Source organism: Typopeltis vanoorti, chromosome 24, assembly GCF_054136105.1.
Source record: "Typopeltis vanoorti isolate ZY-2024b chromosome 24, IOZ_Tvanoo_1.0, whole genome shotgun sequence".
Lineage (NCBI taxonomy): Eukaryota > Metazoa > Arthropoda > Arachnida > Uropygi > Thelyphonidae > Typopeltis > Typopeltis vanoorti.
This window is the reverse complement of record NC_143572.1, coordinates 32,782,989-32,855,077: the sequence shown is the minus strand read 5'-3', so window position 1 is coordinate 32,855,077 and position 72,089 is coordinate 32,782,989. Positions and strand designations below refer to the sequence as shown.

The following is a 72,089-nucleotide window of genomic DNA, read 5'->3' as shown; positions in this document are numbered from 1 at the left end:
GGCCTAAATCCCTGATACGTATGATGGTGATGATGATGATCAGTGTTTTTGATTAAATGTTTTATTAGGCTTACAGATATTGAGCTAAGCGACCTGAAGAAACACTGTTGTAAGTGTGATTCACTTCTCCTCCTCACTTCCTAGTCAAACCATTAGCATAATTCCAATAAGATAAAGTGGCTGGCAAAGAATGTCAGGACAAATCATTCAAGAATTGGATTTTTATTGATTATGAAAGGAAAATGATATCGAAAAATTCTGTAATGCAACCTCTGTTCCTTTTTTTCTAAAGCGAAGTTATGAAGCCTGTTAGTAAAAGCCTTCGAGGTTGCTCACAAGGTAAAGCAGGAAAAGGTAGGCACTCTAAATAAATTCTGGAGAAACTCACTCAATATACCCACTTACAATGTGCACATTCTCTTGAAATATGGAAACGTTCAGGAACATCAAAGCTTGCAGTCTCCTCAGTAGTCAGCAAGTCTTGATGCAGTCTGCATCCAAGAATAAAGCAGAGAACATATTTGAATGGAATGAAGTCACATCAAACTGCAAAAAATGGATTTCTATCTATATATCAGCAGACAAATCAGGTAATAGCGAAATCAGAATTCTAGTCAATAAAAGGACATACAGTTACACTCTCTCCAAAGTTCTCAATAAAAGAACTGTCATAACTTTAAACTCAACCCAAAACCAACTATAGCCAGTACCTACATACCCAGTGAGACTTCAGATGAAAACTGCCAAGAATGCTTTTTATAATGAACTCTCACTATCACGGCACTATTCCAACACACAAGCTCCACACCACATGTAGGTGGAGATTTTAACAAATAGTGTCAAATATTTCAGGAATTGGAAGAAAAAAAAAAGAAAAAAAACCAGACCTTTCAGATATCACAATACAGCAAATGAAAATGGGCACCTTATAGATGAATTATGCAACATTAATAACTTATCAATTTATAGAGCAAATTTCCAAGTCTGAAAGAAAATGGATCACGGGACAACCAAATGGTACAAAATCACAAATAAATCATATTTTAATCAATGGAAAGTTGAGAAACTCAGCTGAAGATTGCAGAGTTTACAATAGCATAAGAATTATATTCAATCATCAGTAAGTGCACATATAAATCTCGATCTCAGTATTTTTTAAACCTTAAACAAAAATAGCAAATAAATATCACTGGAATGATCTTATTCATCTTATCATACAAACCTTTTATAAAGAAGCACTGCGAAACTAATTCCATAATGGGAGAAGGCGAATTCTCTTAGTCCTAACTTTCAGAAACATATAGGAAGTCACTTTTTAACTTCATATAATTCCTCACTCTCAGGAAATCAGTTCATTTCTATCAAATGACAGAATAAAAATTCCACAGGTTGCATTCTGGTCACCTACTATAGAAACTTTTTTCCTGTCCATTCCAAAGCTAGTCGATCTTTGCACTTCGTTTCCTTCACTATTAAACGTTAATTCTTGTATTGACTTGATTTTCGAGACCATACCACTGTTTTTTTTCTTGATATTCTACATTCCATTTTTGAATCCAATCATTTATTGGCTATATCTGATTTTTGAGTTCTGGATAGCGTTTAATACTTTTTACACCTTCAATTTTTCAAGTTTTAATCTTAGTGGTTTCAATGATTTGTAGTTAGCAGTTGCTACCCCGTATCAACTCAGGTCTGCTCCTTAAATTTTCATAGATAGATAGTTATGTTTTCTTTATGCACACTTTAATCCTTCCACATCATGATTTTCTTATGAATCTCCTGTCTAATAAGATTATACATCCATTTCACTGCTACCCCACTTGTTCTACAAACTCATTCTGATATTGCATCATTTGAGAATTTTTAAGCATTTCCCATTCAACAACTGATATCACAACGCAGAACCAGCATACTCCTCACATGGTCATAATTTCCTGCTTTGTCCTTCAGCATGTAACATTCATATACTTCCCTGATGCAGAATAGTTACATCTTTAACTAAAACCCCTCTCACTCTATAATCAGATCTAACACTCTTTGACCTCAAGTTCCTCTATCACATTCTGCTTTGTCACTTGTGTCCACAGAGGGTATCCCACCTAGTCTTTCATCCACGTGTTTTAGTTTTGTTCAGCCTTTGTATGTGTGTGTGTTACATCTTATTTTGTAGTCCCTGATGATGCTTCTGTAACTGTGACGAAATACTGGAAGCATTAAATACCACTTTTAATCATTTCTTAGTGCTGTTTCGCTCCATTAAACTTTTATCATGAATGATCAGATTTCCCTTCTTGGATTGATCTATATCATCAACATTTCATGGTGCTCACACACTTAACCACATTGAAAGTTTTCAGTTGATTATACTATAAATTAAAGATGCCAATAAATTATATTCTTGGTTTAGTCCTTTATCCAAGTGTAAGTAAACAAGGTTTGCACGTGAAGTATCTTGATGACTGAGCTATGCATTATGGGAAGAGTCATGACCCAGCCCACTTTGGACTTTTATTGAGATCTCATCAGCAAGAGCCAGAATCAGAAGAGATACAATGCTGAAGTAATGCAGAAGTCATATTTCTCATAGAAAAGTACTCAAAATGTGTCTGGTTACCAACATCTCAACCACAGCTTTGTACTTTTCAATTAGGACACTACTGCTCACTTTGCAGCTGTTAACTCTACACAAATCTATCTGTCCTTGGAATGCTGTTCACATATTTGGGGTGGTGTACCAAAATTCTCACTAAGATTACTCAATGCTATCCAGAATAGGATCCAGTTAACTAATGATCCTACTTACAGATTCATTTCAGTCCCTCTCCTATAGGCATTGTTTCTGCCTGTTCTACAAATACTGTCATGGACAGGTCTACTGAAAATTGGCCACTATTTTCTCCTCCATAAAGAACAAGATATGCAGCTAATCAACACCCATTTGCAATCCAGCTTGAAACTTGTTGAACCAACTTTTCTGATTCCTCTTTCATTACATCTAATTCCATTCTTTGGATCAGTCTTCCACAGAGTATATTATTATTATTATTACGGGCAACTCCAGGGAATCATTCGACTCATCGAGGGAGGCCCCAAATCATATTCATCACAACTATTCGACATTCATACAGTGTCTATCACACCTCGCCTTAAACTCATTCATTGTCACAGCATCCACCACAGACAGACTCTGGGAGCGCATTCCACTCATTCACCACTCTAAAATTAAAGAACCCAGCTCTAACACCCTTACTAACCACACTTTTGCCCAGCTTCCATGGATGTCCCCTAGTCCTCCCACAACCAGCCCTGTTCTCAAAAATATCTTCTGAATTAATTTTATAGAAACCCTTCAGTAATTTGAATGTCTGAATCATATCTCCCCTCCTCCACCTATCAACCAATTTTTGCAACCCACAAATCCTCAACCTGTTCTCATAAGGTTCATTCCACAGACCTGCTATCATCTTGGTCACTCGCCTCTGGATCCTCTCCACCTCCTCCCCATCAAGAAGAAACCTAGGTGACCAAATATGGGCACAGTAGTCGAGATGGAGTCTTATCAGGGCTTGATACAGAGGAATAATAACCTGCTTGTCAACGTATTCTTCAGCAGCCAAGTGATTTGATGAGCTGATTTGGCCACTTTTGCAATGTGCCCCCTAAACTTCAACTCCTTATCCACCAACACTCCTAAATCTCGTGCCTCATCAATTTCATGCAGTACAGTTCCACCAATGTAGTAAACTGCTGCTAATCTTTTCACCCCAAAATGTATAACCTTATATTTGGCCACATTAAATTGGCATCCATTCTCCTTAGCCCAGACCTCCAATCTAACCAAATCATCTTGCAAAATTTTAACGTCATCTGCATTCACTATTGCTCTACCCAACTTTGCACATCTGCAAACAAATGAACTGTTCCTCTCGGATCCTTTCCTATATCATTAACGAACAAATTAAACAGCAGTGGTCCAAGAACAGATCCTTGTGGCACACCACTAGTCACAGGCCATCTTGTGGACTCTACTCCTGAGTAAACCACTCTCTGATATCTCTCCGTCAACCACCCTCCTATCCATCTCACCAACCCTATGTCCTTCCCCATATGCTGCAATTTACTGATTAGAATTACATGTGGTATCCTGTTAAAGGCCTTAGCAAGGTCCAGTAGAATCACTGTAAACCCATTACCCTTATCCAGTTCAGCCGTCACTGTGTTATAATACGTGAGCAAGTTACTGAGGCATGACCTACCCTTCACAAAACCATGCTGTCCCCGATACAGTATCCCATTTTCTTCTATCCAATCTTGTATTTTCCTCTTGACTATTTTCTCCAAGACCTTGATAACGATTCCTGTTATGCTGATTGGCCGGTAATTTTCAACAGCAGCCTTGGAACCACCTTTATGCAGCGGAACTATTTTCCTCTCTTTCCACCCCCTTGGGACTGACCCAGATCCGAGGCTCAAATTAAACATAATGGTCAAGGGCACTGACAATTCTTTAGCCACTTCACGTACGACACGAGCTGGTATACCATCCAATCCCATAGATGTATTGACATTGAGGTTCTGTAATAGACTAGTTACCTCTACTTCATTCATCACAATTTCTGTATAAGCTGTTGATTCTTCCAGCAATGTCACCACCTGGATGATATACTCTTGCAAAGTGCTCGCTCAGTAATTCCACTATATCGACTGATTCGGTTACCTCCTTACCCTCAGCATTTTTTAAGATCGTTCTACCATGAACATTTTTCCTTTTACTTGCAACATATTGAAAAAACTGTTTGGGATTCTCTTTAGCCTGCATGGCTAATTTTCGTTCGTAATCCGCTTTTGCTTTTCTTACCACCCTTGTTACCATCCTGGCCTGAGCTTTATACTGTTCCTGCTGGTCACTTTTTTCCTTAAATTCCCTCCACAATTGTTTATTTTTTTTGCAGCTCAAGCTTAATAGTGTTATTCATCCATTTAACCCCTACTTGATTTATTATTCGGACTCTTGGTATGCAGTCAACCATTGCCTCCTGCAAACACTTCTTATCCACCTCCCATGCACTATCAACATCTAGCCCTTGCAGTTTTACATGCCATGGCACTGAGCCAAGCACACACCTAAGCTTGTCATACTTACCAGCCTGGTAATTCCACATGTACCCTGTCTTAATTGTAAATTCCACTCCTTTAGCCACTTCCCAAGTCATGACCTTATGGTCACTCTCACCAATTGGTGGCAACATGGTCATGTTCGTTACAGCCACATTCTCAGTTGCAATTACTAGGTCCAGCACTCTCTTCCCCCTGGTATTTTCCACTACATGCTGCCACAGATAGTTGTCCCTTAATAACCACATAAAATCCAATTCCTTCCTCCCATGTGCCCTCTCCTCTTTCCAGTCAGTGTTACTATAATTGAAATTACCCATAATAATTACCCTCCTTCCACTCATTTCTTCTATTTGCCTATGCATACTATCCTCACCATCTATTCCATCACCTGGTCTATAGCAGCACCAAATTGTATATTTTGTTCTGCTAGATTCTATCTCACACCAAACAGCCTCAAATGTGCTCTTTTCTCTATCCTGCAGTTCAATTTCTATACTCCTTGGCTGCAACTCTTCAGCTATCATCAATAACACTCCCCCCCCCTTTTTTTTTCACCCTGTCACTCCTGAACATGCTATACCCGTCGCATTCAATCCCACTAGCTTAATCATCTTCTGTCAGCCATGTTTCACTAATACCAACAACCTGTGGCCTGTGAATTGCAGAAGCCCATTTGTCCCATCCCTACTTTGATTCCTTATACTAACTATCCCATTCTGATTTGTTGTCCTTCGTACTCGCTCGGGCATAATATACTCATTCATACACTCAACTGCCTCCCTAAAGTCTGCATATCTACTCCCCCCCCCCCCCTTAATAAATCTAGTTTCCGTGAGTCTGTACATCCACTTCCACATCATTCATCAACACTTTTTCAAGCATCCGTACACCAACTCCATTCAAATGTAACCCATCCATCTTATATAAGTTCTTTCTCCCATCGAACTCATTCCACACCACTCTCCATGCATAACTCACGCATAAAGTCATTGGCAATTATGGCCCTCCTTCTAAACACTTCACTGTCATACCGCGGTAAAATACTGACCATCCTATCTCTCTCTTCTCTTTTGCTACCTCAAGTAATTCCCTCACATCCTCCATCTTTTCCATTTTGTCCTCTTTCAAATCATTTGTTCCTGCCACGATTATCATCTCTTTCACCCGCTGTTTTTGCACTCGAATAGATTCGCTGACGTCCTTTATGTTCGCACCTGGCTGGTACGACTTCGTCAAACTCTCATATAACCTTTAGCTGTTCAAAATGCACAGATTTTTTCTTTCCCTCACATGGCACTAATATTAGCTATAGGTCATGCAACTTATGTTTCGGTTGATATGAAAAATTCTGGCTGTAGTTTTTTTTTGGAATGTGTTCCGTAATGTAATACAGCAATACCTTGCATAGTGCAGTTTTTGCTACAGCATGGTTTTATAATTTATTAACAATTTAAATATGAGCATTATGTTTGCATCAGCTTATGACACCATATGGAAGAAAGGGTTTTGTATAGAGCAGCCAAAATAATTAACTACTAAAAATTTAATAAAAATTCCTGCAGAATATTTAATTCTGCAGGAAGGATTGCCACAAGGATCTGTCCTTACCTCAGCTTTATTCAACCTGTACATAACCCGCATACTTACACCAACCAGTCGAAAATTTATCTATGCTGTGACATAGCTATCACCACTCAAGATAGTCCTTTCAGGGCCTTGAGGAAACACTGAGCTCTCTACAAAATTACTTTGAAAGCTGGGGACTATCTATTAATCTCAGCAAAACTATTGTTTCTGCTTTACACTTAAATAACCATGAAGCTCTTAAAAATAATAAAAATTAAATCCTCTTGTAAAAATAATCATAATTAAAATTCTGAATATTTTTACGAATTGTTTATGTTAAAATGTTTATTAGTTTTGTTTTCATAACACGCATTGTCGGCACTTGCGATGTGCCCGTTATGGAAATTGTTTTGTAAAAGTGATAAGTAAAGAAGTCAAAAAATTGATGTACTTACCAGATTTGATATTTGTATTACTTAAAAGAATTTTATTGTAATTTAAAATGATCAAAGGTTGTGTTTTATGAAGACATTCTCTTGTCGCTAACGGAGCCAACGTATCAGCCATTATTTATACCTAACTTTTTGCTTACCACTTCGTGGAGTGCGCATGCTCGCCGAGAAGTTTGATGAGTGATTGACAGCTGACAAGAAAGCGTTCGGTAGCTGAGTAACGGCTGTAAACAAGAGAGCGGTCGGGAGGAAATTAGAACACAGGCCGGCAGATATTTAGGTTCGGAGGAACTTGAGTTTTTTTTTATGTGACAGTCGGAAGAAAATTAATAGTATATTCCGAAAAAGGAATCGTGGAACTATTAAGTTTTAATGTGGAATAAGTATGTGGATAAATAAAAGAAAATATTGCTATAAGCGTTTTAAACGGAGTACTGGAGGAAACACTAATTGAAAGATTTATAGTAGATTCCGAAAAAGGGAATCGTAGAACTGTATGTTTTGTTTTTTAATTGGAAGAGTTAAGACTGTCAATAAGCATTTAGTGAATAAAAGAAGAATTTGCTATTTACGTTCTAAAGGAATGTTCGAGAAAACTGATTAGGAAGTTTCATCTGTATTAAGGACGCCGGATCTGATTATTATTTCTACTGAAGAAAAGAGACAGAATTAAGTTCGGAAGAATTAATGTGTACTACATAAGTGATGAGAAAGGATCATGTAAAAAATGAAGAACAGTCATATATCTTCTGAAAAGGGCCTTGACAGAGAAAGAAACTGGCTATGAACATTTTGTGATTGTGCAAACAAAGTGTTTGGTCTAGTCTTAAGTGTAAGTTTATTTTTAAAAGGCCTTGGATCCAATTAATTTGTAGTTAGTTATGCAATAGTTGTTTGAAGTGTATATATTGTTTGTTATATAAAATATATTTATTTTGTATTTTGGTCTTGAGTCAGTGATTTATTTGGATTCTGAAAGAAATAGTAAAAAAGAGCTCATTGCACCAATCGGAGTGAACCCTTGTGCATATAATAACATAGGTACACTCGGAATTAAAAAAAAAAAAATAACTGTTAGAAACAGAGATCATCGCTATGGTAGGATTAATATTAAGATAATATCTATGAATATCCTCTATATAAAAATCCACTAATTATTAACACTCTAATCCATGAAAGCAACCCTTGTTACCTTGGTGTCACACTTGACCATAGTCTAACTCAGGGGTCGGCAACCGGCGACCAATAAAAGTTTGACCATACTTACAGGGCACATGGTCCGTATGTTGAATTATTTAAATAATACATTTTATAACATGAATAATAAATTAAAAATAATTTTATACCTATACTTCTTGATATAGCCGTGCAATTTGGTGAGAGTTAACCTTGTGATCATCATGAGTGGGGATAACAAAGGCGACTTCATCCTATGACAACCGAGATTTCGGCGCACATTAAAGAACGCATTTTCGTTAGAAAATATATCCAAAAATTTTATCGATGCTTGTCAAAAAAACAGGGAGACACACATATTGTGATGCATAATCTATATTACTTTGTTTTTAGGTGATAATTTTTCATTGAGTTTCATTTTCATGCTTGTTTCATATCTTGTACTTTAAATATTTCTGTGTTTTTTAAGACTGATATAATAAAAATTGATATCTCAAATTTTTTTTCGCTTGCTATTTTCGCTTAAATAAACGCTTGCGGCCAGATTATTAAAAATAAAAGTTGAATGTGGCCTGTGAGTCTGAAAAGGTTGCCGACCGCTGGTCTAACTTATCAATAGCATCTGAAAAGAACTAAGTTAAAGATATCTGCCAGGAATCATAAACAAGCTAACAGGTACAACTTGGGATTGTAATACCTTGACTCTTAGAACAGCAGCTCTGGCTTTAGTTTTCCATGTTACAGAGTATTGTTCACCAGTTTGGAGCTGAAATCACAACTGTGTGTGTGTGTGTGTGTGTCCATGTGAATTGCACAATTCACATGGACGGACACACACACACACACACACACACACACACACACACACACACACACACACACACACACACACACACACACACACACACAGCTCAACATAACAATGAAAACCATCTTTGGTAACTTAGATCTATTCCTCTCCCATGGTTACCTGTTCTTTCCCACATCACTCCTCCTTCAGAGTCTTTTCCACCAGTCTTGGGACTATACATCAAGTTATTTCTCCACCTCCAGATCTCACATATGGCTAGTGGAAGTACAACATGATGACTGGTGGAGAAGATTCTGGAATGAACTACAACCTTCAACCTAGAAACAAATACCTGATTACAGATCCAACTATCAAACCTCCAGGATTCAATCTACCTTGATGCCTCTGGAGCCAGCTAAACAGATTTAGGACTGGACAAGGCTGCTGTGCCCACTTATTACATCTGTCGAGAATTTCAGTCACCTCTTTTGTGTGTGTCAGCAGACTATGCATCATATCACTGATGACTATCCCACACTCTCCTTTCCTGGAGGCCTAAGGAACTTGCATTTACTCCCAGATAGTGCCGCTGATTGGTTAACTGAACTTGCAGTCTATATATAGTTTTGCTTATTAATTTTTTGTATTTTTCTCCATACTCTAAATAAATAAAATAAACAGTCAAAATGTTTTTTAAACAGTTAACATGGTACAGTATTGCATTACCAACATTCCTATTACTAAAACAGCATCGGAGTGATTTAGCACACCGCAGCAACAGATGTATCTATGCATGCTTTATTATTTCATCTTTGGTATGCAGCAAAATCCACACTACACATTTTTTTTTTTTTTTAATTATAAATGAGTAATCATTTATATGGAATTATGAGTGGGAAGCAGAAATACAATGAAGTTTGAGAACCTAACAAACATAAATGGTTAACAATAGAACAAAAGCTTGAAATTATAAAGCATCATGAAGAAGGGGCACTAATATGCCTAAAATAGCACATGACAAAGGAATGAAAGATGACCAGTACAGTACAAATGCTCATTAAGAAGACAGATCAAATAAAAAAATAAAATAAAAAATAACATGGAATAGCCACAGCATCTTATATGACAAAAGTGATGGCTAAACATAGTTCTGCAACAGTTAATATGGATTCTTTTAATGATATGAAGACTACAATCAGGAAAAAATTCCATTAAGTCAGATATAATTCAAGCTAAAGCAACAAGTCTCTATAAGGCAGTAAAAGAAGGAGATGCAGAAGAAACTTTTTCAGCAGGCCAAGCCTATGGAGCTCCATAACAGTGAAGTGTAGGTAAAAGTGCTAGTACTAATAATGATGATACTGCTGCTGCAAAAACTTTCAGTAAGTTAAAAAGTGATTGAAAAAAGGAGACTTACAAGAATGAACAAATTTTTAATGTGGATGAAACAGGTTTGTTTGGAAAGAAGATGCCTTTGCACAATTATTTATTAAAGGAAAAGATGCAACCAGGATATAAAATTTCAAAAGACCCCTTGACACTTATTTGATGGAAATGCATCTGGTGACTTTAAATTAAAGGCTTTGCTTGTTTACCGAGCTGTAATTCCACAGGCTCATGTTAAAAGTGTTTTTCCTGTAATATGGCAATCAAATGAAAAAGCATGGGTGATATAACAAATGTCTGAAGAATGGTATAAAACTTATTTTTGTTCTCTCAGCCTAGCATTGCTGCAAAGATGACAGATTTAAAAAAATTTGTTAATAAACAATGCACCACGTTATCTTACTGCTATTTCTGAGTTGCATACAAATGATAAAATCCTTTTTCTGCCACCCAACATGACATTACTGCATTTAATGGATCAAGGTTCATAGTACTATGTTTAAGGCATATTATTTGAGATGAACTTTTGCTCAAGCCATAAAAAGCAACAATGGGAGATAAGATCATAATTTAGATAGATTTTAGGAAATGTTTTGACATCAGAACTGCTGCTGAAAACATTGGGGAATCATGGCTCAAAGTAACTACTGGCGATACATAAGTTATGTGGTAATATTACTGCGCTGTGGGAATGATTTCACTAGTTTTGAATTGCACCTTACAATTCTTTCTGAAGACACTGTGCCAATTGAGAAAGAGCTTAGATTTGAAACTTTGGGTTCTGACAATGTCCATGGCATTAAATCACATTCAAATGACCAAGGTGATGAACTCTGGTGGAGATGGATCAACATTTATATGAAGAAAAGAAAGAAATTAGATGAACTGCCACTGAATTACCTAAAAAAGAATTCTTATTAAATGAGCTTTTGACTATTATTGGAAAAACAGATGATGCCTCTTATTTTCTAATGGAAACTGATTCTAACATTGAACAAAGCATTAAAGATGAACAAGCATATTGCAATATGCTATTCAATGTTACAAAGATATGCATGCAGCAAAATGAGGGAAAAAATCAGTGCAAACTACATGGTTTAAATGCAATGTTTCCAAATAAAAACTTTACTATTTTTCATTTTATTTTAATCATTTTTAATTTTTGTTTGCATTAATTAGTATTTCTGGTGAGCATGCAGAAAACAAAAGATGCTCTTTTTTTTTTGCATAGCACAGAACTTTTTCAGCACCACACTATGCAAGGTATTATTGTATGTACTTTATGCAGTTTTCAGATAATCTAATAATTGTTTGTAACATACTGAATATACAATATTTCAAGAACTCAAAGGAAACACCAAAAATACATATTTTTTTATTTTATAGCTATATACAAATTTTGCATATTGTTCTAAAGTGAGAAATTTTAATTCCCACAGCATATTAATAATCTATATAAATAATTATCTTACAAACATATGATGCTAATATCTTTTACTTTATGTTTCTACTAAAGTTTTAATTATATTTTAAGAGTACAAATGTTTATCTGCAAGCCTGCAAAATGCTGAAGAACTTTCCATATATATATATATATATATATATATATATATATATATATATATATATATATATATATATATATATATATATATATATATAAATTACTAAACTCATGAGATATACAGTCGTAGAATAGAGGTAATTTTTATTTATAATACAAAAAGGTAAACCTCTAACAATTGTAAATCCTCTACACTCCAATAATAAATTAATAAATTTCCTAACAGCTTTTATTCCCAAAGCAACTGGATTGCTAAGAGGTCCAAATTTTGGAAGGAAAAGGACTTCTAAATTTTTGTACTGCCAAAGAAAATATAGCTGTGTTGGTGTCAGTAAAAGAAAATACAGCTGTTGGTGTCAGTAAAGGCTAGTGATGTCATGTCAGCACAAAAAGAAATATGATTCTGTTTGGATATCTGTAGGAGGATGTGAAGTGAGATTTTTCTTTTAGGAAATAAGACAGGATTGTGTTTTAGTAGCACTGAAGTTCATACAAGATTACTCTCAACCAAATGAAGAATATCTGTATGTTTCTGATATTTGAGAGGGGGGGGGGGGTTATGTATATGTTATGTAAACAGCAACAGTTTTTGTTTTTTGTGAATTGAATTTTTCTGAATCAAAGATATTTGTCATTCACTATGCATCAAACCTGGAAGTGTGAAGTGACAGTTTGTTAAAAATGCCAGCATGGCACTTTAACATGACCATGTCGCAATTTTTCAACTTGCCACTTATAAGAGATGCCTGAAAGTAAAGGATAACCACTTTCAACACTATGTAAACAGATTAATTTAGAAAGTTGCACACTTCCAACAAATACATTATTTTTAAATGACACGAGTTTATAGTATTCGCTGTGCAGAAAACATTTATCAAATGGAAAAGCAGAAGCTAAGGCTAATACATAAAGAATAAGTCATTTTCCTATGGAAGAACTTTTTCCTCAGACAAATATATTTCATCACATGAAACCAAAGGTTTGCCTAAACCTTTGGGTTTAGGAAACGGCTTATTCTTTATGTATTAGCAAACCTAAAGATTTGCTAATACATAAAGAATAAGCCGTTTTCCCATGGAAGAACTTTTTCCTCAGACAAATATATTTCATCACATGAAACCAAAGGTTTGCCTAAACCCAAGGTCTCCAAAAAGAATAACATACTAATAGAAGTTTTATTACATGTAAGTAATTACAAAAAAACAGCACAATAAATTAAAAGCTAAAGATATAATTATAAAATAGTTTCTGGATTTATATAATATTTTATTTATTTAATTTTTATAATAATACTTCTTTATAAAATTTAATTTTATTGGTAAATAAAGTGCATCCTATTCTACTAAAATTATTCAGATAACATTACATTGGGAGTAAGGTATTCTATACCAAAAATAAGCTTTATGCATCATTATTGACATGAATCATCATTGCACATCCCCAAAGATCTCTTGGTTAGGTTAGATGCCTAAATCTCTTGGTGTGTGTCAATATACAAACAAATTCAAATTGTATCCAATGAAACCAACGTCCAGTGAGCAGTTTTGGATCTTCCCATAGCCAGGAAATGCAACAGACATGGAGATTTAATTGATGGCAAGGATAATATTATTATTTTGGTTTGCTATAAATATGTCACCAAACAATGGCAATGATTAATTCTAATATGGCAGTAGAGGATATACAAAAATTAAGAATTAATACCTGATATTAATAATGAAAATTTTATGAGGTGTCTTGATCTTTAAAATAATCACCTTTTGAACCCCCAGTCTTGGATAAAAGATAAGCATCCTTGATAACGATGCTTCGACTAACTGCTTTACACATATCATATACTGTGAGGGCAGCTATTAATACAGCTGTCATTGCTTCCATCTCAGCTCCTGTCTTTGCTGTTGTTTTAGCAAATGACTGTATCAAAACTTCATGAGTATTTGGTTCTAATTTTAAATGTACATCTATCTTTTCAAGTGGAATTGCATGACAAAGTGGAACCAGTGCTGATGTCTGCTTGGCAGCCATTATGCCAGATATCTTAGCTGTGGCAAGAACATCGCCTTTCTGAATTTTATTTTCTTTCACCAAATTGTATGCTTTGGGTCCTAAGTATACACGACCTTCCACTGAAGCTGTTCTCAGTACGCAACTTTTATGGCTAATATCCACCATGTTTGCTTTACCACCAGAATCAACATGAGTTAATCCATTTGAACAGTTAGAGTGAATCAAACTGATATTCATGACTGGAAAACTAATAATTTGCCTCTGTGATAATGGTGTACTCTTTGTTGATAATATGGGATAACCCAAGAAAACTGAAGAACCAAAGAAATTACATGGAATCTTACACACAGAAAAGTGAACTGAATCAGCAGTAAGGAGAGATCTTGGTACTGATGAATCCCAGGGAGCAAACAGTAAGTCAGTCACTCTTCTATGTAATTTATGTTTGCAAGTTCTTGAGCATGAAAAGCATAAATCTGAAAAGTAAAATGAAAGCATATACATCTCCAGCAAAATATATTGGATACTATTTCAAAAACATTGTTAATAATGCTAAAAACTGAATGCAGCTACAGCAAAAGAAAGATTTTGTTTTGTGTGATTTGAATTTGTAGGTGGCATGTAATAATAACAATAATTTAATATACAAATTAAGTGGATATTGAATCCAACATTATTTCAAAGCCAAATATATAGAAACTCTTAGTAGTTTCTATATATTCGGCTTCGAAATAATGTTGGATTCATTATCCACTTAATTTGTATAATTTTGCATCACTGAAGTGAAGCCTTTTGGCTCTTTATTTCAGTAATTCTTGGTACCTTTTAAGATGTGACACCTTTTGGCAACTTGTATGGGAAAAGTTCTGCATCACTTTAACCTGGTATTTTATTTACATCTGGGTCTGGCTCTCACTGACAAGACCTCAACAAAAGTTGAAACCGGTCTGGGTAGTGATCCTCTTCCATAATGCATAGCACCATACATGTCCTCAAGGAGATGTGCTTTACATTATGGAGAATACCAAGGAAAGTGATCAGAACTTACTCCACCTTTACCACGAGTTGCCCCTCTCCTAAAAGGTTGCTTACGCTTGTATCCACTGAAACTTTATAGTTTCTATATTCAGCATGAAACTCTTGTAGTTTCTATATATTCGGCTTTGAAATAATGTTGGATTCAATATCCACTTAATTTGTATAATTTTGCATCGCCGAAGTGAAGCCTTTTGGCTCTTTATTTCAGTAATAATTTAATAAATGTGTGTATAGATCCAGTATGTAGAGTACAGCATTCTTTTAGGATTTTGTTCTATTAGCTTAATTTTATTTTGATGTCAATTCCATCCATGAAAGCTCTTGAAGATTTACATGGCCTTTGATTTATCCACAGTCATATGGTTAGACTATAAGTCTAATAAATCAAAAGTCTTTTGACCTTTTAAGACAAAGGTAACTTAAGGATCAAAACTAGATAAATGGGATGAGACCCCATATTGTCTTTTAAGGAATATGGAAAACTTACTGGGATCCCCACCTTTTCATGGTTCAACCTGTCAGTAGGTTAAGTTTTGAGTCTTTCCCACATCCAGGAATTTTTATGTTGGGCCCATATACGAGAGGTTGGCTGGTCAACCTAATAGTATATTAGTACCGTATATGGGTAGTGGGTTGGGAAAGGAGAAACTTGTTTACATTTGATTTAAAAGCCTGTATGTTGTATTCCTTGGGAAATATGTCAGGGGGAAGACTGTTCCAAGTACTGCAGTAGCAGGGATGATGGAGGAGGAAAAGAAACTTGTTCTGTGGGTTTCAAGGTGTACTGTGAAAGGATGTTAGGCAGCAGCTGTATATGTTCCAATGGGCTTAGTATAGAGTGGGTGAATTATTGATGCTGTTTCAGATGAACATTTCCCATGTGGAAATATTTATAGAATATGCAAATTGTAGTGACGAAACATCTATGTGAAAGTGAGGGGAGCAAGTTGGTGAGAGATGGGTCATTTATCAGTCTAATTGCTCTCCTCTGTATTGAGTCAAGCATTTTTAGGGAGCTTTTAGGAGCCCCACTCCAAATGTGAGAACAGTATTCGATGCAAAAGATATGCAAAGAAATGCCAAAGATATGGAGACTTAATTGCTACAAAGGATAATAGAAAATAATCTGAATACTAAATGAACAAGAATAGGCTTGCAATTTGGGGTTTAGCCAAGTTTAAGCAATTTGGGATGAGTCACTGTATTCTGTATTGGCTAAACCAAAACACAAGGATGGATAAAGAGTCATGACGGCTGGTTGCCTTGTCAGGGAATCATGATGAAAGTGAAAAGTCAACTATTGGAACAAACTCAACATCAGCAGAAATAATGATAGGTATCAAAGAGGAAATCATTTACCAAAAGTTTTTAGTAAGTGAGCACTTGATGACGTCCTAAAACCTTTATCAAAAGTTTTTAGTAAGTCAGCATGTGCTCTGATAAAATACAGAAAAAATAAAAAATAAGTAAGCAAAGCAATATGTAAATGTAGTTAAGCAAAAGCTTAGAAATGAAGGAAAGAGGAATGTAAAAGGAATCAGTGATGATGAAGGTGATATGAAATGAGAAGATAAAGAAATCCCAGATGATTGAAGTAATTATTTTGAAACACTGTTAAATGAATCAGAAAGTGACAAAATGGTGGTAGAAAAAGCCATCAAAAACTTGAAATGTGAGAGGGCAACAGCAGAAGTAGATGATATTTGATCAGAAGGTGGAATTCCAGATGACTGAAGTTTTACAGATGGTTATATGATCAGTCAACAGTAATCATCCATAAAATAACAGAAATAACATGGAAAGTAAGAATTATGAAAGAATTTCACTACTGAGTACTCTTAAGTAAGATTTACAGGGCGTACTTGAGAAGAGACTAAGAAAAACCGATAAAGAGAAACCTGGAGAAGAACAAGCTGGGTTCCCAATAGGGATTGCCAGGATCAGATATTCATTTTATGACAGACAGTTGAGAATTCATGAGAATATAGCAAGGATATGTATTTAAATTTTGTAGATCTGGAAAGGGTACAAGATGACAAGAGAAAAGCTATTCAAAATACTACAATTATATGGGATAAATGAGATGCTGTTTCAAGTAATATATAATCTATATATGAATAGTAAGTTAGCAGTTAGAATTGAATTAGAAACAAGAGGTATAGGGAGATTGGTCTAATTGTAAAATATGGTTTGAGAAAAGGATGTAGACTATTGCTGTTGTTATTCCTCCTAAGTATGAATCATATTATGAAAAAAAAAAGTTAGAGCCACTTACCAGCACTTTATGATGGTATTTATACTCCTAAATAAATGCAGTACAAGTTTGCAAGATTTCTTAACTGAATAACTGCTGTATCAAATATGACATGAAAATCAGTAAAAAGATTAACTATAAAAGTAGGCAGAAACACTGAGAACTGCATTATAAAAATAGTAAAACATTTGAGCTATTTGGGCACAATTTTAGTGAAGATGGAAAATGAAATATGGAAATAGATTACAGAATAAACAAAGCTGGTACTGTTTGGAGTCAGCTGCATAAATGTTTATAGAATAAGAGAGAAAAAGAGAGAGAGAGAGAGAGAGAGAGAGATTAATTCAAAACACTCAACTAGTAATATACAAGACAGTTCAAACTAATTCTAACTTTTGGATCTAAGAGCTGGGTTAGAAGTAAAGCAGTTAAAGAAAGGCTGGAGACCGTAGATAGGAAAATTCTGAGAAAATGTATCAAATATTGAATTAGTGGGTGGGAAGAATGAATAAATCAAGGCCACAATCATTAAAAATTGACATTAGGAAGGAAGTTGACATTATTACCATTCAGTAATGTGTAAGAAGAGCTAATCTCAGGTGGTATGATCACTTGAACTGAATGGCAGAGGAAGGATCAGCAAAACAAGTTTTTGCTAGGAGAATCTAGGTGGATCAGCACAGTAAGAAGAGCCTTGGAAGACAAAAATACAAAATCTGATAATATTGGAACCTTGATAGATTACAAATTAATTTGGGGGAAAATTGTTGACAGAAGTTAATAATGATGTAAACTTTTCATGTAGTAATATTACAGTATCCTGTACCTTGAGGGGGTACATATCAGAAATTTATGATGATGGTATGTTGCATTACCTGAATACAATGAGAATGTGAAACCAGAAGGTTGTTATTACTCTTATTATTCTCGACTGTCAATATCCAATTAAACTGTCTTTTTTTTCTGATAAAATTAAATTTTCAACAAAAATTAACATTCACATTGAGCAAATGATTCTTGTTGCCCAGGGTGAGTTCACCCCAACCTGAAATGGATAGAGACCATGCTCAATCTCTACAATATGATTTCCAGATTATGTAACCAATTCCATCTCATTAATTAGAGTACTAATTATGCACTCTGAGTTTTAAACATTTCATGGGGGAAACAGCTATAAAAATAATCTGGCTCTTCTCACAATACCTAAACATATCTGATGCAAGTGAACCAATAAAACTGACTTGTAAAAGAAGAAACTATGTCCATAGAACACAAAAAAGATCATGAATCATTTGTCGAGCCTAGACAATTTGAAAGAAGATTTGTGACTACACCAATAGTGTCTAATATTTTAGACCTGTGCAAGGACAGCTAAAACCATGATGCATTTTGTATGTTCTAAAGGCCAGATGATCTGTTTCAGAGTTGCTTTTCAATAATCATCAGCAGAAAATTTTAAAAAACATTCATCTGAGACTGAATTCAGCCATGTGAAAAAAATCAGAAAACATTCTTTTAACTGGTAAGAGAATTCAAATCAAGACCTTTTCACTCAGCATCCAGTTGTTATAATAAACACATAAAAGCCACTGAAGTAATATTCTTATAGGAATAGATAACATTACATAAGTGTCACTTGTATGATGCTGCTTGACAGAAAAAATATTCCATTACAGTATAATAGATTAAAAATAATAAGACATCAGTGATTCCTGATATACAGGATATCCCAAAAAATGTATGCACACTTTATCAGGCCATAACTCTGTAATTTTCTTTTTTTTTTTTTTTTTTTGCTTTAGAAATAGACATTGACAGACTTGCATTACTGGAGTAGTACAGGAAATGTGAAATCGTAAATGAAGTCTAGTGATACTGGAGAAATTAATTTTAAACAGACCTCCAATGTGAATTACAATTTTGTGTAGCTATGATAAAGTTGAAACAGATGGTACTGTGCAAAATGCACACAAGCAATGATCTGGAATACCTTTAACATATAGTTGTTTCAGAAAAATCAGAAGAGGCACTGCAACAATCCCTTCAGTCACCAAAGTCAAGCTCCTTGTGAAACAGAAATCACAAAATCTAGTATCCATTACATTTTATAGCATGCAATATTCAAAAGCAACATTCTAAGATTAGTGCATGTCCTGAAGGAACATGATCCTGATCGTAGGGTTGAATTTTGTGAGTAGTTTCTATCAATCAAAATTAACAGAGGACCCACTGTTAGTCAATAAGATCGTTTGGAGTGATGAAGCAACATACAAGCTGAATGATACAGATGACCATCACAATTGTGCATACTAGTCAGCAGAGAATCTACACATTGCTGTGGAAAGGCATGTAAATTTACTCGGTCTGGTCTTACAGTGTGATGTGGTGTTGTGTGGATTATTATCAAAGAGATTGGATCATTCTTTTTAAATCATTCTTTTAATAATCTTTCAATAATAATGTCTCTTGTACCTCAACGTGCTTCAGAAATCGATCTGTCCCACAAATTCTTCAGCTATTTCAGGATGAGGAAGATTATTATTTCCAACAAGATAGGGCACCTCCCCATTTTTATCATCATGATGTCATGACTTATCTTGATGAAACTTTTTCAAACAGATATTGAATGAAGAGAAAGTGTTGAATACCCTGCACATTCACATGATCTAACACCATTCAGTTATTACTTATGTTGGTACCTCAAAGATAAAGTTTATGCCACAAAACCCAGAACACAAACAGTTACAGTTAAATATCAAAGAGAATTGCCACACAATTATGAGAGATATTTTAATTGATGATTGCATATCAGTTTTTCACCGAGATCAGCAATGCCTTGATGAAAAGAATGGAGGACATTTTGAACACTTAAGATAATGCATCATTTAGACATGATGAAATATAATTTAATCAAATCTTTATTGGAATATTTAATTATAAAATTATTAAATTAAATTTAAGAAAATAAACATAGAAGTTATCACCAAAGTGTGCATACATTTTTTTTTGGGACACCCTGCATACAGATAAGGTTACTCAGTGACCACTCTGCAAAGATCTATCATCCAAATGAGGATACTGCTGTGACACTAACTGATTGAGAATAGAGGGTGATGAACTAGAATCTAGGAGAAAGCAGGTGAGGAGTGGTGTGTTGCCAGGCTATGTGCTTGGAATACTACTGTTTCATTTGTACATAAATGATTTGAAGGGAAATATTTTGCTGATTGGATAGTGAAATAATTAATCAAGGCAATGTAGAGGGCAACCATATGGGTAAAAGAAAATGGATACCAGTTTAATGTGAGAAAGTGTAAAATTATACATTTTGTGATGAAAAGATTACTATCTGTGCATCACATGGATGGAACAGTACTCCAGCAAATTGTTGAAGCTAGCGATTCGGAGGTGGTGTAAGGCCATGATATGTCCACACCTGAATTAACGTGCTCAGTTCTGGTCCTGAGTTTCTTGGGGATGAGGAAGTGGTGGAGAGGATCCAGAGGTGAGTTATCTAGATGGTGAATGATCTATGACAACAGATTGATGGTTTGTGCATTGCAAACATTGGTTAATAGAAACATTTAAGTTTTGGTGCAGAGGAAATATTTCAGCATTTTGCTAGAAGGAGAAGAATCTTTGCAAGAGTCTTAATAAGTCATTGCAAAAGACTTATTAAGACTCTTGGATAGTGATCATAAAGTGCTTTGCTTATCATGAGTTCAAGGAGAGGCACAATTACTGTGGGGATAGTTCGGGTCTCCAGCAATGAGTCTTTGGACTCCATGGAGGTACCATGCAATAATAATGTTGGGTGATGAGAGAGAGAGAGAGATTTCAGCAATGGCAGATGTTTATCCTGTTCTGAGAGTGAACATCCTTGCTTAATCTACTAGTTGATGATAGATTAACATACAACTTGTAATACAAGGCCAACATATTTCATTTATAAAATTGCATTCTCTTGAATTTCTGTATGCTATATGCAAGGATTATTCTTATGGAACCATATGTTCCTTTAATATTTTAAGGAACATATGGTTCCTTAAAAAGGATTAAAATGTTATTTTAACATTTTACTCATTTATTTATACATATATCAACTCCACACACACACACACACACACAATAGGGTGCAATCCCTATAGCACATCAGTGTTATGTTTGGACAAGAGTTATCTCTGTTGATGGGTTTCTTGAACATCTGAAGGTTGTATTAATTGGTGAAGAAAGCATAATTTTAAAGAACAGAGGCAGGCAGACTGGAACAGGAGAAAAGAAGTTCGTTTATTATGTTTGTTGAAGCAAGAGAGTAAATGGATGTTGACCAGCAGCTGTTCATGTTTTTAGAGACCTACAAGAAAATGGTGCTGGTCAATTCAGGAAAACATCGCTTATGAAAATACGTATACAAAATGCATAAAGTAGAAGCAACACCGATAAGAAAGTGACTGGAGTGTATTTGTATGAGAAAGAAACAGAGAAAGAGAATCATCAATTAACCAAATTATCTTTGTCTGGATAGCATCAAGCATTTTTAGGGAGATTGTTATTATTCTATGAGTGCGAGCAGTATTCCGATGTTGGGAAAATGTGGGATTTATATAGTGTAAACAGTAATATAGGTGAGAAATAGTGTACTGAATAAAAAAGGACACTACACAGTTTTTTTGGAGGTTGAAGAGGTATCTGATGTAATATGCGTATGCAGGAAAAGAGAGAGAGAGAGAATTGTAAAACAGCCCAAGGAAAGAAATCAGATCTTGTTTAGAGATGAGAATATTATCAAAGGTAAATGGAAATTAAGAGTTTGTGTGTGTGGGAAAAAAAAGGGCTGTGATGAGGCAATGAGAGTCTAAAGCATTGGTTATGGAAGATTTTGAGTTTAGAACAACTGTGCATTATGAGGCTTATCAATTGAAGAAAAGGAATGGCATGTACTGGCATCATCAAAACCATGAATAGGATTTGAGGCAGGTGGAAGGTCATTTAGTACAAGAGGAAGAGAGCAGGTGAAAGTGCAGAGTCCTGAAATATTCTAGCACTAGTGGGGAAATTGAGGAGATGAAGTTGGTGACCCAATTTCAGAGAATGGAAGATGGGTAGGTTGGTGAGCAGGTCTCTTTATCACACCTGATTAAATGCAATGGAAATGTTGAGAGCAGCCATTTAAGTATCTCCAAACCTTTTCATAGCTTATATCTAAAGGTGGATAGTGATCATTAGGAAATCTGCTATGGGTCACAAGTGGCAGAATCTATACTGCTGGTCACTAATCAGCTAGTGGACATCCAGATAGTGAAGAGGTTGGCTGTTGACAGCTCATCTCCATTACTGAGGGAACTGAAGTGACAACAACTGGACAATAGTTTGATGATTGAGTTGTTATTCTTTTTTTTTGGAATGCTTGTTTCCATGTTATAAAGTAGATACTGAACAAACAGGAAAGATTAAAAAGATAAGTTTTGAGCACAAAAGGAGGGATATCAGGAAAGACTTATTAGCTATTCAGGATTATTCTGACTTCTTTTATCAGAAAGAAGTCAAAAGAGTCCCAAAGAGCATAAACACTAGAGTATACGTGAACAGATATAAAATGTAGAAATTAAGGGGATAAAAATCCCTTGTTGTTTTATAGCCAGTAAGTGACACTTAAGATCGCAAACTACAATCTATGAGTTTCATGCCGAAAAACTATCGGCGTAGGCAATTCGAAGCAAAGGTGGAGCAAGCTCCCTCATTATTCTTGATATTTTCTCACAATGTAAAACACAGCTCTTAGGAGATGTAATACTGTCATTACATTATGAGGAGAGGTCACTACCCAGACCGGTTTCAACCTTTTTTGAGGTCTCATCAGTGAGTAGGTAGACCTGGAAGATATCAAAGCTTAGTGAAAAGAACTTGCATACCTTCACTATACGAATGCCATAAAGGTGTATTAATATTTATAGTTAAGATAAAAACCCAAACGGCTAGTTTTTTGGCAACCTTAATAGAAATTAAGGGGATAAAAATCCCTTGCTGTTTTATAGCCAGTAGGCGAAACTTAAGGTTTAATTGAATCGAATTGCCTACGCTGATAGTTTTTCGGCATGAAACTCATAGATCATAGTTCGCGATCTTAAGTTTCGCTTACTGGCTATAAAACAACAAGGGAATTTTATCCCCTTAATTTCTATTAACGTTGCCAGAAAACTAGCCGTTTGGCTTTTTATCTTAACTATAGATATAAAATGTGTTTTGTTTTCAAATTTGCCAATCATACAGACTATCAGTCTGGAAGAATGTTTATAATGGTTGATCCTGATTACCCAAACTTGATTCAAAATTATCATTCATTAATTTCTGTTGAGGTCAGAGGTGATATGGAATACCTCAGCAGATTCTTTGAACATTTTTTCAAAGATAATATGCATACAGGATATTCTCATGGTCTATCAGTCGACATTACAATTTACTTTCACGTAAAACTAAACTAATATAATCAAGGTGCATCGTGCCATGTAACGAGTTATATGTTTGTAGCCAGTATAAATTGGAGTAATATGATGTTCCCAAGTCAGTGCAATTGTATCAAAATGAAATGGCTGCGAGAAGGGAACTGATGGAGTTTGACAGAGGCATTGTGATAGGATGCCATGTTGCAGGGGCTATCTGTTTGGTAAAATGTTGATAAATAGGACAATCGCAGGTCAACAATCAATGATACCATACTGAAATGGAAGCGTAAGGAGTCAACTGCAAGTGATACCTGCAGTGGACAACCCACCACACTCTCCAAGCATAATATGTAAAAACCGCTATTCATCAGCCGAAATGCTGAATGCATTCAGGGCATGAACTGGAACATGAATCTGCACAAAAATATTCAGAACCAAGGCTCACAACATGGGATTCCATGGTAGGACTGCAATATGCAAGTCACCATTACCAGAACCAACATGCAGTGTTGTCTTCAATGATGCAAAGAGCATGGTACAGTGGGATGTGGAAGCTTAGAAAGCTGTGTTATGGAGTGACGAATCACACTACACCCTCTACTTAGCAGATGGATGGGTGTGAATATGGTGGATGAATGATGACCCCAAACTATGAAATTTGGAGATGGCAATGTGATGGTATGGTCCTGTTTTTCCTGGTTTGCCCTCAGACCTCTGTTTATGGTACCATGAACATTGAACTCTGAGTGGTATCTGGACAATGCAATGCTTCCTACTTTGTGGCATTTCTATGAAATTACCACTGTCTCTTTCAGCAAGACAATGCACCATGTCATAAGGTTGTGTAACTACGTGGTTTATGGACATGAACATCATCACACTTGACTGGCCTCCACAGAGCCCTAATATCAACCCTATTGCAAGGAACATCTGTCCCACAGCTGTCCAAGACCTCATTACATGCCTACAAGAACGGTCCATAATTCTCATTGATAGCTATCATACACCTGTGGAAAGTATTCCCCCATACGATTGCTGCAGTCATCACAGAGAAAGGATATCCTACATCTTATTAAGGCGGGTGCCATGGCTTGTTTGTTCCTCACACTATGGTTTCCATTGACTTCTTTCCAAGCAGTTATATTATGCATCTTTTCATATTCTCACTGATAAAAAAATATATTAATGATAACTTCTCTTGACCAGCCTATCTATATGAAGTAAATCATCCTTGCTAAACAACAGATTGTATATAGATCCCCCCCCCCCATGGTCAATGGAGTCATTCTAGAGATTGGAATTTCTGTCTAAAGATGTCTAAGAACATGTGTCTTCTCCCTTCATTCTTTCTAGTCCTAAACATATTATATAATACTTTTCAGCATCCAAGAAATTAAGCTTAATCTTTTGAAAAAAATGTTGCTTTAACTTTGAACAGCTATTAATTATATATAAACCCATCCAATAAATACTGGGGCAGTGCTTCTAAGAGCTCCTAAAAATACTTGACTTTTATGTTGATTAATGACCCATCTCTCACCAATCATTCCTCTCTTTCACATCCAGTTTCTGTTGCTTGCATTTTCTAAAAATATTTCCATGGGCACTGCTCATTCTCCAACTCTCCTTTGAATCTGTTAAAACACATGCAACAGTAGCTATTCAAATACTCCTTCAGATGAAGTTCAAACTCTTAGAACAAACTTTTTTGCCTTTTCATTCATGCCTTCTGCTGCTGTCTTTTGGACCTGCTTCTAAAGAGTATAATGTAAAATCAGATCAAATCAGATATTCATATCCAGTCCTAGTAAATTTTTTTATTTATCTTTCAATTTTCTGTCCATCCATGACTAATATTCTATAGGTTAAAAGTCCTCTAAATGCAATTAAGAGAACCATACTATAGTCTTTGTCATATGCTGCAGATTTTCCAAGCTCATCTTTCATTTTATATCCTCAACTAATATAACTGAGAGAAATGATGAAAGAAACAAGCTGAGAGAAAGCATATAACTAACAAAGATGTTTTAAAAATAGCAAAACAGCTAATAATGAGTATACAAATTAAGATTAGACTAGACATTTTAAGAGTATATGTATTGTAGATAAATTACGGCATAAAGAGAAAAATCACAATAACTCAAAAACTGTATGATGAATTTTTATGCAATTCACTGAAAACAGTATGATATCAGATGTGAAAGAAACACCCACAAAAATTGTAAATAAATAGTTTAATTCAGTAGAGTAACAAACGGGTACAAGAAAACAATGGTTAAAACAAGATTGTCAAAGTGTCTCAATAAGGAATGCCATCACCCCTCACAGTAATGTTTCATACTGTTTATGATAGTGTCCAGGAACTCAGTTGGTAATAAGCAGTATTGCTCCTGCAAACCTCTCCTTAGTCCCTCAAGGTTTTGGGGAGGGAGGGAGTCAAGAGTAGCAACACACTATCTAGAGCATCCCAGACATGCTCGATAGGACTGAGGGCAGGAGACCTGGCTGGCCAGTCATTATGTATGGTAGTCTCTTCTTGAAGATATATTGGTCCATGAGCTTTTCTTGATGCAGATGAACATTTTTGTCTTGTGAGATAAATGTCTCCCCTATCATACTAACATACAAACAAACATAGGGGGGGGGGGTCCAGGACCTCCTCTCTATAAGTTGCAACATACAGGTTGATGCATCCACCCAACGAGATGCCTCCCCAAACCATCAACACTACCTCCACCATAAGTGTTCCCTTTCACAGATATTAGAGAGATAATAATGTGTCCCTGGTTCTGTCCAGGTCAGAGTGTGCCTCATATCACTTTGTAGGGCAAACCAGAACTCTTCTGTAAATAATACCGATCCCCATTGGTCTTGGGTCAACCAAACCCATTTCAAACATTCTCTCCTGTGGCATGAGGCACACAGATTACCAGTTGCCTAGTATACGGACCACCTTTTTAAACCCTTCTGTGCACTGTGGAAGCAGATACTAATGTTTCTGTAGCCAACATGAGGTCAGATTGCAACTGGTTCAGAGTAGCATTCCTGTTTTGGCGAGCAGATAATCAGAGATATCAGTCACCCACTGCAGTTGTAGCCAGTGGGCTTCTTTTACTGTATCTCTGGGATGCTGTTTGTGATTGCCAGAATTGGTTCTACAGTCTGAACCATGGAATGACTCACATACAGCCACCTCCACCTGAATTTTCAGTTAAATGATGTTGTGCAGCCATATCTAAGAATTTTGCTATTACGAAATGTCTTGTTCTCACTTCTGACATGAAATGGAAAAACCACTCAAAACACCAGCTTTTATTGTGTGGCTCACTTGCATATACCACTGATAGCACCACTCATTTGTATAAATGAGTGGTGCTATCAGTGGTATATGTAAACTCAGTATCACTTTTTACATAATGTAACTGACTTTCATGTGACCACCCCACCCCAGTTATCCCGATTTTCTCCTTATTCCTTAATTTATAGAAACTAGTGTATTATTATGAAATTAATTAATGGTTAGTATGTGTAAAACATATAGATTCAATTGCTTCTATATACTTCTTCCTTGCTACAAGGACATTGTCAGGGAGGGAATAAAAAAGATTAGCAAAATGACATTCAAAACTGGAGCATCATGTATCAAGGCTTTAGTATCAAATTACAATAACTAACCACTGTTTTTCTGTAAACTTAGTTGTAACCAGACACAGATAGTAAATGCATGCTGCGTAACATGCCAATTTTGGTTTGTTTCATCAATTTCTTTTTTTCTCTCTCTCTCTCTAACAATGTCCTTGTAATAAAGAAGAAATATATAGGAGGAATTAAATCTACATGTTTTGTATGTGTTAAGCATTATTCATATCATAATAATACAAATTCAGATAATGGGATGGTAATATAATGAACAGATTATGAAATCATTTTAAGGAAAACACAGATAATAATGTGTCCCTGGTTCTCTCCAGATCAGAGTATGCTTCATATTACTTGCTATTGCTACTGTCTCAATGCTGAATGTGAAAGAACAAAATAATTAAGGAAAATGAGCAAAGAAAATGCCTTCATGAAAAACATCTCATCTAATTTACATGTAGGACAATCAGAGGAAGAGAAGCAAATAGATTGATATGAGACATACTATTAAAAAAGGAGAAGAAAGCCAATTACATCCTAGAAAAGATAGATGTCATACAAAAAGTAACCCAATCTGAAAGGTCACTAAAATGAAAATAGAGACAGAAGAAATCCAGAGGAGTAATACACAAAGATGCACAGAAAATGGAATTAGGATTTAAGTGGATAAGAATCATCCTGTGCAAATTCCAAGGAAGAAAAAGTGCATTCTATCTTAGATTTTAATTTTAATATCTTCTGCACTAATTTATTTATACTTGACATTTTATAACAGTTTAAAAATGTGTAAATCAGCATTTTGCTGTTAGGAGGTATTTACATTTTTGACATTGTAATAAATATCAGAATTAATACATACTGTAATATGTTCACCCACCAATCAGTATCATAGGCCGATTCTTTGATTCTGCTATATTAAACATTCCTAGAGAAAAAAAAAAAAATGAAGAATATTTAAAATATTATTTGAAAATAAAGAAAAATACATTTTAATTACATTTTTAGTAATGGTAAGAATAAATACATCTACATAATCTAGTATACCAGTATATTTAAACCAACTAAATGCATACAAATATTCAAAATAATTTAATTGTATTTCAAATGTCTAAAACATAATTTGTTAATTATGTTTCTTTTGTTGATACTCACTGCTACTTTATATTAAAAAAAAAAATGTACATTGTATATATATCATGCTAACATATATTGTGATTTTGAAGTTTGACTATGAAAAGACAATTACATGAAAGGCTATTTGTTAAAAACAAATACTGTAATTTTAGATCATATAATTACTGATTGACATTTGTGAATTTTAATGTCTTTTGAACTGATAAAAGAAAAAAGTCATTTGTTTGGATCTAGATGTGCAAGTTCCCATTTCCAAGAAGAGCTTCGTTGATAAATGGCAACAGAATTACTGCTACTGCTTCATGACTTAAATGGAAACTACAAGTACAACGTGTAGTGGTTCATGTGTAAAGAACTAAATGATTAGGATATCAACTATTCTAAAGATGAATATGCAAAATTTTGGTTTTCAATTATTGTGTTTTTTCTTTTTCTTTCTTTCTTGAGCCTCTCACATAGAAATAAAAACGATAAAAGTTTTGATTTTAAACAGAATTTAAAAAGAAAAGAAAAACTTCAAGAATTTTTAGTCCAAGAATTTTAATGGACACCATAAAATTATTCAAATTTATTATTAACCCTGGAAACAACTCGAGAAGTGTTCTGTGTTCCTCATTATCCCATTGTTTAGCAAATTTTTATCTAAAACATCTGAAAGAAAAAAAATCTTAAATTTTAATCCAAAACTATAACTTTGCAGGTGACATATCTGCTGCTTGACAGACAGAAATTAGAAGTTGCTATCATTTTTGCTAAAATTAGTAATCTGCATCCTATAAGAAAATTTACTTTAAAAATTAATTGTCAGCGTAACATCACTTCTAGATCAATACATCTAGAAGTATTAAATGTGAAATTAATGGCTCATTGTCTACTTCCATCTGCAGCATAGCAGTGTTTACAAGCTATTATATACATTCATCTTCAGTATAACATTTTTCTCAAAAATGTGGAATTATTAAATCTTTGTTATCTAGACCACATAAAATTCAAGAAAGAAATTTTAAAATATAAAAACAATCAAGCAAATAGCACTTTTAAAAGATTACAAAAATCATCAAAAAAAAAAAATCACTGACTGTTTCTTGCCATATCCTTCAAGTGAAGAAGAATTCACAGAAATCTTATTACTTCTATAAAAGTAATAAAGTAATTTTTTTCTAAATGTGTAGCAAACATTTTAAGGAACTTCCAATTCACTGTCACTTTCAATAAACTGCAGGCACAAGGAACTTTATACACTTCAGGACGTGCAAGTAGGATGAAGTTCCTTTAGGAGAATGGATAGATGAAGGTAACTAGCTGAATAAGTGGCATCATCATCATCAAATTCCTGACATGTACCCTCAAGGGGTGTACAGGATATGATAGTACTACATGAAAAATTAACATCATTACTAACTTCCTATCTACAATTTTCCTCCAAATCAGTCTGTTACTTGTCAAGACCCCAATATTATCATTATCAGATCTTATATTTCTATCGTCTAAGGCACACTGTACCGTATCAATCCACCTATATCTTGGTCTTCCTCTGGGTCATTTTCCTGCCAACCTGGCGGAGAACACTTGTTTTGCTAATCTTTCCTCGCCCATTCTATTTAAGTGACCATACCACCTGAGATTAGCTCTGCTAATGCATTCCTGGATGCTGACAATGTCAAGTTCTTTCCTAATATCCTAGTTTTTAATATGATATTGCCATTGATGCCATCTATTCACGCCTCTAATCTTTCTGAGGACTCTCATATCTGCGGTCTCTAGTCTTTGGTCAAGTGTTTTACTTCTGACACAGCTCTCAGATCCATAAGTTAAAACTGGTTTGAACACTGTCTTGTATACAGCTAATTTAGTGTTCCGACTAATTTCTCTCTTATTCCATATGGATTTATTCAATTGATTTCCTATCATACCAGTTTTGTTGATTCTGTTGTCTATTTCTATATTTAATTTACCATCTTCAGTAAAAATCATGCCTATGTAGCTGAAATGTTTTACTTGTTCCACAGGTTCCCTGTTCACAACACAATTGACATTTTCAACAATTCTACCTATTTTCATTGTCTTTGTCTTTTTAATGCTGAACTTCATACCATATCTATTACAACAATTTAGTCAGGGACTCTTGCAAACTTGTAGCGGATTTATTTTAAAAGTATAACATCATCTGCATAAAGCAAAGAGCTGACATTAACATCTCCAATTCTGATATAATGTTTAATACCACTTTCCTTCATAATGTGATCCATATATCATCATGCATATCAAGGATTTAGGCCTAGCATGGCCTGTTCCGGCCTTAGAAGTGAACGTTGAATCGTTTAAGAGGACGTCTTGGGTTTTCTTTTTCCTAATGGCTTGTACTTTAAGGCTTGTTTTGGTAAGCTTTCTGTTTTCATTCTTTGAACGTATTTCATCCATTTATGTTCATATTTTTAAATTTTTTCTATTACTGGTTCTTGGTTTAATTCTTTCATGATTTCTTCGTTTCTTTTGTGATTGAATAGAGTATACTTTGCAGTTTTTCTCATAACTTCATTTCTGCTGTTATTAATCATTGTTTGACTTTTTGTTTTATTGTCCAGGTTTCACTTCCATACAATAAGACTGGTAGGGCTAAAGTATTGTATACTTTCAGTCTAGTATATTTTTGAACTAGGTTTGGTGTAAATTTAGAGTTAATTACACCTGTTATTTTTAAATATTTTGCAATTTTTAGGTTTATATCATTTTTATTTTCATATGTGATCATACATCCTAGGTAGCTGAATGAATTCACCTGTTCTAAGATCTTGTTATCTATTACTATTTTAGTTCTTACTGGATCTTGTCCTTTAAAGGCCATAGTTTTTGATTTTTCTGTTGATATTATAATACCATAATCTTTGGCTATCTCATTTAGATCTAAAATAGTTTTCTGTAAGTTATCTTCATAATCTTTAATCATTATTTGGTCATCAGCATAAAGGAGAGTGTTTAAGTTCACGGTAGAAGAAAGTTTAATACCTTGATGGAAATTTTTATTCCATTTTATTATTATTTCATTTAGGTAAATATTAAAAAGTGTTGCTGAGAGGGGACATCCCTATTAGACCCCTTGGTTTATCTCTCTCGTATATGAGAGCTCATGATTTAATCTTATTTGTATTTGATTATTTTCATATATACTTATGATAGCTTTTAGGATATTATTTGGTATTTGTCTTTCTTTTAATATGTTAAATAATATGTTTCTTTTAACTTTGTCAAATGCTTTTTCAAAGTCAATAAATGCAATGTATGTGTCTAAATTGTATTCTCTTCTTTTCTCTATTATTAATTTTCGGCAAAAGGCCGGGTCTATACATGATCGTCCTTTTCTAAATCCATTCTGTACTTCTAAAATAGAGTTTTTGGAATACTTCATTAGTTTGCCATTTAAAATTCTGCTATATATTTTGTGACAGGAATTTAGTATACTTATACCTCTATAGTTTTTTTGGTCATCTCTAATACCTTTTTTAAAGATAGGAATCACAATTGCTTTTTTCCATTCCATTGAGGGGTTACCAGTTGAATAAATTTTATTTAAAAATAATAGGAGTCTTTCTTTGAATCTTGTGCCTGCGTATTTATATAGTTCTGAACCTAGCTTATCTTCTCCAGGTGATTTTCCGTTTCTTGTTTCTTTCAGGCTGATTTCTAATTCTTCTTAAGTTATTTCCTTTTCATTTTCGTTAATTGTTTGCCACTTGTCTTTTTTAAAATATTTGTCTGTCCACAGTTCTGTGTAGTAATTTAGAAATTCTTCTAATTTCAATTCGATGTTTAATTTTATGTTCTCTTTGGTATCTGCAATTAAGTGTTTCAAAATCTTATATACATTGGATCTTATTTTATATAAATCATGTTCTAAATTAGAAACAAATTTGATCCATGATTCTCTATGTCTTTTTCTGACTTCTCTTTTAGCTATGGCTCTTATTCTTTTATATTCTATTTCATCTTCTAATCTTTTACTGCTTAACCATTTGTGATAGGTTTCTTTTTTCTTTTTGATTATTTCTTTGATTGTTTGCCACTTGTCTTTTTTAAATTGTATCATCCCAGATCTTCAGTTTTTTCCTTTTATTGAATTTTTTGGCCTTTTCTAAGCTTTCATTTGCTGCTGCATTTAGTATCGTTTTTATATTAAGCCATTCTATTTCTATTTCATCATTTTGTTTTATTTTATCTAGATATTGGTTAATTCTGTGTTCATATAGCTATTGTACATTTGTGTCATTGCACAGTCTAGTTTTATAAACAAATGTTTCAATTTTTTTTTCTGTTCTTATTACTTGTAGACATTTAGGTGGTAATCTTAATTTTATTTTAACAAGGAAGTGGTCACTGCTTATTTCATATCCTCTGTGAACTCTAACATCTAGTGAAAATTTTGATGTCTTTTCATTTAATATGAAGTAATCTAATATTGATTTCCATCCTCTTGCTGCCCAAGTATATTTATGTATGTCTTTATGTTTATAGAAGGAATTCATTATTTTTAGGTTATTATAAACTACAAAGTCAATCAATTTTTTACCACTTCTGTTTAGAGTGTGTTCTCCATGTATTCCTATATTATTATTAATTTTCGTGTTTCCAATTCTTGCATTTAAGTCTCCTGCTAAAATTATGTAATCATTTTTATTTATTTTATTATATATGTTTTGTAGCTGATTATAAAAATCAATATTATCCTGTTCTCTTCCTTCTTTTGGGGCATATAAACCAATTCTTGTTAAATAGCCTCTATCTATTTTTATTCTAGCTTCTATTATTCTTTCATTCCATAATTTATAATGTTTTAACTGTTTTGAATGTGATCCATATAGATAATGAATAACAAAGGGGATAATGTACATCCTTGTCTCACACCAGATTTAACATCTGTCACTACTGTTAAATCACTAGTGTGCTATCACTAAACCATCTTCCTGTACTTCCTTCAATTCTAACTGCCGACTTACAACTCAAAACAGACTAAGTATTGCTTGATATAATGCTGCATTGACACCATATAACTGTAACATATTGAATAGCTTCTCTCTTGGCACCTTGTCATATGCCTTTTCCAGATCAACAAAACTTAAATACAGATCTTTGTTATATTCCCATGCTTTCTCAACTATTTGTCATAAAGTGAAGATCTGATCCTGACAGCCTCTATTTGGCCTGAGTACAGCTTGTTCTTCACCAAGCTTTTCTTCCACAATTCTTCTCAACCGTTTCTCAATTATACTTGCATAGATCTTACCAGGAACACTCAGTAGGGAAATACCTCTGTAATTCTCACATTCAGTTTTATTTCCCTTTTTATATATGGGTAGTATTAGAGCTCTACTCCAATCTCGGAAATTCATCCCTCTGTCCAGGTTTTCTGAACTATGCAGTGCAGCACTGAAATACCACCATATTTCAGCATTTCAGGTAGAATATCATCTACTCCTGCTGCCTTTCCAGATTTCAAGCCTTTGATGGCTTTTTCTACTTCAAGTATGGTATGTATTCCTGCCTGTATGCCTGTTGAGTGTTTTTTAATACTGTGCTATCACTACTTGTTTCATTCAGCAATTTTTCAAAGTAATTACTCCATACTTCAAGGATATCTTTTTCTCCTGTTTTCATGTCACCTTTATCATCTCTAATTCCTTTTACAGCACTCTTTCCTCCATTTCTAAGCTTCTTCAACAACCTCCAGAATATCTTACCACCTTCTTGATATTTATTTTCTATGTTCTTGCCAAAGCCCTCTCATGACTTTTGTTTAGCTAGTTTTATACAGTGTTTAACTTTCTTACATTTGTCTCTGTATTCTCTAAGAGCACAAGCTGACTTATTTGCCAGGAACTTTTGATATGCTTTCTTCTTTTCCTTCACTTCCTCTTTAACTTCCTGTGTCCACCATGGAGTTCTGATTTTTCTATCCTTGCAGACAACCTCACCACATGTCTCTCTAGCTGAATCAATCAGGGTTTTCTTCAAGGCTTGCCACTGAATCTCCAAGATTTGGTTCCTGTTCTCAAACTCTTTCATTTTTTCTTCAATAATCTTTGTGTATTTTAGTCTACAGGTCACATCTGAGAGCTGCTCAACTTTTATTCGCTTTAAAACTTTCTTACATGTTATTCTTTTCAATACCAAATTCAATTTTATCCTACTCAAGACTAAATAGTGATCACTTCCAATTTCAAGTCCTCTGTACACTCTGGTGTCCTGCACCATGGAGAAAACATCACTATCAACAATAACATAGTCAATGAGACTTTTCTTATTCCTTGCCTCTTCTCTCCATGTGAATTTGTGCACATTTTTATGTTGGAACATGGTGTTAGTAATAACCAGTCAATGTCCTGAGCAGAAATCAAACAGGTATTTGCCATTATTATTAGCTTTGCTCTTTTCTCCAAATTTTCCCCAAACATTTTTGTATGTCTGACAATCACTTCCTACTCTACTATTTATATCCCCAACAAGGACCAACTTTTCCTTTTTCATTGTGTCAGTAGCTTTCTCTAGAGCCTGAAAAAATTCCTCCACTTCTACCTTAGTAGAACCTTCTGTGGGACCATAGGCATAAATAAGTCTCATTGTCCAGTTCCCCATTCTGATATTTGCCCACATCACTCTACTTGACACTGCCTGCCATTCAAGAAGATGAGCCTCATATTTTGTGTTGAATACTATGGCTACTCCTTCTTTTCCTTGAATGTCATTTCCTGAATATAACATTTTGTATTTATTGTTCAGAAAGATCTCACTAGTTTTTGTATTTTTTGTTTCAGTCACCCCTATTATGTCGATCTGGTACTTATCTAATTCCTCAGCTAGCTCCATTTCTTTGCCATTCAGGCTTCTTATGTTGATAGTACTGATCTTTAACTCTGGTGATGTTGAGTTGTGGTGTGCTTTCAGATTTGTTCCAGTAGCTGACTTTTTGCTGTTCACCGTGGTTCCCTGGCGTAAACAATGCGGGCCTTGTTTAACTGGATGACGCCCCAGTCGGCATGAAATTTTGTCATGTTGTACCATCATTTTCTATATTGGTTTAAGCCAATAAGAATACAATTTGGTTGGCTAAATCTCAAATTGCCAGCCCATCCTCGTTCGTCCAGGTAGATACTCAACAGGGTGCACCATGGTAAGTATTGGATATTAGGTCAGAAGCAGTGGTCGGTTCTCCACATTCCTTTGAAGGCTATGTGGTTTGAAATAAAAATTCTTTGCACTTGAATGAATAAAAAATTTAACCCTGATATAATTTATCATGGTAAGACTTGACATTATTTCACTGTTCAGGCATGTACCTTTGGGAGAGACCCTTGACTTCATTAAGCTGCATTTCCCATTTGATATGGCATGAAGATCATATCTGCAGGGAACTTTAGATATCTTTTCTGATGTAGTCTTATATACAAATGGAATAGTTTTGCTGTTAATCCAATGTTTGCAGGAATTGATAAACATGGTGGATGCATTCAGAATTTTATCGATTTTATATGGGTTTGCAGCCACTGGCTAAAGAGGTGCTGAGGTCTCCAACTAAGTTTCAGCATTGGGTATGAAACACTCCTCCAACCTCAACAAGTATGGTTGTACTAATTTGCCAAAGATCTGGGAGATAGTCATTCTGAGACCAAATAACCTGACTCTCCAAATTAACTTTATGGTTATCTGACCTGTAGAGAATGCCATGTCAGGACATTATTTCTGTTTCATTTACAACTTGAATAGTTTCTAATGATTTAATTGAGCCTGTGTGCTTGTCACAGTCATAATTTGTGCTCCAAAGATGCTAGGTAGAAAACAAGCAGAATGTTAGGAATAATCAACAACCGTGAAGCTTTTCTATACATGTACAAATTTTGCATGGAAAAGCAATTACATAGCACTTCAGAGGAGAAATGTGGCTTAATGAGGTTAAGTGTCCCTGACAAAGGCACATTAGTGAACAGTGAAGTAATATCAAGTCTGACCATAATGTCAGAATATGTCAGGGTTAAATTTTTTATTAATGTTTTAAAGTGATTAAATTCATCCTCTTCCACAGATTGAAGTGTATAAAGTTTCTTGTGCCTGTAATTTAGCATACTTTGTACATTTCTCAAGCTGATACAATTGGATGTCTAGAAAAGAATTTTCCTCATAATATTGTAAAATTTTCAATTTTGTCATTAATTAAGGATACTTCAGTTGTCAAAACAAATTGTACAAACAGATAGAGGGAAGAGCTATGGAATCTCCCATCTGCTTCTACTCTACTAATAATGTCATGGAACATTTTGAACAACATATTCTCGATGTTTTTTCACCAAAACCATCCATTTGGTACAGATATTTTTGCTATATGGAACTATTCTTTCTCCTATCTCCATGGATTTCTTGAAAAAAATTAATTCAGTAAACTCAAAAATCAAATTTACACTTGAAGTAAATTTGTCTTCTTTTTCTTGATGTTCTCATTCTGTGTCAACCTAATAGCAGTCTGCAGTTCTGTGTGTACGGAAAACCAACTCGTGTTAACAAATACATTAATGCTGCTTCACATTATCACCTATCAGAAATACAGTATAGTTAAATCTTTAGTTGACAGTGCTCATAAAATTTGTTCAACTGATTCTCTTTTAAACGATGAACTGTCTATTATCAGAACTACCTTCATTTCTAATGGTTATAATGCAAAAGCAATTGAAAAAATAATTATTCATTATGGCATTCATTTTATCCTCCTCAAGAAAAAGTTGAATTTCATTTCCATATGTTAGAGGACTCAGAAAAAATTGCAAGACTTCATCATATTGATCAACAAGTTTCTTTCCATCCAGTTCATAAACTAAATATCTAACTAACGATCTATCAGTATCTCTCATGTGATAGTGCAGATTTTAGAAAAGTTAGTAAGAAATTGCATACAGAAATGGGTAGACAAACAAGCTGTACTCTGCCAGGAGCAGCACAGGTTTACTAAAGGGAGGTCATGTTTTAGCAATTTGCTCATATTTTATAACAATATTACAGCCAAGTTGAATAAAGGAAATGGGTAAACTGTGATAATGTTAGATTGTGATAAGGCATTTGATAGGATACCACACAAAAGGCTGTTTCAAACTGGAGGATATGGGATTGGAATATAAACTCATGACTTGGATCAGTGGATGGTTGACAGACAAATATCAAAAAGTGGTATATATGGTGGGTGCGAATCTGCAAGATTTAAGGTGACCAGTGGTGTACCTCAGAGTTCAATCTACAGGGTAATTCAAAAAGATGGACTCAATTTCATACGGCTACATTTCCTGAACTATACATCGCATGTGAATGGCCTACATAACATTTGAAAGAGGCGGTCCTAAAGTTTGAAATACTACAGTTTGAGTGCTTGCCTAGCACAGCCATACAGCAGCATCAGTTGTGAGCAAAATGGCTACTATGCAGCACAAAATTTTTTGCGTTTTCGTGAGCTCATTAAAACTGAGTTGGCAACTGCAGTGCAGCATGTGTTTCATCGTTGTTTCAACATTAAATCTCCAATGAGGGAGAGCATTTGTCGTTGGAATTATCAATTTGAGCAAACAGGTTGTGTGTGTGTGTGTGTGTGTGTGTGTGTGTGTAAGGAAAAGCTAGACATCCTTCTTTGAGTATGGGATGAATTCAGCTACCATCCTGATGTTATCCTTGTGGCAGGAGGGAGGCACATTGAACATCTATAAACTTTATTGTGAGTATAATCAAATATACTTTACATCATATTTGTCACTAGTTCTATGTTTGATATACAGGGTGGTTCAAAATTCCACACACAAACTTTGAGGGGAGGTAGAGAACATCAAAATAAATCAACCATATCACATAGGAAAGCATGACCGGAAATTCCACCGGAAGGTACTAACAGGGACACAAAGATACAGAAATAACACAAGGCAGTAAGTAGTGTAAAAAACTTTATTAGGTGTAACTGAACAGTTCAATAGTAGTTGGATACATAATATGGTAAACGAGGTGCATGTCTGCCATCTCAGCGTTTGTAAAACGACGCACGTTCTTCGTATGATGTCAAAAGCTTGAATGAGGAAGCCCTAATTGCTCACCTGGAGTGCTGCCAAACAGCACCACCAATCACTTTCGGATGGCGTTTCCAGTCAGGCTTTTCTATGTGAATATGGTTGATTTTGATGTTCTCTACCTCCCCTCAAATTTGTATGTGGAATTTTGAACCACCCTGTATAGACTTACAAAATTGAGTTCATCTTTTTGAATCACCCTGTATACATTAATGACATCAGGAAGGGTCTAACATCATCATCATCATCATCATCAAATTCCTGCCATGTACCCTCAAGGGGTGTACAGGATATGACAGTACTACATGAAAAAATTACATCATTACTAACTTCCTATCTACAATTTTCCTCCAAATCAGTCTGTTACTTGTCAAGACTCCAACATTATCAGATCTTATATTTCTATCGTCTAAGGCACTTTGTACCGTATCAATCCACCTATATCTTGGTCTTCCTCTGGGTCGTTTTCCTGCCAACCTGGCAGAGAACACTTGTTCTCTGCCAGGGATGCCAGAACAATCAGGGATGCTACTGATATCCAGCACTTACAAAATGATTTGAATAGGTTGGAAATTTGGGCAAACGAAAATGGCTAACAGTTTAATGTTAATGTTTAAATTTATGCACTTTGGTGTGATGAGATTTTCGGCGGCAGATTATATTAGCAGGACTATGCTACAACAAGCTGATGAGGCTAGGGATCTTGATATAATGGTGGATAGGAATTTGAAGTTCAAAGGTCACATAGCAAACGTTGCAAATACAACTAAGAGGATAATTGCAATGCTGAAGCAAACCCTGACATGTAAGGATAAGGAAGTCATTTTGTCTCTTTATAAGGCCCTGATATAGGATATGGGATATGGCAAAGAAGAGTTACAAAGATCATATCCGGATTATGGGATTTAGATTATGAGGACTGATTGTGAGTGTGCGTGGATTACACACAATCAGAGAAAGAGGGGAGGGGGTGATAGAGGCCTATATGCTTCTGAATGGGTGTTATAGAATATTGTCTGATGAAATTTTTTGTTATATGGAAGGTGGGGAGAGAACATAGGGGCATCCATGGAAGTTTGTTCACAGGCAAGAAAGGAGTAAGAGCTAGGTTTTCTCTCACAGAGTAGTGAGTGAGTGAGTGGAATAGTTTGCCTTTAGGAATAGCGAATGTATCTAGTGTGAACGAATCTAAGAGAAGGTATGACAGCTGGTTTGGGTGATTTATAGCCTCCCGTGAGTCTTTGACTGCTTGGAGGTTTCAGATAATAATAACAATAATAAATACTTTCCTCGTCTCTCAAAGACAAATATCCTTCTTTCTCTTATCCTGACATTTACATCATCCCTTGTCCTTACAGCCTGTGTTATTAAGGACAGACTGGTTGTTAGTGCTTGTGTAGCTCAATGAAAGTGACATGTGCCATCTATGAGTGCTAGACAGCCTGAAGAAAGAGCATTGGTAGTTCTGTTCTATTCTAGTCACTGACTAGAACTTTTACTAAGCATGTTTTCAACTGGTTCCCAAGTTAGTTGATCTCTGGCAAGAGCTTTTGGTTTGTTTGTTTTTTTCTTTTTTTAAATCAGATAACTCATCCAGTAAACTCAAGAAAATCAACCAAAGAATCCACATTATTTTCAGACAGGAATATAGTGTTAGGATTAGGGATCATGAGATGGCGGCACTTGTCAGTTGCTTGTCTTCACCAGATGTTATGTATAATTGGTGATAGTCTTGGGCAGCTATTTCTGATTGGCTACCAGTGGAGATTGAACTGCTCTCTCAGTCTCTAAAAGTTACATAGGGCTAAAATGGCCTTGCATACTCCCTATACAGGAATAAGAGGCGTTCGCTGATTTTTTTTTTTTTTGGTTGTTCTATTGAAATGCCTGTTGAAGAACATCAAGAATATATTTTACTTCAAGAGCCCAATAAATCTGGTTTAGCTAAGCACACCTTGTCTACTGTTGTTGTTGTCTTGATCTTGATGTTCTTCAACACCTTGTCTACTAAGCATAGAATTAAGTGGAATAATACTAAAATTCTACACAAAAGTTATTTTCTTCTGTTGTAGAAGAAAATAAAAGGAAAGAATGGATAAAGAAAGCTGCAAAGCACACATTCACAACCCTAATCTCAACAAAAACAATTTGCATTAAACTTTCTCAAATTTGGGAAGTTACCTTAAAAATAAAAATTGCAATTAATTATTTAAATTTAAAATTATACATTTTATTTTTATTTTCATTGAAATCTATTAATGTAGATGAAGATACCTCCTGCAGTTGATAGTGCATATAATATCATGTGCTTTCAATTTAAAGGTTGGTAAAGTGGTAGAGCCTCTGCTACTAATGGCTCACAAAAAGTTAAGCAAGTTTGAGCACGGTTAGTAGTTGGAAGGGATTCAATCATTCGATGCTGTTGTCACACTCTCCCTTGATGAGTCTTTGGACTCCCTGGAGGCATCACATAATAATAATAATAATAATTGCTGTTCGTTTTTATGTTTATCTCTCTTCCTATTGTATCGAAAATGGCTATGAAACATAGTCAAAAATACATAAAGAAATAAATTTATGTACTTATTTAACTGTAGTTATAAATCCTTTTATCATGTAACTTAATATGTGCATTAATTGTTTTAAATGAATTCATCAATAATTTATTCAGTTAACTATCAAACCTGAATGCTGCTTCTTTTTCTTATGAACAGCAGCTTCAATCACATTTATCAATTCAGCATCAGTTGCTCCTGTTCTGAGCACATCTCTAAGAGATACTTCAGAACTTCCAAACAAGCATACCTGCAAAGGAGAGAAGAAAATTTCAGTTTATTATCCTATTTTATTCTAATAACCATGTAAATAAAAGTGCTAAATATTTCTAACAATCTAACATTTAAATTACTTGAATAACATGGAATAACCACAAATCACAGGTGAATATTGGTTAGGGTAAATAACTTCATATCCTGCATCCTAAAATCCAGAAGGCTGGTTTTATTTAAAACTAACATTTCATTCCAGATTCTTTGGCACACCCAGGCAGCTAATGCCAATATTGTTCAAGTATAATGGCTAATAAAACAATTGCATCTGTCATTAGTCAAAGACCACTGACTTGGACCAAGAGTTGTTAGTATGGACTGCACAGTGACAAAGCAAGTATTTTCCTTTGGACTGTTTAACTTCAATGATGCAAGTAAGGCTGTTTCACTAAGACAAGCCTTACAACTTTGTATGTACATTCATCTGAATTACACTTATAAGTACCCGAATAAAGCAATTTTTTTTTCTCTATAATTTGGTAAATAAAACACATTTTAATATACCTATTATTATTTTTATTATTTACGTTACATGTGTTGTATTTCCCTCTATACATACCCAAAATCCAGGAAAGCTTTAGATCTTAAGCTACTGGATAAGGCATCAAGTACTGTATTTATAATCTTTATTTTTTTCCAAATTTTGGAACAAAATTTTAAAGATATGAGCCATAGAAAATAACAAATACTAGATCAAGCAATACAGCAATATTGCTGACACTAAGTAAAAACAACAAGCAAGTAAGCGTGACTCATACTTTTTTTTTATTTATACAGTTCATTCAACTTTATGCTAAATCTTCTAATGTGCTCAACCTTAGAATGTTGTTCTCACAATTGGGATGATGAACAAAAAACTTTTCTAAAAATGCTTGATACTATCTAGAATAGGGGAAACTGGGTTAATAGATGTCTTCCTCTCTCTTATTCTCAACCTCACAAAGGCTCATTCAGATCACTTTCTTCCAGATGTTTTGTTTCTAACTTATTCCTTTTCTAGATATTTTCATAGATGCTGTTCTGCTGAAACAACTTCCATCAATCCAGAGGAATGATGGAAGTCATTTCCACAGTGTTTTCCACAAGAACAACCTTCAGTTGTCCAAGAAACATATTAATAGGGTCCTCCCTTACTTCATACAATAATGAGTGTTATAAGTTTTGCAACCTCTTGCACATGGAATCAACACACACAAACACATAAATTAGCAGGACTGCTGAAGCTCAGTTGGTATCTATAATGCCCTTTGGTTGAAAAAAACTGGATTTGAATCACATCTTGGACACAAAAAACCTTTATCGGGCTTTTCAAGTGAAGGGGACTTAGCCAGTTTCATATGGAAATGCAGGGTTTTCCCCACCAATAATTTTTGTGAATTGTGTTTTCATGTTTTATATGCAGCTCAGTTAAAATGCTCTACAGAATTTCTTATGGATCAAGTATTGGGAATCATCTCTCTCTCTCTCTCTCTCTATCCAATACCTGAAATGGCTTTGAATGAATTTTTAGAAATTTTTTATCTTCCTGAATTGAAGCTAAACTCGCTTCCAGTTCTTAAAAGTTCAAATGCCCTGCAGGACTTTCTATGGATCAGAAAGATTGAATTTGGATCAAACTATCCTCCACCGCCTCCAATTGCAGATAATGCAATTTTTTTTTAAGGAATTTTTAAAAAGTATTCAGAAAATGGATGACCAGAGACTTTTTTTTTGTTTGTATTAAAATATTCTATGAGATTTTTATGAGTTAAAACAACTTGAAATTTAAGAGCTACTATTAAATGATCAAAATTTAGAAGCAAATACAAAACATAAACAGAAAGCACAAGGGAAAAGATACAAGATAATCATAAATGGTGAATTTCATAAAAAGAATTCCTGCAGAGTGACATTCATCATCAAGGTAAATGAACTTTGAGACAATGCTTATATAGACAGTTTATTATCATTTATAACAAAGAATTCTATGTCATTTTGAATAGTTTTACCCAATTTTGCAATAAATATTATCCCAACTGAAATCAAAATTGAGATTATTCTACCAACTTAAATAGAAATTATCATCATCATCATCAAAATCCTGATATGTATCCTCAGAGGGTGTACAGGATAATTATGATAGTACTACATAAAAATGTTACGCCATTATTAACTCTGATCAACAATTTTCCTCCAAATTAATCTCTTAACTGTCAAGACTCCAACATTATCAGATCTTATATTTTTCTCTTTTAAGGCACTTTTTACTATATCAATCCATCTACATCTTGGTCTTCCTATGGGTCTTTTTTCTAACACCCTGGCAAAGAATCATTGTTTTGCTAATCTTTCATCTCCCATTCTATTTAAGTAACCATACCACCTGAAATAAGCTCTGCTAACACATTCCTGAATGCTAACAATAGTAAGTTCTTTACTAATAGCCTCATTTGTAATGTGATATTGCCAGTGATGTCATATGTTTGCTCCACTAACTGTTCTCAGAACTCTCATATCTGAGGTCTTCGATCATGTATTTTAAATTTAACCCAACTCTCAGATCCATAAGTTAAAACTGGTTTGAACACTGTCTTGAATACAGCTAATTTAGTGTTTGAATAACCTAGCTAACCGCACTGCAGAGGTCTAGTGAAGTGGTTAACCGTGTGCAATTATTATGTAAAATATTAGCTTTTAAGTTAATAAATAGTTATTTTCTTATCAATCTGTGTTTGCATCAATACTGTTAAAATCCAATTCAACATAGTGAAGTATTTCTCAACCTTTTATGCTTCACATATCTCCTGGAAATGTGCATGTAACTGGCATACCCCCTTGTATAGATAGATAAAACTATAGTTATAGTATAACAATAGGAATAAAATAAAACATATATATCTACCCTATATATATAAAATGATAAGCCTTTTTATGTAACGTTTTTCTGTCACGTTTTTTTCAAGTTATTTGAAACGTTTTGAAACTCAGGGGAGAACCGGCCTACCAGTCCGGAACTCGGGGGGCGGGGGGGGGGGGGGGGGGGAGCAGGTGGCAGAACCCCCTTTCGAGTCATCAGAATTCAAGGAGAACCAGCCTACCGTTCTGGAACTCATGGGGTTGGGCGCTGTAAGTGCAGGGGAGGAACTCCCCTTTCGAGTCATTAGAATTCAAGGAGAACTGGCCTACCAATCTGGAACTTGGGGGGGGGGGGTGCCATAGGTGCTGATACCCCCTTTCGAGTCTTTGAAATTCGAGTCATCAGAATTCAAGGATAACCGGCCTACCAGTCCGGAACTCGTGGGGTTGGGCGCCGTAGGTGCCAGGGGGGGAGGAATCCCCCCTTTCGAGTTTTCAAAATTTGAGTCATCAGAATTCAAGGAGAACTGGCCTACCAGTCTAAAACTCGGGGGGGGGGGCACCATAGGTGCCGGAACTCCCTTTTGAGTCATCAGAATTCAAGGAGAACTGGCCTACCGGTCCAGAACTTGGGGGGGTAGGCCGTAGGTGCCGGAACCCCCTTTCGAGTCTTCGAAATTCAAGTCATCAGAATTCAAGGAGAACCAGCCTACCTGTCCGGAACTCGGGGGGGGGGGGGGGGTAGGCGCCAGGGAGGGAGGTACCCCCTTTTGATTCATCAGAATTCAAGGAGAAATGGCCTACCAGTCCGGAACATGGGAGGCGCCGTAGGCACCAGGGGGAAGAGCCCCCTAGTATTTATATATATATACACACACATACACACACATTAAATTCTGTATTCATAAATTACATATATTGATGAACATAAAAAGTGACAAACAATTTAACAAATCTTATAAAATTATAAACATTTTAGGATAATCAGTGAGATGATTGCACTTGTTTATACTTGCACAGTTCATCAAACCTATATTTATTTTTTGAAGCAGTTAAAGATGAAAAACAACTTTCACATAAACATTGTCACAAGATATCTCAATCAACTCTCCTTTATTGGACATCTCCCATTGAACAATGGAAGATTACATTTTTCTAAGTCAAATGTGAAGGGGTCTCGAATCCATTCTTTCATTTCATCAGGGTGGATACTGCTTTACGAGTTTTAAGAGTGCTTAAGTAAACAATTATTTGTTGTCTGATGTCTTCAAAATCTGCAATCATTTGCTCATTTTCTTTAAGAAATGAATCTAGTCACTGAGATTGGTCACAGCTGTTTCTTTTTAATTCCGTTTCTCCCACAGATAAATTTTTTACCATGGCCTCTGTTTTCTCTCAACACAGAACACATCAACATTTCTCCTTGCAATGATAAGTTCCAAATATTCCAAATAGCTGCTAAATATGATAACTGTAGAAGCCATTGTAAGTCTTGTAGTCTCAAAGAAAGTCGAAACTTGTAGCCAATGAAAAAAAGGCATATTTCATTGTGGAGTTCAATAAATGGCAAAGAACATTTCCTCATGACAACTAACCTACTTCTGTGTGAAGCAGCAATCTCTTATGCAGGCTACCCATTTCTTCACAGATAACTGGAAAAAAGTCGAGACTTCAATGTTCAGGTTTTGATGAAATTAACCATTTGTATACTTTCATCCAGAACTCTTTTTAAATGGACAGGGAGAAATTTAGCTATCAGCACTTCTCGGTGAAGACAACAGAGTGAACTTACATTCTGGTTCAACTTGTTTTATACGACCTGCTAGTCCTGTGATATAATCACTCATTGCATTTGCTCTGTCATACAGAAATACAATTTTTTCATTCAAGGCTGTTTTCGGCAAAAGATGAATCAATCATATTAAAAATATCCTCACCCATAGTAGAAATTTTGAGTGGCTTACAAAATAAAATATCTTCAAATATTGCATTTTGGAATTTTCCACGCCCAAAAACAAGTAATTGAGCTATCCAAGCTACGTCTGTCGACTCATCCACTTGTATGGCAAACCATGGGCTACATTGAATAGAGTGAACCTTAATATCACAGACCACATCTTTAATTCTCCTGAAAACTGTGGCATTTGACAAAGGAATGGTTCTGATAAGGTTTGCCTCTTTTTGACCAAACATACAAAAAAGCTATTTCTTCCGTTGATGGAAGAATGAGTGACTCGCCTATTATGTGAGCCTTTCCGGCTTTGGTAATTTGAAGGCTTACTTTTTAAGATGCTTTAAGTGCACTTTCATTTTCTTCTACACCAGAAAAATGCTTAATTACAGTTTTTCTACTACTCAAGTCTTCCAAAAGACATTTAAAATAGCTTAAGGGCTTGTTTTTTAAATGCTCATGTTTTGTTTCAAAGTGGTGCCATAAAAGAGATGGTTTCATAGAATTTTGTGACAGGACTTCAGGGCAAACAATGCACTGTGGATTTGGTTCTACTAAATTTTCTGTCCATGTAAAGCCAAATTGTAAATATGATTCATGATATTTACGTTTTGTAATTTTTTTAGCACTTGATTGTTTAACATTTAAATGTTCTTTTAGTTACTGCTGAATCCACCTCTTTACTCATATTGGATAATGATGTAGTCGTAGATAATGATGTATTCAAGAATAGACTTGCAATATTTATTCAAGAATATAACATCATCTGTGTAAAGTAAAGAACAAAATTTAATATCTCTAATTTTGATATCAGGTTTTATGCATTTTCCTTCATAAAATGATCATGAATAAAAGTAGAAATAACACACACACACATTCTTGTCTCACACCCGATTTTACATCAACCTTCCTGTATTTCCTTCAATTGTAGCTGCTGACTTACCACTCAAATAGAGATTATTATTATTATTATTATTATTATTATTGTTACGGGAAACTCTAAGGAGTTGACAGACTCATCGAGGGAGGCCCTAACATCATGTCTGGAACAACTATTCAACATTCACACAGTATCTATCATATCTTGCCTTGAACTCATTCACGGTCGTAGCACCCACAACAGACTCTGGAAGCTTATTCCACTCATTCACCACTCTCCAAGTAAAAAACCTAGCTCTAACACCCTTGTCAACCATGCTCTTGCCCAGCTTCCATGCATGGCCCCTAGTCCTCCCACCACCAGTCATATTTTCAAAAATATCTTCTGGATCAATCTTATAAAAACCCTTCAGTAATTTGGATGTCTCAATCATATCACCCCTCCTTCGCCTATCGTCCAATTTCTGCAACCCACAAATCCTCAACCTATTCTCATAAGGTTCATTCCACAGACCTGCTATCATCTTGGTCACTCGTCTCTGGACCCTCTCCACTTCCTCCCCATCACGAAGAAACCCTGGTGCCCATAACTGGGCACAGAAGTCCAGATGGGGTCTTATCAAGGCTCGATACAGAGGAACAACAACTTGCTTCTCTCTGCATGTTAAAGTATTTTTCATAAGCCAAGTGATTTGGTGAGCTGTTTTAGTTACTTTTACAATGTGCCCCCTAAACTTCAACTCCCTATCCACCAGCACTCCCAAATCCCTGGCCTCATCAATCTCCTGGAGTATGGTTCCACCTATGCGATATACTGTTGCTATTCTTTTCACCCCAAAGTGCATAACCTTACACTTTGCCACATTAAACTGACATCCATTTTTCCTAGCCCAGTCCTCCAAACTATCTAAATCATCCTGTAAAATTTTGACATCCTGTGCACTCACAATTGCTCTACCCAACTTTGCATCATCAGCAAACAAGTGAACACTTCCTCTCAAATCCTTTCCAATATCATTGATGAACAAATTCAAAAGCAGTGGTCCAAGAACAGAGCCCTGCGGCACTCCACTAGTCACAAGACGTCTTTTTGACTCCACTCCTGAATAAACCACTCTCTGGTATCTCTCCTTCAACCACCATCCTATCCATCTTACCAACCCTATATCTATCCCCATCTGCTCCAGTTTACTGATTAGGGTTCCATGTGGTATCCTGTCAAAGGCCTTGGCAAGGTCCAGTAGTATCACTGTAAACCCATTACCCCTATCCAGTTCAGCTGTCACTGTGTTATAAAACGTGAGCAAGATACTGAGGCATGATCTACCCTTCACAAAACCATGTTGTCCCCCATACAATAACCCATTTTCATCTATCCAATCCTGTATTCTTTTCTTGACTAATTTCTCTAAGACCTTGACAATGATTCCTGATATGCTAATCGGTCGGTAATTTACAACACCGGTCTTGGAACCACCTTTATGCAGTGGAACTATTTTCCCCTCCTTCCATAATGTTTCATTTATACTATATAACTGTAGCATTCTGAACAGATTTTGTAACTAAATGTCCATATATTAATAATTTTTTTTGTCATAATTTAGATGGTAAATGACGGTGATAATTTAACAAGGCTGCTTAGATATGCAAGAATTCAATTTTTCTTAATTATCAGAAATCAATTATTAAAGAACTTAAATGATTTGATGAAAGATCTAAAATTATTAAAGAAATAGTCAGCTATCACTAAAGCTATCACCAGTATAAGAAACTCTTGATAAGTCCTACTAATAATCTACAGCAGGGCTGTCCAACCTTCGGTAATCCGAAGGCTGCATTAAAAAAAGAATTATACGAGGGTTGCATCACAATGCATATCTAGTAATTTGGTGAGCAGCAGCAAAAACTGAACCTCGAAAACTGAACAAACGAACAACACCAATTGCACGCTAATCGCGAGCTCACGTTCCCCGTGAGTACCTGGAGCATGCGCATAGGAACAAAACAGTGTAAGAATGCTTCTTTGACACATCTAATATTTGAAAAACATAGGGGTGTGTTTTTCAAATATTAGATGACTTTGTGGATATACAGTGATGTAAAAACACCAAATAAAATTACCAACATCAAGATTATCGATTAGTGATAGAATTAAAATATCTAACACGCATTCAATTCAAATTGTTATTTATTGCTTGTATTTTTGCTTGTAAAAATCAAAACCCACGGGCGGGCCGCACAAAATCATACTGTGGGCTGCATGTGGCCCGCAAGCAATGCTTTGGATAGCCCTGATTTATAACATTAATGCTATTCTAAAGGAAATTTACTACAGCAAACTTTCTACTACACCTATTCTTTTGGCCCCTATGAATTTGATGTAGTGAGAATTGATTGTAGTTCTTTCCACACCACAGTTAATTACCAGTTCCTTGAATCAAGTTTGTTAACCCTTTGACTGTTAGGTCCTAGTTTCAGGTACTTTACCACAAGGTTTTTTTGTTTTTTGAATTTCAATACTACTTGACTAACAAGTATAAAAAAGTATTTCTTTACAATGCATTTTTTTCTTTACAACTTTTATACAAAACATCTCAATGATTTACTAAAGAGAATATTAACTAATAAATGATTTTTATACATACAATAATGACTATAATAACCCACATTCAGTAATATTTCTTCAGAAGTTTCTAATTGTATGGTAGATTTTGAAGCACGGTGAAGCACACAACCCTACCTGGCAATCGGGGAACCACATATGCATTTTGTCGAGTAGGAGAAATCCATAAAAAAGCACAAAACAAGTCAAAGCCATTTTTGTTCACACCACCTGTGTCCTTGCTTTCGTTTCTAGCAGAGTACACAAATTTCTTTTCTCACAGTGAACAATCGTTCTCTATGTATAAGCAAGAAAATGCAACTAGCATGGTGATAACAACTGCAAAACAAAAAAGTTTACAGAAACTTGCTCAAAGCCTTAATAATGCTACCAAAAATAATTATGGACATGGTCTTGCCACATTAGTAACACTAAAGAAATGACACCAATGGATACGCACAGCACGTTTTTAACAGTCAAAGAACTAAGTAGAGTTGTATTTTGCTGAATAAGTTTCCTTTTGCAATACATAAGCTGAAAAGGGGAAAAAATTAGTTTAAGAATTTGTGAAATCAAAATATCTTGCAAACACTTGGATTCCATACAGCTGAAAAATGAAGTGTGCCATCCACTTAAGGATATTTTTTATATGAGTTTTTGTTAGTGATGGTTTTTTTCTGATGTATTGCCATCTTGTTAGATGAATGGCAAAGTATTTAAATCCAAGGTCATCTTTTTCTTTGGGGTAAAAGCTTACAGGCTAGTTACAAACCTTGGAAGTTACAATATTCAGAATAATACATTAGAATGATTTTTTTTCCCCCTTTATGATTTCTGTCTTAAAGTATGGTACCTATTCAAATGAAGGAATTTCTAAGTCCTCAAAATCTTTAAAGACTGCACTGCAGTGTTAACAGATTCAGTGGAATTTAGGCATGGTACAATAATCTACAGTTAATTCAATCTTCAAAACAATGCCTCTTCAATAATTAGACCCTTGCATGTCAACCAACTGCTGGTACTATGGTTCATACAAAAGCCAACTTTTGAAGAAACCAGTTTTCGAATTCCAGCATTTCCAAAAAACCAGTTAAACTGGTTTTCGAATTTTTACAAAAAATATATATATATAATTAAAACATTAAAAAATATATTTATACTTATTTTAAAATTTTTAAGTTTATTTAATATTTATGGAACCACAAAAATATAACAAAATAAAATATACTCCTATCTTCTAGTATCTAAAACTGGTTTTTTAAATTTAAAAACTGTTTTCGAATTTTAAAAATTTATCCAAAAAAAACAGTTTTTAAAAAAGAAACAACAATACCATACAGTTATACATCAATTATCTGACCCACATCTTCAATTATCAGAATGGCCAATCACCTTCCCAAAGTAGTCAGATACATGGTAAATTACTATAGCTTTTTTGATCAAGTATAGTTTGCAAATTATAATTAGTCGCACATTCTAATTTTCTATTAATTAATTAAACCAGTAGTTTTTCAAAGTTTTCATTTGACATAGCTATTAAAACTGATCTTGATATTTCCAATCTCCCTCATAAGAGATACTTACTTTAAGATTTCCATCAGCAGTAATACGCAACCGATTACAAGAACCACAAAAATTTTCACTCATGGAAGAAATAAAACCAATCTGTCCCATCCAGCCTGGTATTTTATAAGCCTGAAAGGAAATGCTTCTACATTGGCATTCATTATTAAATCAGTCACACAAAATTATATTACATAAAGTCAATTATGCCTAGCACAATTGCTTTCATTAAATCATGAGTGTAAATGTTACTTTTTGTTTAATATGAAAAGCAGCTGTCTCCTGACATTGATGCAAAAAGTATTATGTTATTCAAATATTATGTCTTTATGTCTATAAAGTTAGAAATATGCAACCAGAATTGATACAAAAGGAATATTTTCAAACTGGATTAGATAACCACCCCCAAAAAAAAAAACTGAATGATGTCCAGCTATGATCCAGTAGCGTGGCTTCTTATAAACCTAATTTTGGTTTTTAAATAACAATAAAGTAGTCAATCCTAAACAATCCTGATCTGCTTTATGTTAGTACATGTATTCTCAGGCAGGTTTGTCAATTTGGTAGGAATCAAGTAACCTATGACATCTATGATACCAGCTAACTCACCTTCAATTGAAAAGCCCTTATTCTTCATGTTCTAAATGTATCCAGAAAGACAACTTCAAATTTCAACATTCCAACCAAAGGGCACTGTTGTTAATGACTGTGCCATGGAGGTGCTATTATATGAATAAAATGGGAAAGTACTATTCATTGAATAAATAAAGTTGGAGGTGAAAAGTTTTGTTAGAAAAACAGACCAACCAGGTTTGCTTTTCTAACAAAAATTATTATTATTATTATCGCAAGACCTCATGGAGTCAAAGACTCATCAAAGGCTTTTATCACACACACACACACACAGCTCATCATACCATGCCTTGAACACATTCAAACTCCTTGCAGACACCACACTCTCAGGCAAGGCATTCCAATCATTCAGAACTCTGCATGAAAAAAACCTCCCCCCTTACTCCCCTATTCACACTCTCTTTATACAGTTTCCAGGTATGACCTCTAGTTCTCCCCCAATCTTCCACTATTTTCTATAGAACTTCTCCAGCATTGATCCTATAACAACCCCTTACCAACTTGTAGGTCTCTATCATATCTCCCCTCTTCCTCCTGTCCACCAGACTCTGCAAATTACATCTTCTCAATCTTTCCTCATACTCGACATTCCAGAGGTCAGAAATACCTTAGTCAATTGCCTTTGGACCCTTTCCAACATCTCTTCATCCTTCTGAAAACCAGGTGACCAAATCTGGACACAATAGTCCATGTGTGGCCTAATCAAAGCCTTATACAACAAAACAAGAATCTCCCTACTTCTACATGTCAGTGTCCTCTGCATCATTCCCAGAAGCCTTTGTGTTGTCTTCACAATTTTGGCTATGTGTCCCCTAAATTTCAGATCCTTATCCACTATCACCCCCAGATCTCTTATTTCCTCCACCTCCATCAATATATCCTCACCAAGCATAAATTCTGCATCCCATCTTTGTTTTCCAAATTTTAAAACCTTACATTCTGCAACATTGAACTCGCATCTCCATTTCCATGCCCAATCACTCAATTTACTGAAGTCTTCTTGTAAGGCCACAACATCTTCACTACTCTTCATGGTTCGTCCCAAGTTTGCATCATCTGCAAACAACTGAATATCTCCATCCAAATCTTCACCTATATCATTAATATACAAGTTAAACAGTAATGGCCCCAAAACAGACCCCTGAGGCATTCCATTAGTGACTTTCCTTTTCCTGGATATCACTCCCCCATACACAACTTGTTGATACCTATCAGATAGCCAGTCTCCAATCCAATGCACTAATCTAATATCCAACCGCATCTGCTCTAGTTTGACTATCAATTTATCTGAGGTACTCTATCAAAAGCCTTTGCGAAATCTAAGTATATTACTGTGTATCCTTCTCCTCCTATTGTCCAAGGAAGCAGTCACTTTATTGTAATAAATAAGTAGATTACTAAAACATGACCCCCCCCCCCCTTTAGCAAATCCATGCTGTCCATCAAAGATAATACCATTGTTGTCAAATAAAATAAGATAAAATAAAATACTGTCTGATATATGCAAATGATGATGATATGCAATATATCATCATTTCAGCATAGTACATAAAAGATCACAGGATACTAGTACATTCCAACACAAAATTTAATTATTAGTTTCTATTAACAATATTTTCTTCCAAATAGAAAACCTGTTCAAACCATAGTATTAGTAATGTGGATAGGCAATGTTGAGGAAAAAAAGAAGCTTGTTAACGTTGGATTTGAAAATCTATAAATTGTACTCTAGGAAATATGTGAGAAGGATAGAGAGAGAGAGAGAGAAAAAGAGAGAAAATGTCCTGTTAGTTTTTGATGCCAATTCTGATACTGTTTACACTGTTCATATTGCAATACGAACAGTGACCATGGAAATGGTTGCAAAAAATGCAGGCAGTGGAAGCTAAGTCTTTGTGAAAGAGAGTGAATTGATAACAGACCTGTCTTACTCTAATTATTCTCTTCTGAGATCAGTATTCAATGTTTGGACAGATTTATATATCTGACTTATTCGAAGACAGTTGATAATTGTTCAGAAGTAAAAACCTGAAGTTAAAGAGAAATCATTAATTTCTTTGAATGCTGAGGAGGAAATATTTGGGATACATTTTATGCTAAGAAAGACTGCAAGTGTTGCAATAAGTTTATGTCAAGAAAGAAGAAAGAACGTAGATTTCCCAGCCTAGTTGACTGAGTGGTTAGCATACCTGCTCTCCAACCAAAAAGGCTGCAGTAGTAGTATCCATATTGGTGATCACTAATTAATTAGTGGGCATCCACGTAGTGAAGAAGCTGGCTATTAATGACAATTAATAGCCAGCTTCTTCACTACCTGTTTTCGATACCTATTTTTAAGAGTATCGAAGAGAGGGCAATGGGATGGTAGCTTAACTTTAATCTTGCATTTTAGAAACAGGCTGAATAAAGGGGATGTCCCATGCTGTTTGGGTGATTCTAAATGAGTATAATAGCTTGTCAAGCACTACAAGATGGGTAGTGCTTGACAATTTTGATTAATTTTGAAGCACAAGTTTTTAGGACAACTGTAGAGATATTATTCCGATCAAGAGACTTATCAGTGTCTAGATTATTGAGATTTTTGGATTTTTCTGATGAAAGATCAGGAGAAAGATAGCATGCAATATATTGTTCATGGTGAAGTAGGAAGTAATTTTCCTTGGTCACATTTACATGAGTTGGGGGGGGGGGGGGGGGAAGCCTGTGCCAAGAGGTCAGACTTATATTTAAGAGATGTCGTCATGGTATTATGGAAGAGAGGTGGAAGCACAGAAAGATAGAATAATCCCTAGAGAGATTATTCTGGATAGAATAATTATAGAAACCAGAAAGCATTTTTTTTTTTTTTTTGCATTTAACCCTTTCAAAGTCTGATTTGGATTTGCTTTAACAGATGTTGCAGGCCAAGTGTAAAAAATAAGTTTCTGACTTGGGAGTTCTCTAAGATATGTTTTTTTATCTTGGACTACTTTGAAACATTTTGTTTAAGAATAAAGATTTAGACATCAAAGGGTTTTTGTATGAAGTGGGGAATGAAGGTCTCTATTCCAGCAAGGATTATTCCAGTTAAATGATTGGTGCAGGTGTTTGGATCTGGAGAATAAAAACAGTAATCAGACCCTGGAAAAGAAAAGAAAAGGAAATCACTAAAAGTACAGAGCCAGAAGACCTAAATTTGGCATAAGTAAGATAGTGAAATGGAGGATATTATGAATCTGGCCAAATTTAATAGCCAAATGAAAGTAACTTAAAAAAGTTTCAAAAATTTACTAGAGCTTATGAGAATACAAACTTTGTGACACAAGTGCTGCCCGTTTGCCTTTTTTTGATTCTTATTTTTTTTTAATTAGTGCTTACATTAAGTTTACTTACAAAAAAGCTGGCTTGAGGGCTTTTTTGAACTGTTGGTTCTTCTCAAAGACCAGGAAAAATTAAAATTTCAAATCATCCAAGTTCCAAAAACTTGTGACCTAAAAAGGAACACACTCAAGTAGCTGCAAACTTGTCAGTGTACCAAAAGGGGATAAAGGTCTGCAAACTGGATCTGATCTCCTATGAATCTGTAGGATCTACCACAAAACTATGCCAAACCTCAGTCGAGCAGAGTCACAGGCAAGTACTGCCCTCACACTAAGCCTGTTCTCAGTACAGTGGCTTTGTTTGCCTGCCAACAAGCTTACTTTGGCAGAAAAATGCTCTATTCAATACTATACCAATTCTATACCAGAAAGCTAAATTCATCATTAGTACACTCTTGGGTAGGTGCATAATCAATTACTAAATGTATAGAGCTAAAAGACTTCAATTTGGCATATGTAAGTTATTGAAATGAAAGATATGGATCCAGTCATTTTTATAGCCAAAGACAGAAAGAAACTTTTTTTAAAAGTTTTTATATCATAAAGTTGAAGAGAATATAACCTTTGGAAATGGAGATGCCTTGGTTTATCCAGAATACCCTCTATTTCAATACATTACTTATGCCAAAAGTTATATTCTCAGAAGCTCTCTGGTAAATTGAAGCCTTTTGTCTCTATACTTTCAGTAATTGATTATGCACCTAGTGAGAGTTCACTTATGATGAATTTAACTTTCTGACTTAGGATCGCAATGCACTGAACAGAGAATTTTTGTTCACTCTAAGTTTCTGCCTGGTCTCGGATGAGAACTAACAGTTAAACAGATGTTAGGCTAGTGAAACCTAATTTGAGCACTCATAAAAGGCAAATATACATACTCCAAGACAGAGATTGTGTCTTTTAAGTGGTGAAAACCAAGGTAACTCTGATGCTAAAGGTTATATTCTCATAAGTCTTCTGGTAAATTTTTGAAACTTTTTTAAAAAGTTTCTTTCTATATCTGGCTATAAACTATGAGTAGAGACACAGAAATCTGGGAAAGCATTGCTGGGAGAAAGTCTATCTGTAGAAAATGTGCACAAGGTATGTTCAGAGTTACTACCAAGAGGAGAGCAAACATCTATAGTGTATTTGGATGGAGAGTTGATTAAGGAAAAGGTGCAGAGTGTTGGGAGAATGATAACATGGATAATTTAATCATTCTCTCAACACTCTGCACTTATTCTCATTGAATAAGTGCAGAGCGTTAGATCTTTACTGCCAGCCAATAACTCAGCTTCTCTTTCAGCTTGATTTGCAAGGTTAGGGAAATGAATCTAGTTTGAATTATAAACAATAAAGTCTCTAATAAGGATAATCTCAATGCTTGGGGTAGTTAGAATGCAGGATATCAACCTTCAGGAATAAATAATCAAAGAGGTTATTAGAGTCATCAAAATTAAATTAGAAAAAGCAGCAGATGAAAGCAATAAAACAAAGCAAAGAAATCTTAGCCACAGCATATCATGCAAATGAGATTCAAGAGTTAATAATTTCTGGCATGAAATGTAAATCTAAAAATGGCACAAGTTTCGTCTTTTTTTGGTGGAATCATACAGATTGTAGTTAAGGTAAGATGTAGATGTAGTAGATACTAGTTGAAGTTTAGTGTTCATTTTTGTGGATTTTTTTTAAATTGCAGTGTAACTATTATTGTGGTATTTTTTATGTTAATACCTTCAAAAATTTACAGAGTATGGGCATGCAGTAGGAGCCAAAGATTTGTGGATCTGACTTCAACAATGAATAAGCTCAGATTCCATCTAAACAACAAGGTCATCTCAGCAGTGTCTGCATAATGCTATATTCATACTCTCCCCACCCCAGACAAATATGGCAGTGAATGTAGTAACAAGATTATTTGCAATTATATTAAATATATATTTATTTATATAATTCTAATATAGTTTATTAGAAATAATAAGCTTTATATATATATATATATATATATATATATATATATATATATATATATAAGCTTATTATTTCTAAATATTATTATAATTCATTTTTGTAAATAAATCATTTTATCTTGATTTAAACTGAGTAAAGAATCAATTTTTTATTCTAATTTAAGTTGAATGTTTATGAATTTCCTAAACAAGATATACCAGAAACAAGGTATGATTATGGAGAAAATGTTCTTTTTTTTTATTATCAGTAAAAGTTAAAGATAATAAATGTACAACATTCTCTATAGCTCAAGGCAAAATAACAATAATCTGTCTGCATAATGTCTGTAAAGTCTCCAAGAAACTTTGCATTCAGAAGTCAAAAAGAAATCAGGCACTGTATATCTGAGAAGAGTCAGAAAAGTTCTAAAGTCCAAACTCAATGCTGGCAATGTAACAGCAATCAATCCATGTGCCATCCCTGTAATCAGATACACAACAAGGATAACTGACTGGATGCAACTGATTGTAAAACATGAAAATGAAATGACACTGAATCATGCCTTACACTGACACAGTGATACAAATTAATTATACTTATCCAGGGAAAGTGGAGGATGAGACTTTTAGCAAAGATCATTCAACATTCAGAAGCATGTTGAATGCTGCTAGCTAAAATGCTATTTGCTAAAGGTAAGGAGAGAAAAATAAGTGATGCTAACTGAAGTTCACAAAAGAAAAAGAAGTGGTGAATGTCGTATATTTTCCAAAAAGGAGTATAAGGAGAATGAAATGGCAACAAGATCAGAAGGTTGGAAAAATAAAGCACTCTGTGGTGAGAATTTGAACCCAAAAAAGAAAGTCAACAGTCACTTGACTCGGCAGTGGCTTCAAAAGGGCATCAAAAAATCAGACCTGTCTGACCTGTCTGGCGTCAGACCTGTCTGACGCTTGAGCAGCAAGCGTCAGACAGGTCTGACGCTTGCTGCTCAAGAACAAGCATTGCAAACCAATACAATAAATGCAATGTTGAAAAGGTTAATAATGATAGCAAATGCTGAGTATGCAGAGATAAAGAAGAAATGACTCATCTGGTTAACTTTTCCATAAAGATTACCCAAACAGACTAAAGATAGGGTTGTAAAAGCTATATGCTGAAACTTGTGAATGAGATATGGTTACCCAACTTACAAAACCCCTTGGGAACAAACAACTGAGAAATTAATGAAAATGCAGAGATATTATGGGACTTCAAAATTCAAGCAAACTTATCTGAACACAATATGTCAGACATTACTGCAGTTTACTAATGTAGCCATAGCCATACCATGAGCCATTCTAATAGAAGAAAAAAAGTGCATGAAAAAATTGATCAAATATAGAGATCTGGAGATTGATATTCAACAAATTTGGAACAAAAGAGCAACAACAATCCCAATTGTCATAGCAGCGACAGGCACAATACCAAGACAATTTGTGAAACACTTGGAAAAGCTGAGCTCCCCGGATATAACACCATCTCTGGATAAGGCCTGAATTGGATACATCTGCAAGATGTGATTATGTTGTTATATGTTTCTCATGCTCTTTGACTGAACTCTATTAATTACATATACACAATAATAATGATAAAATAAAAGAACATACAGTCAAAAGTGCATCTAAAGTTTTGGATTATTTACCATGTTGTTTTTGTACCTTATTAGTAAAAAATCATATTCACATTATGTTTGGTGATCATCATTTAATCTTCAAACTAAGACTATTTTACTGCTATTTGAAATGTTTGACCTTTTTAAACTCAAAGAGTCAAGATTTTCTTTGGATCTCGATTTGACTCAAAAAAATTTTTAAGTTTGCATCCACAACATTCTTCTATATATATTCAAAAATGTGAGTATGACAGAATGCAGTTATGAATATTAGAATAAAATTCCAAATACAAAAAAAAATAGCAATTAAAAAACACATCTTACTTTGGATGTGTCATTTGGATGGTCATTAAGCCTCTCCACTTTTGACCAGTGATTACGAATAACATCCAACATTTCAAAATACGTTACCATCTTGCTGTCTTTCCACTTATTGCCATCAAATGGCATATATTCAATGAACCTGACATCCAGTTTCTGTAACAGCATCGCAAATATTAAGCATTTTAATAAATCAGAACAATAAATTACATTTTAATAAATAACTTTCTCTCTAACGAGTGAAAGGTCTTACTTTCAATAGCAAAAATTGTTATAACAGGCTTTATTATACTTCATCTGCAAGAATAGATCAAACAATATTTCATTCTTAATGAAGTATATCAAAAATATAGCTAATGAACATTAACTTAACATGAACATACGAGGGTGGTCTGAAATGTAAAGGTTCTCCGCCTCGACCATAGATGGCAACACTATCGGTACGATTTTTTTTTTAAGTTGGTACATCTGTCATAAGCATTCATGTGAAATTGCATGTCATTCTATCAAGTAGTGTGTTTTATACAGCTGTTTGAAGCAAAAGTCATGTCTGTATCCCTTAAAATGGATAAAATTGAGTATCGTGTGCAGTTATAAAATTCTTTGTAAAAGAAGGTTTCGCGCCAAAAGAAATTCATTCAACGTTCATAAAAGTTTATGGGCACTCTTCTCCTTTGTTATCAACAATTAAGAAATGGGCTGCCGAGTTTAAACATGGCTGTACCAGCCTTGAAGATGATCCACGTGAAGGACGTCGAAAAAGTGTAACAACACCAGAAATCATTGATCAAGTGTATAATATGGTATTGGATGACCGGTGAGTCAACGTGCATGAAATTGCTGAAGAATTGCAAATGAAAAAGCATTGTGCAAGATGGGTGCCGTGCTTGCTCACAGCAGATCAAAAATGCACTCGCATGAAAATCTCTGAACAGTGCTTGGGGCATTTTAACAAGAATAAAACTGATTTTGTGCATCAATTTATTACTATGAATGAGACTTGGATTCACCATTACACACCAGAATCCAAACTGCAGTCAAAACAGTGAACAGAAACTGGTTGTTCAGCACCAAAGAAGAAGTTGGTTCCATCGTTTATTCATTATATTGAAAAGGGTAAAACTAAAACTCTTCCTCACTCGTCAGCATTTTTCTTCGAATCAAGAGGTGATTGCAGCTGTAGAGGGGTATTTTGCAGATCTTACTGAGAACCACTACAGGGATGGGATAATGGCGCTGGAGAATCGCTGGAATAAATGCGTTAGTCTTAAAGGAGATTATGTTGAAAAATAAAAATAATTTTGATACCCATGCATATGTATATCTTCAACTATGAAACACAACTTCCTTTATTTAAACGATTATTGTGTTAAGCCGTTATATTTTTCTATATTCAAGTTTCTGTGTGAAAACAGCTGACTTTTCAATAGTAATAATGGAAAATTAGTAGAATCTACCAGCTTCATAAACCTTTCAAAATAATATGGAGAACAATAACAAAAAAGTGGTAAAAAGACTTTGGACTACTAATGTTCAACTTGAACATTGATGTTATCGGTGTTATAACTGGATGCTATGACACAGAGGGATAAGGCATGTTTCTATGAAATACCTAAAAGATTATCTGAATCAGATAATGATATGGACAACTGATAATAAATGACAATTCAATATTATCAAAGACCAGATTATGCATTTTGGACCAAAAATATTGCAGGCTGAGTATTATATTGAAGACATTCAATGTAAGTAGCTAAGGTACTATAGAGAGGGATGAGAGTACATCTCCTGTTGAAATTCAGCTAGTAGCTTGGTTACAGGATGTAGCCAGTGAGTTGCAAAGTTGGAGGCGGGAGTGTTCCAAATAGGGAAGATGACAATTGGGATTAGACAGGGTTCTGTTCTGGGACAACTGATGTTTAATTAATATATCAGTAATTCAGAGTATGAGAGGAGATATTAAAATGTTGCTGATGATGCTAAATTAGGAAGAGCAACATCAGGAAGTGGTGATGTTGTTGCAAGAGAATATGAATAGTCTGGTGCTCTGGGCTGCAGAATAGGGATATCACCTCAATGTTGCTAAGTGTAAAGTTATGCACTTTTACCAGAAAAGATGGAGTGAGGTTTGTTATATTGGAGGAACTCTGCTTCAGGAGCTGGTGATCTTGGTGGATAAGGAACTGAAGTTCAGGGACACATCAGAAAATTGCTGCGATAATGCAAAGAACCTTCACAAGTGCTGATAAGGAGGTGATAATCCCACTGTATAAGGCACCAATCAGGAGTTATTTGGATTTCTGTGTGTAGATCTGGTCACCTGGCTGTATTGGCAATAATAAAACATTGAAAACGGTGCAGAGGTGAATAACTAAGAAGACTGTCTCAGGACTCTCTGGAATAGTGAATATGAGGACAGATTAAGGGAATGTGGTTTGCAGAATTTGTAGATGGAAGAATAAGAGGTGATATGGTTGAGATGCTAAGAGGAGCCTCTCATATAGATATATGGGAATTATTGCATAGGGTAATGGATGAAAGGAGAGAAGAGGCCATCCCTGGAAAGTGAACAAAGGTCATGGGAATAAGGAAGTGAAAGAATTTCTTTTACATGGTGAATGAATGGAATGAATTACTGGAGTGGGTGGTGAGTGCTCCAATGCTGGATGTCTTAAAAGGTAAGGTATAATAGCTATTGTGGTATGTGAAGTGTGCAACCTCAAGCAATCAATCTTTGGACTCCCCAGAGGCTTGAAAGTAATACTAAGTAATACTTGAAAGTAATAATATTACTTTCAAGTATTACTTAGTATTACTTACAATGGAACAAGAATCTCCTTAAGGAGATTCTTGTTCCATTGTATAAGGCTCTAATTAGGCCACACATGGACTACTGTGCACAGATTTGGTCACATGGTTTTCAAAAGGATGAAAATATGTTGAAAAGGATCCATAGGCAACTGACTAAGTTTCTGATCTCTGGAATGTCGAATATGAGAAAAGGTTGAGAAGATGCAATTTACAGAGTCTAATGGATAGAAGGAAGAGGGGTGATATGATAGAGACTTCAAGTTAATAAGGGGTTGTTATAGAATCAATGTTGGAGAGGTTTTACAGAAAGCAGTGGGAGATCAGGGGAGAACCAAGGTCATCCCTGGAAACTGTATAAGGAGAGGGTTTGAGCAGGGGAGTGAGAAGCAAGTTTTTTTGCATGCAGAGCTGTGAATGATTGAAATGTCGTAACGGAGAGGGTGGTGTCTGCAGAGAATTTGAGTGTGTTTAAGGCACGGTATGATGAGCTGTGTGTATGACAAAATCACAAAATGACGTCTTAAAAGAGTCTTTGACTCCTTTAGGAGGTCATTATTGCTATTATTATTCCAGGACCTCCTTTAGGAGGTCCTGGAATAATAATAATAGCAATAATAATAATGGATCTATCTCATATCTCCAACCAGAAGCTACATTAAAAGACTAATATAAAATTTAATTAATATTGAAGAGTACTAATTAAATTAAAATTTAATTAATATTTAAGACATGCACCTGGTTGTATATTTTTGGAAGGCGAGGATGACAAAATATTTGGAGCTGAAACTAGACTGAGCTGAGAACATATTGTAAGAGAATGATGTTTAAATAAGACTAGCAAACAAAGAAAATTATGAATTCAATGAACTACAGATTTTTAAAAACTAAATAAAGACCAAAAAAGGCCAAAAAAAAGTTCAAATTACATTGTTGCAAATCTCTAGTAATAAGAATCAATCAGAATGCTAGAAACACTAAAAGACCATACCTAATTTTGCCCTCTTATATTAGTCTTTTAACATTGCCTCTGGCTGGAGATATGAGGTAGCTCTGTTACCTACTAAGCTATGTTATTTTTACTATTATGTGACATCAGGAATGACACGAAACCTTAGTTTCAGAATATCTGTGAAAATTATTTATTCATACTGGCTCATAATAGATAAATTTATTTCATAGGATCAAAATTTTATTTATTCCGATCCTAAGGGAAGCTCCAACTAAAAAATGACACTGTGACACTCAGCATTTCTGTAATTCAAATATTCCTGGATGAATATCTATGCCATTTAATGATAATGTAATAGGCTATTTTGGTTAAATAGATTTCATCAGATGATTTCCATGTTTGCATCTGTATATTTTCTTGTAAAGGAAGCAAAGTAACACTACTTAGATTTTTGGATGCTGAAAATTTAATCTAATTCTTCCATTATTTCTTTAAAACTGCTTTGGATTCCACTAATTTTTCTACATATTTCTTATTTTCCAATTTCTATGTTAAAATCTTCTGACAAAACGATTATATAATTTTGAAGGATTTTTTTCAGTTTTTCCACAGATTCCTCTTTTCTATCTTTATCTGCAGTTTTTTTTTTTTATAGATATTCATTCATTAATAAACATTATCTTGAATCATTTGCTTTCATCCTTATTTGTTACAGACTTCAAAAATCAAATAAGAGATATCAGGAGGTTCCCCCCCTTCCCTGATAATGAACTATTCTTAGTTTATATTAGGGATGTGCCAAATATTCAGTTTTGCTTTAGTATTTGACTGCTTCAATGTGTTTTTTATTATATCCAGCTTTGGCAAACCAGAAGAAAGATCTGGTATTCAGCCAGCCAAAACAGAAAAATTGCTGTTATATGCAACATAATCAGAAAAGCCTTCCCTTGTCTTTGACTGTTCCAAAAGAAGAGTTTCCAAGGCTAATGAGTAAACTTATTGCACATTACAGTTTCTCAGAAAATTTTTTCAGCACTAGTCACCAGTGTGTTCCTTGAAAGTTTTTTTTTTTTTTTTTCAGAAGAGTGAAATGTTTATAAAGAAACCTATGTATGCTACTCCAAAAAAATATTAAAAATGAGAAATTAATTTTCCTACATCATAATTTATTGCAAATGTAGTCTGATTATTAAATCCATAATTATTCTCTATATTTCACAATTTAAAATAAGTTCTGTTAATATTTTTGTTATTTGAGGAAAAAAGTGCAATATGTTTTTCTGATTTTCATGCTGCATTGTTTTTTAAATACAATGTTCTCTATGAAATGAAATGACAGTTTTATTATATTAAAACAGAGGAAATTATAGATCCGTCTATATTTTATAGCCAAATGTAGAAAGAAAGTGAAATTTAGAAAGTTTACTAGCAAACTGAGATGAAGACCAAAATCCGAGTTGCCTGAGCTCGCACTATTTAAACAACACAAATTCTGCCCATAACCCATGTATTCACCTTTTATTAATGCATAAGTTTCACTAGCCTGAAACATATTCACCTTTTATTAATGCATAAGTTTCACTAGCCTGAAACACCAGGCTTAGGATTCAAATTGATCAAGTTTGAAAATACTTACAAGCAGAAATGAAAACAAAAACTCAGTCAACACTGTAACTAAGATATGTCAGAAAGTTAAATTCATCATAAGTGATCTCTAGTTGAGTGTATAATAAAATATTCAACTACAGAGCTGAGAAGTGATGTTTGTCTTATATAAAATACTATAATAGGAAATATTACAGACACATCTATATTTTATACCAAATTTCAGAAACAAACAAAAGAAAGAAATATAGAAATATTTTCCTTCTTTCAAAAATTTAATAGAAAGCTTATAAGAAGGTTATGTTATTATAAACTCTCTGGTAAATTTTCAAAATGTTTAAGTTTCTACATTTGGTTATAAATTCATAATACTCTCCATTTCAATATCTCACTTATTTCAAATTGGGACATTTCAGCTATATACTTAAAAATTTGAGAGATATTATATTTAAGGAAAACAAAATTTTATTTTCTCTTTTTATCAAAGATGATCCTAAAAGTCTTCATTTTAGCAATGTAAAATAAACAGAAATAGGAGATATTAATAATACATGCTTATTTTGTGGCTGAATATATATATTATTATTATTACATGACACCTCCAGGGAGTCCACAGACTCATCGAGGTGTCATGTGTCCACAGACCCTTACAAGGCACCTATTTCTTCCTTTTTATCAAAAAAAAAAAAATCAGCTAACGCCTTTTTATTCCCGTATACGGGAGTAGGCGAGGCCATTTAGCCCTATCTAACTTTTTTTGGAGACTGAGTGGGCAGTTCAATCTCCACTGGTACCCAATCAGAGACAGATGGCCCAAAGCTATCACTAATTAAGCGGTATGCAGTGAAGAGAGACGGCTCAAATGTGCCGCCATCTCGTGGTCCCTAACCCTAACACAATATATTTAATGTCCGAAATAATGTGGGTTCTACGGTCGATTTTCTTGAGTTTCCAGGAGGAAAAACCCGCTTGCCCGTGCCAGAGATCGACTAACTCGGGAACCGGTCGAAAAAAGGCTTAGAAAAATTTCCTCTAGTCGCTGACTAGACTCGAAACCAAGTCTTCCTTCGTGTGGCCAAGCGCCGTGGTGTGCAAATGCCACACCCACTGAGCTACACAGGCTCTCTAGTATCACTAATGTAATAAAAAAAAAAAAATGTATATAGAAATGGATTGGACATGCACTGAGAATGTACTTTGATGACAAAGAGATTCCAAAAGTACAGTAGTTTTGACAATGGATTCAAGAACGAAAAAAAGGAAAATGGGAAGATCTAAATTAAACTGAATTTAGGCAGAGAATGACAAAAACAGAAAGAGGAATGGTTGGTTTCGAGAGCTGGAGAGAAGAATTAGTGGCACAAGACAGACGTATCTGGAAGAAACAGATCTCTCAGTCCTATGTGCCATGAGGCACAAAACAGATGAGTAGGTAAGTAAATGATTAAAAATGGTTGTCAGCATCATATTCAATCAATACAGAGGACTATTGTATCTCTCATCATCTGATCCCTACCCAGCCCACTGACTTGGTAAAGCCACTGCTGATAGCAATGCTACTGCCAGTACATCAGTGTGTGGGGGAGGGGGGGGGGAAGAATGAACCTCAGTGAAATGAAAGACAAACACAACAACTTTTCAGCTGGAAAAGTCAACCCTGATAATGTTCAATTAAAATTGTACCTACCTTTATCTCAGTTAATTTTACAAAATCTAATATTTCATCTTCATTAAATCCTCTCATGACTACACAGTTTATCTGAAAATAAAAAGGGGGGAGGGTGAAACTGAGCATAAAAATTATGCAAACATAAAAAAAAATTAAATGAATTCATATAACAGATATATTATCTGATGTAATAAACTGGTTATTACATCAGATTTGCCGATTCAAAAAATTATGTTTTGATTACATATGATTCAAATCCTTATAAATAGTAAATGTATAAGAATTGAAACATATCTTCTCTGGTGACAAGTTGAAAAACATTTCTCAGGTTGTATGTCAATAATTAAAATCAGTCAAAATAGCTTAGTATTGTCACTGAATATATTATTTTAAATGCTTTTCATCCATTAAGTATTAACCTGGTGCTTATCATCATATTCTACCTTTTCCTGTAGTGCTCCACAAATAATGTTTGCAGTCATCATCTTTTACAAATCAAAAAAGTAGTCTCTGTTGTATATTCCTATGCACCAGTCACTGTCCACGAAAAATAATTAAACAAATAAACATGGTTGATTGAATTTTAATTAATTTCATTAAAAAAAATTATATTCTGATATTTCTCTAGAATAATACCTTCATTGTAGGAGTGAACACAGTGACCCAAGCAAATAAATATAAAAATGAAAATTATGCTGGAATGAACAATGAGATCTCTTTAAAAAAAAAAAAAAATGCAATACAGGTAATCTGTTTACACAGGGTGGGATGCATTCCAAGAAATATGTGTGAAGCGAATTTCCACATTAAACAGGGGGATACCATTTTTTTTTTGTGTCTTCACTGTTTTTTTATGGATTAATTAATTTTTTTCATTTTCTCATATTAATGCAGTGTACAAAATATTTTGAAATAAATCATTTTTATTCAAAATACAATGAAATAATGAGAAAGTTTTATTTAAAGTACACATAAATACAAAGTTTTCTTTGCTAAGAAGGTTGTAATATTTTCATCTGCTTCTATCCTTATCTTTAAAGATGGTTCTTACTGATGACTTGCTTAATTCAATTTCATGTGCAATACATAAATTTGAATAAATTCTTAAAACTGGCCTCGAATTTTTGTATGATTTTTAACTTCGTATCCAAAATGATAACAACATGCCTCTTTTTATATGGTGGGGGCATATCCTCATTGTTATGATGACTTTCCTTCACTGCAAATTAAGCCTGTAATAAATTATGTACACGTGTAAACAGCAGTGCAACAAGTATATCAAATTCATGTTTATTTATGTACCTCTGTTTTTAAAGTCTATCTTCAAATCAGCAATGAATTTTGAACTTCTGGATATGAATTATGTTGGGTGCGATGCATTTGCATGCACGCGCATAGCAACATATAGAAAACTGCATAAAATATATGTATACAGTGGCATGGGAGAAAATGCATAAAACTGAATCCACACATCAGGGGTTATCTGTATATACTGTTTTTTTAAATGCTCATTTTGAACAATTGCAAATGTGAAAGCACACATGGAATTTTTCATATTCATATTTGGTGTGTCCAGAAAGACTTCACAGTATTCTTTGAATAATCTCACAAATTTCAAGAAGTATCATTTCTTCCCATTTGATACAATGGTCAGTGGATATACCATTCTTTCTTTCATATTACACAGTGATCAGCATTCATTATAATCAATTATGAAGACAAACTGTCTTAGAGTAATAACTTTAATTTAATATAGGCCAAAATAATCACACAACATTTCAAACTTCATATCAAAGTCATCATCTAGAATATACACATACTAGCCACTGAATTATAAACTTTTATTTAATACCACTGTTAAAAGATACACACTCAAAAGGATGTAGTTTGCATTATGGGATACTAAAGCAATTAATATTAGCCTCTATATATAAGTAGCTTAGTTTTGAAGATAATTCATGTGCAAACTTTGTTTGCTTACACTTGAATAAAGGATAAACAAAGAATATAATTTTTTAGCATTTTTAATTAATTTAATACCATGTGTGGCCCTCCTTGAACCAGAATTCCAGCATATATGCAGTATGGCATAGATTCCACAAGGTGCTGGATTGCGTCTATATCTACAAATACCAGGTGTTCATCAGACAGTCCTTTAACTGTTCAGATTTGACAGAAGAGAATTCTGCTCCTGGATCTGTTTTTTTTTCTTTCTAATATATCTCATACATTCTTAATGGGGTTCAGATCCAGGCTTTGTGGTGGCCAGGGAAGGCAGTGCAAGTCATTGTCATGCTCACTGAACAATTCCTGCATGATGGACAATAGCATTGTTGTCCATGAAACAACCATCACCTGCTGAATAAAAAATCAACAATGAAGGATGGACTTGATTAGCAACAATGTTCAGATATTCCTTGAAGGACACCCAACCTTCCAGCAATATCAGGGAACCCATTCCATACCAAAAGAACATGCCCCCACACCGTGACACCACCTCCAGGACATTCAGTTGTGTTTACAAAGAAAGTTAGGTTCATTGCTTCATGGGGGGCTCCTGTCAAACTCTCTGCCTACCGTTGGTATAGAACTAGGTGTACCTTGACTCACTGGAGCATGACTTTTTTTTTTCCCAGTCTTCTGGTGTCCAATCATGGTATTCCTGACACCAGTGTAGACAAACTTTCTGGTCGTTAGAAATCAGTGGTTTCCATATAGGCATGCAACTGCCAATACTAATCCTCTTCAATTCCCTGCACATAGTTCAGTGAGATATGGGTCAGGAACAGCCTTCGGTAAATGCTTCAGTCAATTGGTGCACACAGGAAGTTCTGTTTGTCTGTACATGCCTTCTCAGACAATGAAAATTTTGTTCCTGACAGACTGTCTTCATACCATAGTTACATCTTTTAGCAAGCAATATGGACTACTATTTAATTTGTATATTAGCAACTGGGGGGCCTATACCCCCCTGGCACCTACGGCACCCAACCCCATGAGTTCTGGACTGGTAGGCCGGTTCTCCTTCAATTCTGATGACTCGAATTTTGAAGACTCGAAAGGGGTTCTGCCTCTGCACTCAGGGTAGCCCCGAGTTTCAAAACGTTTCAAATAACTTCACAAAAAACGTGACACAAAAATGTTACAAAAAAAGCTTATCATTTTATATTATAGAGTAGATATAGAAAGTATCTGAGAAGAACGATTCAGTTGTTTGCCATCAATTCAAAACTGTATAACAGTAATAATTAATAAAGATGATGTTAAAATTTTGCAGGATGATTTGGACTGGTTTCCATGAATTACTAAATAGAACCATTACTTCTGGAACTAAAAATTATATACCAACTACTATTATAGAAGATGAATCTGTAAAACCACCATCAAGGAAAGTGCATGGCATGACATGCCAAGCATGTTATATAGTTCCAAGTAAGCAGAGCTTAATGAGGTTGCAGTACAATGCATGTTCTACTCTTTCAAGTTTGTAACTAATGTCACAGACTGGATTTCTCTGTTAATATACCTTCAATTGATAGCATTTACTTGCAAGGGAATTCTCTATAAAAGATCCTTCTTGCAAGGGCATCCTGCAAATGCCTTTGAAATGGGCCTCTAGTTGTTAAGATATCATCACCACTGGATTTTGATATGAGAACAGTATGGCTGGCTACAAATGCATTAAGTGTGTGACCTGGAGGAAGAGAGAGAGAGAGAGAGAGAGATTAAATAATGTAAAAACAATAAGAAAAATGGAATCTCAAGCCTCGCAGTAAAGCTCTATTCCCTAGAATGTCTTGTCATAAGGATTTCCTTGCCTGGCATTGGTTATAGGATGTAGTAATTTCAGCTACTTTAATGAGTCTATTAAGCCCACCTTGGATAGGAACAGGAAATGCATTAATGTTGTAGGATTGTAATTTTCATGCCATTTCTTTAAAATATGCTGTTAGTGTCTCTGGAAAGAGTTACAGATGTGTGCTGAACATCTCTTCTCCATTCACAAAGATTTAGCTGAGAGTCAATTCTTCATGAAAATTGGTAAACTGTCTGTTGAAGAATGCAGCTAAAAGGGAGTATGCAAAGTGCTGATGCTTCTATCTGCTTCCAACTTTAAGAGAACAATGAGGTAAAAAAAAATTAAAAGATCAATCAAGCTTTGAAAAGATCATTGAGAAATCTGGAAGACATCTCCATTGTTGAAAGTTTATTTTTTCACTTGGTTAGAGTATAATAAAATTAGTTTAATCCTTTATCCAAGTGTGAGCAAACAAAGTTTGCGCCTGAAGTAACTTCAGGACTAGGGTAAAGTGATGGTGTTGTATCACTTTACCCTAGTCCTGAAGTTACTTCAGGCGCAAACTTTGTTTGCTCACACTTGGATAAAGGATTAAACTAATTTTATTAGACATCTCCATTGTTGAAACTGATCTTTACTTGTTGCATGCAGTAATGGCATATGATCTGAAAGGCTGATATTAAGTTATTTGATCTGAATTACTCTGTTATGAGAAGAAGAGAAATAAATTTGATCAAGACAGGAGCCAATACAAATTTATAACACATGATATATTAGGAAAGCAAATAATCATACAGCTATTCATTTAAATGCAGTCAAACTTTATTCTTTGTTTATATAATTAAGATACATTTTAAAACCAATCACTAATCAAAGAACCAAATCTCTTAAGTAAGAACCCTTTGTTTAAATATTTCAGTATTATGTTTTAATATTTTAAATTAAAATAGAGATTAAAAAAAAGGAGAGATAAGAGATAAAAAAAGTTGGCATATTATTATATGTTATATTACTTTATTATATTATTAGTATATTACTTTACCTTTACTGGATCATAACCAAGTTTCAGAGCATATTCAATCCCATTCATGACATTCTGCCAGCCCTTCCGTCTAGTAATAAATTCAAACTTTGCTGGAACAAGGGTGTCCAAACTAACATTTAATGCATTCAAACCTTGAAGAAAGGAAAATTACATGTACTTTTTTTTTCTTATATTAAAATTTAAATGATTTACATAATAACCAAACAAAAAATTAGAGAACTAATGTGTTTCACTGCAGTTGGAGCTTTCACACAGATATATTAGGTTGTGAACAAATACGCGTTTAAGCCTACCAACCTGCAACTCTTCAAAAAAAGGTTTCAATAAACTCCTATCTGAGTCCTTGCCTGCAATGAAAGTCCTCTGATCTCATATGTAGGATTAATATATATATATATATATATATGGAAATAAATATATATATATATATATATATTTAAAAAAAAATGCTGCAGGATGTCATATCGACTTTGGCAGGACAAATGACATTGTGTAGATGCCTCGGAGGAGTTAAGGCTGTTCTTAGAACTAAAATGACTATACTCATCATTAGATAAGTGTACTTGATAAACTGGCTTTGTATAGAAATGAAGGGTAGGTATGTATCTATATAACTAAACAATATATTTGGGATTTACCTGCTTTTTTCAAAGCCTCCAGCTTCTTCATCAGCAAAATTCCATTAGTTGTCAAAGCAATTGTTTGAAAACCTAGGGTTGACAAGTTTTCTGCATAAAGAAAACAGTTAGTTGTTAATAACTTAATGGTTAAATCTCAAATATTTTTCAAGAAATTTAATTAGTCTGCTATCTTTAACTTAGTTCATTAAGATAATCCAATATTTATACCAACTGAAATAAAGCTTAGAATATTTATATAAATTAATTTCAATTTGAAAGGGCTTTTTTTTTTAATATACAGCTATCAAATTAAGGATGTTACTGCTAATAATGATATTGTCAAAAACTGGAAGACAATATTAGTAATAAAAGCAAAATACACAAA

At 34.6% G+C, this 72,089-nt stretch overlaps 1 protein-coding gene across 2 annotated transcripts; it reads right to left on the bottom strand.

Moving 5' to 3' along the window:
• Positions 1–12,172: 12,172 nt before the first annotated feature.
• Mocs1 (Molybdenum cofactor synthesis 1) lies at positions 12,173–71,811 on the bottom strand. Of its 2 annotated transcripts, XM_090413303.1 has the most exons (8): positions 71,723–71,811; positions 71,082–71,215; positions 66,259–66,330; positions 59,210–59,362; positions 51,332–51,442; positions 41,337–41,457; positions 28,314–28,361; positions 12,173–14,538 (listed from the first exon to the last, which is right to left on the bottom strand). In XM_090413303.1, the coding sequence occupies exons 1-8, from the start codon at positions 71,751–71,753 to the stop codon at positions 13,781–13,783; spliced, it is 1,428 nt and encodes a 475-aa protein (XP_090269429.1). In that variant the 5' UTR covers positions 71,754–71,811; the 3' UTR covers positions 12,173–13,780. The 2 variants fall into 2 exon arrangements, with proteins under 2 accessions (XP_090269429.1, XP_090269430.1); XM_090413304.1 differs by lacking the exon at positions 51,332–51,442.
• Positions 71,812–72,089: the final 278 nt, after the last annotated feature.

Bases quoted from the DNA above. Each gene is read 5' to 3' on its own strand.
- Mocs1 (XM_090413303.1), bottom strand. From the start codon at position 71,753: ATGAAGAAGCTGGAGGCTTTGAAAAAAGCAG. The intron at 51,443-59,209 runs GTAAGATGTGTT...ATTTCCTTTCAG, and splicing joins ATCCAAATGACACATCCAAA to GCTTATAAAATACCAGGCTG. The intron at 14,539-28,313 runs GTGGGTGAACAT...TTTACTTTTCAG, and splicing joins TCGGCCTATGATACTGATTG to ATTTATGCTTTTCATGCTCA.